The sequence below is a fragment of the Raphanus sativus genome, chromosome 6, assembly GCF_000801105.2.
Source record: "Raphanus sativus cultivar WK10039 chromosome 6, ASM80110v3, whole genome shotgun sequence".
NCBI lineage: Eukaryota > Viridiplantae > Streptophyta > Magnoliopsida > Brassicales > Brassicaceae > Raphanus > Raphanus sativus.
In genome coordinates, this window is record NC_079516.1 from 25,076,671 (window position 1) to 25,148,759 (window position 72,089).

Consider the following 72,089-nt stretch of genomic DNA (forward strand, 5'->3'; position numbering starts at 1 on the left):
CAAGTGTCCCATAAAAAAAAATCAGACTTTGTTGAATACACCTAAATGTTAGTTATTTTCTTTTAGCAAATAACATTTTTAGTTACATTTTTAAAATTTATATGGGATTGACCCCACCAAATTATAATCCTACATTTGCCACTGTTGGTGATGGGTATCAGAGGTGTAAAACCAAAAATCTTTGATTAGGCTATTGAACAGTTGTGAACATTTAAAAAAAAAAACAAACTAGAGTGCTAAAAGTTGTCAGAATTTGTCATTATTCTTGTTTTAACAACTTTTGATATTGTAGTTAGTATCTACTAGTCACTCTTAGGGCTTGATCCGTAACTCTAGAGTAAACTAGAGTAAAAGAAAAGCTGGAAATAATTTTTTGATGAAAAACAAAAAATAACATAAATATTTTTACTCTAGCAAAATGTAGAGCAAACATGAGTCTGTGTTTTTCTCCATTCAAAAAGATATTTCATTGATGATAAACTTTTAGTGAAATTTGGAGTAAATTTATTTTTAGAGTAAAAAATCATTCTAAAAGTACAACCCAAACCCATTCTTGATATCAATAAGAGATGAAGAAAAAAAATTGTTCAAAAAAATTAACAAGAAAAAAATGTTCTACTTTAAAGTTTGAAATCAAAGATTGAATAACATAAGATTTGATCCACCAAAAAGAAAAAACAAAACTTAAGTTCACCCTCTAGAATGAACCTTTAAATTCACAATATTTCTTACCACCAATCAAATAAAAGTGTCACCTAGATAATTAATAAAAATATTAAATTTTATTTAAAAAAATCTAAAATAATTTAAAAAAATAATATCAATTTTAGTGACGTTGGCGCCATTAACAAAACCCTAAATCTTAAATTCTAAAACCTTAAATCCTAAATACTAAAACCTAATTCTAAATATAAATCCTAAACCCTAGGGTATAGGGTTTGGGTTTAGGATTTAGGGTCTAGGATTTGGGTTTAGAATACATGGTTTAAGGTTTACGATTTGGGTTTAGGGTTTATGATTTAGAGTATAGGATTTGAATTTAAAGTTTAGATTCAGAATTTAGGATAATGTTTGTTAATGGCGTCAACGTCACTAAAATTGATATCATTTTTTAATTATTTTAGATTTTTTAAATAAAATTTAATATTTTTATTAATTATCTAGGTGATATTTTGATTGGTGGTAAGAGGTGTGATGAATTTAAAGATGAACCTAAATTTTGTTCAGCAAAAAAAGATAGAATGACATAAGTTTGCATTTGAACTTTCCAATGAACTAAAATAAAATATAAACTTAAACAAACCGCTTTGTATTCAAAATCTAACTTCTAATAAATTCAATTTGAGATAGCCAAATATATTTATAAAAGTTCGATCTTCTTTGAGCAACATAACAGAATCAGTTTCGTCTGCCAACGTAACGATTAACGAAATCATTTAATGATAACCATGTGAGATTTTTTTCTACTTTTAAAGAGGCAGAGAATGAAACTACTTTTAACATAAGCACATGACATGCAACCCTTTACAAGATCTTCCCGAACAGAAGTTAAGATAAAGCTATTTTTCCCTCTTTGAAAGAGGCTTTGCTTAGTGGTGAAGTAGTTAGTAGTCAATAATAGCTCATTCTTACACCCAAAAAAAAGAGCTCATTCTTTGTTTTTGTGGTGTTGTCTCGTATCTTAGTAAAGTTAAAAACCGGACGTCGCTAGTAACAACCAGAACCGTCTAACAGCACGTGCAAGTGGAGCGATCGAACAGAGTCCGAACTGAAAAATTTAAAAAAATATTAAGAACTTTTTAGATAAATATATAAGTGATGATAAACAACTTTAAACTTTTAGATATAGTACTAAATTTAGAGCTGATAGTTTCAAAAAAATATGTCAAATATATATAAATAAAGCTGTAAATTTTTAAAATTATTCTATTACATCGTTAAATATACCATTAATATTTTTTGATCAGGGTCCATAGATAATTTGAGACCGCCCTTGTAACAACTAACAAGTAAACAAACCAATTACGCTTCATTTCAGACAACTTGGGTAGTCTTCTGAATGTTATATCAAAAGTATTATTTTAGATACGCAACTTGGTATTACTTTAAGAGTTTACCTTAGGTATAAAGATTAGCTGCATTTCTCTCTAAAGATCTTTTTTTTATTCAAACTGATTTCATTAGAAAACTAGATAGAGTTTAGGGCCCATAGGGTCTGTTTAGCAATTGAGTCCGCTAAGACATTTGCAGCTCTTGGAATAAAAATAAAAGTGATAGACTTAAACAGCGAAGCAAAGAGATAGATGTCTTGAAGGATGTCGAAGATCTCCAAATTCATGTCCCGTCGGTTGATCGTATTGATCAGGGTCTGAGAGTCTGAATGGAGTTGAATGGAGTCGATCCCTCGAGAGTGAGCAAAGGTTATGGCCGCCAGTACAGCCAATGATTCTGCCAAAAGGGGGACGATACAAAGGTAGAGGTCACATAGGTGTTGAGATGGAGAGGCCAGCTCATCAAGAACCCAACCAAGCCTTGCATGTCCCGTCACAGGGTTCCACGCTGCATCGGTGTAGATTGAGCACAATCCGGCATGGTTAGGGTTTGGTTCCGATCTGATCGGAGGCTTCGGGTGGGAGGAGATGGTGGTTGTTGGGCCAGTTTCCATTCACGAGCGTCAGAGAGGGCTTTCGCGATCGTCTCCTCCGGTGTGAAGTTTCGATTTTGTAAGACCCATTTATTTCGAGATATCCAGAGGCACCATACGATCCAGGAGGCTAGTGATCCCGCTTCAAGTCCTGTCGAGGGTAAGGAATGGATCTGTCTTGCTCTTTCCCAAGCTGATTGACAAGTTGTGAAGGCCTGCGGATTGAAGGGAGATGATAGTCGAGCCAGTTCCCACACTTTTTGCGCATAAGGGAATTGGAAGAGCAGATGGAGGATTGATTCTTCTGTGTTGCAGCGCTTACAAAGAGGGGAGATCGGAATGTTTCGGATGGCAAACTGTTCTCCTACAGGTAAAGAACCATGTAGTTACCCCATTGGGGGTAAGGAATGGATCTTCTCGGCTGTTTTAACATTCTCGGCTGTTTTAACATTCCAGCTTTATCTCTCTGAAGATCTTCTAAATGAATTTTAAGAACTGTTTCTCAACCCTCTATCGCTTTTTGGCATAGCTGACAATAACATATGTAACTACTAGATCAGGAAATTGGGATACTTGTTCTTGTTCAATTTTTTTTAAATTTTTGGTAAGGGTTTATTTGTGAAATAACCAAAAAGAGAAATTAGTTTTGTAGACAAAAATAGAAGAGACAAGAGGAGAAAGGGTATAATTTTGGTTTGTTAGTGAATTATGAATTTTTGTTTGGTTAATGAATGCAATTTCAGTTTAAATAATTCAGATATACAGTAAAAACTCTATAAATTAATAAAATGTCATAGTCATAACATTAATAATTCAGATATTTAAAAATTATATCTGAACCAACATTTAAATTCTATGAAACATATTTTGTATATACCGTTTAATATAATAAAAACTGTATGAATGTCACATTTAAAAACTTTAATTACAGTATATACAAAAAAATCAAATATTTTTCTTATTTAAAAATATATAAATATTTAAAATACAATAATCTAAAAAGGAAAATTTTCTTGTAAATTAATAACTCTATAAATTAATAAAATGTCATACTCATAACATTATTAATTTATAGAGTTATTAATTTACAAGAAAATTTTCCTTTTTAGATTTTTGTATTTTAAATATATATATTTTTAAATAAGAAAAATATTTGATTTTTTTGTATATACTGTAATTAAAGTTTTTAAATGTGACATTCATACAGTTTTTATTATATTAAACGGTATATACAAAATATGTTTCATAGAATTTAAATGTTGGTTCAGATATAATTTTTAAATATCATTAAAATATAAGTGTTAATAAAATATAAAATAATTATATTGTGAATATAAACCAAACAATTAATGTTTTGTTTGTACACATATAAAATGTATGTATATATAAATTCTTAATTTATAATTTTAGTTGGACCATATATTTACATAAAATTTCTAAAAAATTATTATCTAATTATCTTTCGATTTCTGTCAAATTTTGAATCGGTCTAACTTAGGATCAGAAATTTTATTAATTTATGATGTTTATTAATTTATTAAATATTAATTGATAGAGTTTTTACTGTAATTTTTTTCTCAAGATCCATTTGATATAGCGATAATTGCTTTTGCTCAGTTTCAGTTTGAGTATCCTTTCGTTGGTTTGACATAGGTATTAGTTTTGAAAACCTAATGTTATCCCAGAAAAATCATATCTATTTCGGTTTAGTTATTTTTAGAAATGAAATGAAAAAATATTGATTATACTCAAAATAGTATTTCTTTTGACACTGGATTTTTTTCTGGATAGTAATTTTACCTGTAAATTTTTTTTAAAAATGAAAATAAGACAATGATAAACATATTGACAATTTTCTCACATATCCTATTCTAGGTTGCTATATTTTTATCCACACTAGCGGGTTGAGATGAGCTCAGCTTGATCATGAAGAAAACTTGTCGCCAAAAACATGTCATGATCTGGCATGTTTTATTTCTTTTGGCTCGTGTGTAGTGATTTCTAATTTTTCACTATGGATAAATTAAAAATTCTGAAAAATTAGAAATTCTCTCAAAAATGAAAAAATAAAATTTTAATTTTAAACTTAAAAAATGAAATACAACCTTACTAATTATACAATTAGGTTGATCTGATATTTACCGACTACAAAAGGATTTCGAGAGTAAATTAATAATTTGTAGGAAATGCTGACTTATAAGTCACTTATAATTTTATCAAATTCTATAATAATAACATAAGTGACCCAATGATACGTCCATTACATGTTTAAACTTCTATAAGGAGGTTTCAATGAATATAAAACAATCCTTGTTTGGAAAATTGTCATCAGTTACATCATTGAGATATTTATATATTAATACCTCGAATTATAATAACCCTAAATTCTATATGACATCACTTTCTTACCAATTTTTAACTAACTGATAAAAAAACTTGGTAAATGATTATTCGCTTAACTGATAAAAAAGGAATGGTCTAATATATGGTATTTGGCAAAATATCCGTAAATTTTGATTCAAACTGAAAAATTCAGATATTCATTACTCTACAAAGTAAAACAAATAATAATATACAATATCCGTAAAACGAATAAAATCACAAATACTAATATTTTAGAAACATATATCCATTTTGATCCGCTATATGCATATATTTACATATATTTAAAGAATTATATATATAACTATTATATTTTATATCAATTTACAGTATTTTTATTTACTATATTTATTAAATTATTTATTTGAAACTTTTAAAAGTAAATAAAATTTTACTTTTGTAATAAAATATTACTTCCTCTGTTTCTTTTTGTATGCCGTTTAAAAAGATATTTTTGTTTCAATTTGTATGATGTTTTGAAACTTTATATGTAAAACTATTAAAATAATTGATTAAAATATTAAAATTTATGTGTAGTTTATATTTTATTTTTTCACAATAGAAATGATTAATTATTTTTGGTTATTTTTGTTATAATTTAATGCTTTTTATAAAGGTAATTTTTTAATTTGTTTGTTTATACGAAACATCATACAAAAAACAGGGGGAATATTATTTTTATATTTTTTACTTTATTTTTAGTTTACGATTACAGATAAAATCGGATATCTAGTTAAAAATAAAAATGGATATTTGGGATATTGGCTACAGTTCGAATCGGATCGAATAGTTAATTATTCGGATGAAACAAATTAAATCACAAATATTTCCTAAAACCTTGATATTCGATTCATGCACACCCTAATCCGACCATGGGCTATGGACCACAGCCTGTGGTTGCATGCAGTGTTTTTTTTTTTCCTAATTTATAAAGAGTTACTTTTCTTCTCATCTTTCCACTATTCTATTTCTTTCTCAAAGTTGGAGCCTTTTTTTAGCCTTGGAGGCAACCTTTTTGTTTTTGTGACTCATTTAGCTGCCTATTTTTTGTAATTTTCAATATAGAACATATATTGGAATAGTTTTGTGTTAATGTGTCTCCAGGTAATTTGGTATGCACAATCTACGTATTCATGGTAATTATATATTAATAACTTGATAGTGCGTCCGTATAGGTTTTACACTTGTATATGTTGGTTGTACACTTTTACCTATACCAATAATAATAAAAACCGGAGCTTCTAGCTTAATTGGTAAAGAGTTCACAGCTGTGAGTTCCGCCACCTGGGCTCGAATCCCGGTCACTGGAGAATTAACATTTCGACATCGTCAGGGACAGAGGACCGACATGTGGCAACACGTGACTAGTCTGGACCACTTCGGTAGGGTCAGGATACCTCTGTATAATTCAAAAAAAAAATATAATAAAAACCATTCAGAAGAAGAAAAAAAAACAATTAAGAGTACGTCATGCCTTGATGGGCCCTTCCGACCTAACTTTGTAATTTGATTTGTCAGTATTTTTAGATATACATAACATATTTTCATAGTTTATTACGCAAATATGTACGTCATTCGTGAAAAGCAACACACATAGACTTAGAATGTTAACAGTGGAATAAGCGGAAAAACGGAGTAGATACAGTATGTTTAACTGCAGTTTAAATAATAGAAACGCATATTACAGAATAGTTATGGTTTGTTTAAAATAAGCAGTTTAAAACAAAATGTGAATGAAAACATGCATAATGAACAGTGTAACTGCGAAATATATATAATATATATATTTTACAAACTAAAAAACAGTTATACTAATATAATTTTAGAATATATATATATTATGAATTATATATCTGAAATATGAAATTTAATATGTTATTAGTAATATTTTTAACCAAAATATTTTTATTGAAATAATAATTATTAAGCTAGTTGTCGTTAAAAATTAATTTAAGTTTGTGATTTCAAAACAAAATGTAAAAATAAATGCCAAAATTTTACAATTGAATCTTTATTATGCAGCTTTTATAAATAATTTAATAATTTAATATTTTTATTGAAATACCAATACAAATAATTATTTTTGGGTATTTTTTAAAGATCCATGTTGATTATTTATTTGTGTTGATTGTTTTTTTATAGATCTTTGTTGAATATTATCATTGTTTTGTAAATCTTACCATTTATACGAATATCAGATCTGTTAAAATATTTATTTATTTTTTAAAATAATCTTCAAATCATCAGCAAATGCAATTATTTTTAGAAAGTAGTATTGATGAAATTGAGTGAACATATTTATATTCATATATATAAAGTAAAACTAACTAAAATATTTAAACATAATATAAAAGTTTAATAAATAAATGTATACAAAGCAATTTATTAAATAATTAAAAGTTAACTAAAATCCATATTCACTTGTAACAGATTTTATTGAACATACATATGTTGTAAATATGATGTGAAACTTAATATACTATTATTGAGTATATAACCAATATTCAATATTTTTTCAAGAATTGAAAAAGGAGGAAAACAATTTAAAAGAGAATTTTACCTTGGATAGTAAATCAAAACACACTTTGTTACTTCTTTTCACCGTAGATGCGTTTTTGACACAAAAACAGTATATACTAGTACTGCTGTACTGCTCTTTATTATTTTATATTTATATATTTTTAAAACCAAAATTTACACACCAAAAAGTAAAGTGAATGGTGACGAAAATATCGTCCCTCATAGTGGAACTTCTATACCGACATAAACATTCATTGCCGTAATTTTATAAGAAACACTAGATCATGACCCGCTCGACCGAGAGGGAGTCATTTTTTTTTATCTTTGTTTTTACTAAATGTTATACATGATCGCCAATGTGTATTAATATAAGTTTTGATAAATAACAATGTGTACTAATGTGTTTAAATAAGTAATGTGTTTAATTACTAAATTTAATTTTTAAATTTTAAGATAACATGAAGTAGATTTTTTCTGTATTATTTAAAATATATAGTGTTATATATTTTGTATTTTCAATATTTATCATACAAAACTTACATTGGGGTATTATTTATATGAAAATATGTGTAACATAATATATTTATATATTATATAAACATATGCACACCCACACGGGTTTTATTTTTTAAATGTATTCTATATTGTTTAGTTTTATGTAGTATCGAGTTTGTATAATTCAATTTTATGTTTAAAGAACAATATCAAAACTGTCTTTCGTATGTAAAATAACATTTTGCAAGTGCGAGTTGTGTCTTTTTATTGTAACACAAAATTTTATATAAAACTTATGTTTTTAGTACATTACGGAATTTAATTTTTTTAAATAATTATTATGTAATTTCAAAGTGAATTTTATCTCTGAGGTCCACTATATTTTGTGTGTAATGGTTCAAAGCATTTTCGATATATATTTATATTTCAGTTTGGTTTGTTTTTAGTATTATTGTATAAGTATAATACTATACAATATTACTATATTCTATACAATATATGAAGCTATGTGTTATTTGTTTTAGAAAGTAGATTAGACCCAACGTAGTTATAAGAATAGTCATATCTTTATGTATGTGTCTATGACTTATCTACCTAATGTTATTCGTACTAATAAAATTAATATGGCCAATAAAGTATACTGATCAATTTAAAATGAATTGTATAGGGTAATTATAGAACGATTAATATTTTTAGTATTCTTAGTATATATCTTATTTAAATCGACATGTAATAAATGTAAAAATCATATATGTTATATGGACAAAAAGAAGAACTGTATTTAAGGAAATACATCAATGCAAAGTTAGACTATGGTACATATTATATATAAAGATTGAGACATTTAATTTAAATATATGAGGTCCATCTTTAAAAATCCACCTAGAAAAAGTTGTAATGTTCCTGTTTTAATAAGATAGATTTATAACTAATAAACTGTGTTTGGCAAAGAAAGATCCTCAATACATGGTGGAGAATGAAAACGAATGACGTTCTAAAAATACAGTTTTCTTAATTTTTCTCCCAAAAGATACCACAAAATATTTCTAAATAATTTCTAAAATTTTAGTTAGTCTACCTTAATGGAGTATTTTAAGAATATTTTTGAAGATGTGAATTTTAAAAATAAAAATTTGGTGGCATTTGGAATATTCCTATTGATATAATTATAATATCTTTGTAAATGAACTTATTAAATAAATACTATTAATCTTTGACAAAAAATACTATTAATCTATCTTATTAAAACAGAAACATTATGTTGGACCTAACATTTATTTTGTAAGTTTTTAAATTAAATACACCTTTATACTTTATACTTAAATCTACATTAAATCACTAATGTTCCTTTCTTTATACTACTATCTATTTTTCCAAACAATATACTTTATTCTTTATACTACTATCAATGTTTCCAAACAATATATTTTATATACTACTATCAATGTTTCCAAACAATACAATAATTAATCTTAGTTATTTTATATCCATCATTTTCTCTTTAAAATTTTGTAGAAACGTCATAATTTCATAAATTGCAAAATAATGAACTTTAAATTTGGATTATAAGATTACAAATTATGAAACTATTATAATTTTAAATCAAATTAGATTACATATCGGTCATCCATCAGTCCAATCAATTAGTCTCGGGTTTTAGTGATTTTTTAATATGAAAATTTTAAAAACCTAAATTGAATTGTTAGATCTCCGGATTAACCGGTATAATCACAATCGGGTTGAATTAAAAACACTGATTTAAATACAAAAATATTTTAAATACACTCTTTAAAAGTTACCAAAATATTTATTGAGTTATTAGTGAAATTTTTCTCGTAAAATATTCCGCGCTTTCAAAGCGTGGATCAAGATCTAGTCTGGATTACAACTAACTTAATGCACCAAATAGTCGTCATTTGATCTTTACTTAAAGATTGGTTTTAGAAGAAAATATTGAAGAATATTTTTTTATCTCTGTAGTTAGAAGTGAAAATAGTATCTCTATAAATAGAACTGTATTATAGAGATATACATTATAACAAATCTACTTCTATAATAGAGATTTTTATTTAAGAGGAAAATATAAAGATGAAAATAGAGATGAATTAGAGATAGTCTTAGTTTATACCAAAAAAAAATATGAACCCGGAAAACATAGGCTAGTGTGGACCCATGTAATAATTGTCCTCTGCCTCCGCCTAGATATTTAACTAATTTACAATGTTTTAAAACCTTACCACAAATATTGAACGAGGCAACTTATCGGGTCATCGGATTATTAGGTCGGCTACGAACGAACCACTGGTAAATATATTAACTAATTTATTATATATAATATATATTGATATTAAAAATATAATACATATTTTACGTCTTAAAATATTTAGAAAACACCTAACTTGAGTTTCTTTATTTTTATTTTTGTTTAACATACAAAATATCAAAAATAATTCAAATTATTTAACATTTTTGAAATAATCTATCTTATTAAAACAGAAACATTCTGTTGGACCTAACATTTATTTTGTAAGTTTTTAAATTAAATACACTTTATACTTTATAGTTAAATCTACATTAAATCACTAATGTTCTTTTCTTTATACTACTATCTATTTTTCCAAACAATATACTTTATTCTTTATACTACTATCAATGTTTCCAAACAATATATTTTATATACTGCTATCAATGTTTCCAAACAATACAATAATTAATCTTAGTTATTTTATATACATCATTTCTCTTTAAAATTTTGTAGAAATGTCATAATTTCATAAATTGCAAAATAATGAAATTTAAAATTTGGATTATAAGATTAAAAATTATGAAACTATTACAATTTAAATCAAATTAGATTACATATCGGTCATTCATCAGTTCAATCAATTAGTCTCGGGTTTTAGTGATTTTTTAATATGAATATTTTAAAAACCCAAATTGAATTGTTAGATCTCCGGATTAACCGGTATAATCACAATCGGGTTGAATTAAAAACACTGATTTAAATACAAAAATATTTTAAATACACTCTTTAAAAGTTACCAAAATATTTGTTGAGTTATTAGTGAAATTTTTCATAGTAAAATATTCCGCGCTTCCAAAGCGCGGATCAAGATCTAGTCTGGATTACAACTAACTTAATGCACCAAATAGTCGTCATTTGATCTTTACTTAAAGATTGGTTTTAGAAGAAAATATTGAAGAATATTTTTTTATCTCTGTATTTAGAAGTGAAAATAGTATCTCTATATTTTCTTCTATAAATAGAACTGTATTATAGAGGTATACATTATAACAAATCTACTTCTATAATAGAGATTTTTATTTAAGAGGAAAATATAAAGATGAAAATAGAGATGAATTAGAGATAGTCTTAGTTTTTTTTTTGTCACTGAATTATATTATTAGCCTTCAAGGCAAAAAGTTCTAAACAATGAGAACCAGCAAAACAACATAGAAAAGGGATGCACCAGTAGGGATCCAAAATAAACTAACACATCTATTTTGCGTATGGATGACTAAATATTTTTCATATAAAAGCTTTTTTATATTTGCTTCTGGAATAGATGAACCTCAAAAGAGATAACCTTCATATTAGTCCAAAAGCACCACGCTTCAGAGTGAGTTGAAAACGATTGTCATTCTCTTTTTATTACTCCAGTAGGAGCCACCGAGATAAGACAACTCTCTATTTTGCTCTATTATCAGAGTCAAAGAGATTACCGTTCCATAACTTCATGCTGTCTTTCGAAGTAACCATAGTTTGCAGCAAGAACTCCATCACCATCGAATGAAGAACCATCAACGATTGAAGCCGGTAAGACCCGTCGCCACCATCCGCAGTAGATCTGTCAATTAACTTTTCTAAGCAGTTCAACTGAACCGAAAGTTTTGTCTTTCCAAACCAATTGGAAGAAACATACAAAAGAACATTAAAAAACCTTGCCATATTCAAAATAAATTGGCAATAAAACAGCAACTGGAAACAAAACAGATGCAAGAAAGAGATGTAAAACGAATTAAACAAGCCGATGTCGGAGCTTAAGAGATAGTCTTAGTTTATACAAAAAAAAAATATGAACCCGGAAAACATAGGCTAGTGTGGACCCATGTAATAATTGTCCTCTGCCTCTGCCTAGATGTTTAACTAATTTACTGTTATGAATATTGTGTGATGCCTATTATGGAATGTTCTAGATTTACTTGTTCCCTACTCCAAGTTACTTGTTCCATACTTCAAGTTATTAGACTTTGTCTCCAAGTTATGTAATTCTATATAAGGAACTCATTACTCATGGAATAATAACAATTCATTCATCTCTAAGCCATACGGCTCTCTCTCTCTCTCTCTCTCTCTCTCTCTCTCTCTCTCTCTCTCTCTCTCTCTCTCTCTCTCTCTCTCTCTCTCTCTCTCTCTCTCTCTCTCTCTCTAGTTCGATCTGTTCTAAGACAAGAACACTAGGATTAGAACACGTTATCAGCACGATCCAGCTCCAAGATCAACCATCAATAGTTTCTAAGAAAGGAACCAAAGAAAAGATCGGCAAAGTTAAAGGTAAGATCTCAAGAACCCTAATCTTTACTTGTGGTTCAAGCAATTCAGATTTCAAACTTCTCTTCATCTTAAATCCGATTTAAAAGGTTTTGCGATTTGATTTGGTTGATTTTAGTTCTTGTTTTATTTTAAAATCAAAACCCTAAACCTTTAATAGTTTTACATGACTTTAGTTTTGTATGGACAACAAGTGATACCCCTTTAAGGATGACACGCTATATGTCCAAACAAAATTTAAGGTCAATGTTTAACCTAATCCTAAAATCAGATTTGAATTTTAAACCCTAATCCTTAAAGTTTAAGTCCGATTTTAAGAAACCCTAAACCCTAAAATATAAAGCATGTGATTACATGACTTTCGTTTTGTATGGACAACAAGTGATACCCCTTTAAGGATGACACGCTATATGTCCAAACAAAACATAAGGTTAATGTTTTCCACATCTTTTGGTCGATGATGCACACCATAGTGTAGCTAGACCATGATTTTTCTTTTAGGTCAATGATGCATACCAATAGGTATGACTAGACCATATGAAGTAAAGGTCGATGATACGTACTCTTAAGTACAATTAGACCATAAAACAAAATCAATGGTCGATGATGTTCACCCTCAGGTGCAACTAGATTTTTCACCCGTGATTCACGGTGATCATCCACGATGATCCGCGATGATCTATGATCCATGATGATCCTCAATGATCCGCGATGATCTATGATGATCAGTGATCCAAGGTGATCCACGATGATTCTCGATGATCCACGGTGATCCACAATCACTGGTGATGGATGATGCGCACCACAGTGCAGCTAAATCATGATCCATTTTATTTGGTCGAGGAAGTGTACTGAATGGTACTACTAGACCATTAAACCGCATGGGTCGATGTAGCATACCATATGGTATGGCTAGACCATGCACTCGTCCATCCCACTATTTTCAAGGGATTTATAAATCAAACAAGTTGATTAAGAGATGGATGAGTTACGAGAAAGTAAATTTCTAATGAGAATGCAAACTGGCCGTGTGGCCCTCTTATTTGTTTGCTGGCCGTGTGATCTTAATTGTGTAATAGCCGAATGGCATTGGTCACACAAGCCATATGACTTTATTGTTTACATACTGGCCGAGTGCCTTTTATTTCTTGTATAGCCGAATGGCATCAGAAATTGTATCTACTAACACTTAAATCATTTTGATATGATTTCAGATGTTGAGATTCCAACCCATGGACTATGATACCCTAGATATCTCTGGAGAGAACTATCTAAGATGGGCAATAAATATCTCGGTTATACTAACGATAGAAGGTCTTAGTGAATGTATCATCAAGGATGATCATGGAACCGAGAATGAGAAATATAAGGCATTAACAGTAATGCGCCATCATCTCAATGTGGAACTGAGAAATCAGTACCAAGGTATACAAAGTTCTCGATGCCTTTGGACAGAGTTAAAGTCCAAATACACTAAGGTGATATTACCAAAGGCAAGGCATGAGTGGATGAGCCTCAGTTTCCGGGACTTTGGGTCCGTGGAAAAATACAATTATGCTCTATCCAAAGTAGCTCATACACTGATGTTTTGTGGTGAAAAGTTGACAGAGGAGGAATTACTTGAAAAAGTTTTCTCCACAGCAGATCCAAAAGATCTATTCCTACAACTAACCTATCGAGATAAAGGTTTCACCACATACAACGATCTGTTCTTATACTTATCTCAAAATGAACAGATGAATCAGATGAAAGATGATATGAGCGGCTATGAGGCAGATAGTGATGATGAATAATCCATGGGAGCCACGTCCAAAGTGACAGATGGAGTGGCTGGCTAGACCATTGTCTAAAACCTTTAAACATTTTCATACTTATGATTTGGTGTTTTGTCATTCAAAATTTTATAGCATTAATAAAAGTTTTTATTTTATCTTCATTGATTGATTTGCTTGAAAAATATTTTTGATTGACATATGAGAATGAAAACTCGAGAAGAGTATGTCTAGACCACTGCGCCTAAGGCACGGCCTTAAGAGGCACGAAATTATCACCTAAGACCCATTGAGAGAGACCCAAAATCTCCACTGGCCGTGGACAAGGATACCATAATAACCGTGGTTGTAGATCCAATCATGGTCGAAGAGGGAGTAAAGGTCGAAATGGCATTACAAGCCACATCAAAATGGTTTCAATAATAAACCAATGGGCAAAGTAAAGAAAAAGGAAATGTTCCTTTAGCTAATGAAAATCGCCAAAGGCATACATATAAAAGAGGTCGAGACTACATTCTCCCTACTGATCTAATACTATGCTAAGGATCAGTGTGATAAGGCATAAAAGCCTAGGTAACCAGTAAGGTTCACCAACGAATTTATACACTTTATGGCTTGACCGGATTAGCCATCCTGGTCCGAACTTGATGCAAAGTTTAAAATTACTAAGGCACAAAGAGTTATCCCATAAGATCTCACGTTGTGAAACATGTACACAAGGGAAACTCAGTAGGCTTCATTGTTCCAAGCAACACGAAAGTACAATCTGATCATAAGGGTAGTGAGGACAAAACCCGTGATCATGACCAGACAACAAATTCGTGTAACATGGTCTAAAACCATGCTGGCCGTCCAAGCATTACGTTTAAGTGAGGACAAACAAATGTATTTTATAGCATGTTCATGAGGGGGAGAATAAACACTCCGTATGGTCCATGACCATACTATAAAACCCGAACATGATAAGCCTGGCCAAAGGCCATAAGACATTATAGCTTGGCCGTATAAGGCATAACCTATAAGGTTGAGACTTCAAGAGTCTATAAGCTTGGGTACACCACAAGAATACATGTATGAAAGATAAGATACATCAGGCCATATAAAGTGAGCATAGATATTCCCGTCTAAAGATGATAAAGGATCATAATCCAGATATAGACCATCCTAAGACTTTATGGATAAACCACCACATACCTATGTGCCATCTAGGATGGAATACCTCATCTAAGGATGAGATGAAAATCGGAAATATATGTTGGATAAGAGAACATGATCTTTCTCCCATGAATTCAATGAGACCATGAGCCAAACAAAGGTGATCATATTGTGGCCAAGGTACACAGATTACATACAAGATGAATCCGACTATCCAACATCATGGAGAAAGCTATAAGCTGGTAAATAGAAAGTGAAAGTGGAATGGTTTTAACCATCCAAGTCTTGGCAAAGATCCTCGGACCAGATATATATGTACTGGACGTCCATAAACAAAGAAAGAATGATAGCCAGACATACCCGAAAGAATGACTAAGTCATACCAGCTTAGCACCACTATATAAATGTCCTAGTAGAGACATAATCAAGTTGCTGTAGAAGTCTATACAAGATAGACCAGTATGTTCCATATACAAGGAACCTCGGATAGAAAGAGATAAGGTGCTCATAATGATAGATCCGGGTTCATGAAAGAGAAACCATACTAGACAATGAGATAAGACCGGCCGGTCCTAAGGTACAGGTATCATACAGTGTAGCCTTGCAAACTACAAAGTATTCAATGATCCTGATAAGAATAAAATCTCAATCGATTGTATCATGTCTAGAACGCGATAGAACGCGATGGAACATTATATAAGGTGTCGACACATACACACACTCATAAGTGATAAAGAGAAAGCACTTGAGCATAAGAGATATGCGAGGATCACTAACCCACGTAAGAGTACTCATAGAGAATAAAATGGGACGTGGAGTTAAACCCAAAGAATGTATGAGATGGGCGTATTGGCCAAAAACATAAGATAGACGCCATCTAACCAGTGAACAGATGAGTCTTGTGAGGAAAAGAAAATCGTGAGCTGTAGAACATGAAAGTACAGACAAGTGGTCGTACATGTTGCTACATAAAGCATTCAAAAGGAATGGCTTGATCACACAAGGATACTCACAGGGACTAAGGAACAAGGAAATAAATTCCTAGGTGGTGAATGCTACTACCCAATATCGAAATTAATAAAGATTTGGACATCTAAGGAAGATGTAGTAGACATTGGATATATCACTGGATATAAAGGTAACATAAGATACCTTGAGAAATAAGAAAGAAGTTCTCTTAGAACAACATAGTTCCTGCGTTGTTCATGGACTGAAATGCAGCTGCATGCGTGTATGTACACACGATATGATAAGACTAAGTGATGCTTAGTAGAAAGTTCTATAAGAACGTTTCTGATCAGTCCATATAGTAGTCAATATATTCCTTGTGTTTATACTTAAAGAAAGGATGATTAAGATGATTGATTCTTGGAAAGGCTATGAAGAGACTACGATGATCTATAGTAGAGATCATTAGCCGTATATGAATATTGGGATCTATGATCCAACGTACCAAGAATAGATTGATCAAATGGTCTGAGAATCCATCAGATTCACGACCAAAGGGAACCATACCGACTAGGATCATGTCCGACCTAGTTCGACCTTAATCACCATTGGTCCCGACCAATCCATCCCGTCCAGCTTGTTCCGACCAGTTCCTCTAGGTCTTAAATCCGACCTAAACCATCCAAGTGAGAGGAACGTCCTATTGACCAAAAAGTGGTTTAGTTTTGATTAAGCTTCAAACTATAACACAATAGCCACTTCATGAACAGACCATGGACATATACTAAAAGTTCATAAAGAGTTTTGGTCAAAGGATATGAATAAGATATATAATGGACAAGAACATAATCCGGATGGATTATGGATGATGTCATGATCCGGACAGATCATGGACATACAAAGACATTCATGGTCGAACTTATCTAAGAGAGATAAACCATATGATCCGAATGGACCATGAATATCATGAAAGCATTTTGCTGATGCAGGTTACCAGTCCGATCCACACAGTGCTAAGTCTCAAACCGGTTATGTTTTCACATATGGAGGCACGACCATTTCATGGAGATCAGTCAAGCAGACTATATCAGCCACATCATCCAATCACTCGGAGATATTGGCGATCCATGAAGCAAGCAGAGAGTGTGTGTCTGGTTGAGACTCATGACACACCATATTCGGACATCATGTGGGATCACGGATGGTAAAGACGAGCCGACCGTTCTTTACGAAGACAATGCGGCCTGCATTGCTCAGCTCAAAGATGGTTACATCAAGGGTGACAAGACTAAGCATGTTCTCCCCAAGTTCTTCTTCACCCACGATCTTCAGAAAGAAGGAGAGGTCAAGGTCCTCTAAGTCAGATCCAGCGAGAACTCAGCCGACCTCTTCACTTAGGCATTACCAACATGCACGTTCAGGAAGCTTATGCAGCAGATTGGTATGCGATCGCTGAGAAGCCTTCAGTGATGTTCACTTCAGAGGAAGTAATGCGGCTGTACTCTTTTTCCTATCCATGGCTTCCCGTTTTTACCACATTGGGTTTTTGGGTTTACCATGGAAAGGTTTTAACGAGGCAGTATTCCAAACGCATTACAAACTCTAAACGGTTATGGCATTACAATCTCGGTTTTTAACGAGATAGCATCTTACACGCATAATGGACATCAAGGAGAAGTGTTATGAATATTGTGTGATGTCTATTATGGAATGTTCTAGATTTACTTGTTCCCTACTCCAAGTTACTTGTTCCCTACTCCAAGTTATTAGACTTTGTCTCCAAGTTATGTAATCCTATATAAGGAACTCATTACTCATGGAATAATAACAATTCATTCACTCTAAGCCATACGGCTCTCTCTCTCTCTCTCTCTCTCTCTCTCTCTCTCTCTCTCTTCTCTCTCTCTCTTCTCTCTCTCTCTCTCTCTCTCTCTCTCTCTCTCTCTCTCTCTCTCTCTCTCTCTCTCTTTTTAGTTTGATCTGTTCTAAGACAAGAACACTAGGATTAGAACATTTACAATGTTTTAAAACCTTACACAAATATTGAACCAGGCAACTTATCGGGTCATCGGATTATTAGGTCGGCTACGAACGAACCACTGGTAAATATATTAACTAATAATTATATAATAATATATATTGATATTAAAAATATAATACATATTTTACGTCTTAAAAATATTTAGAAAACACCTAACTTGAGTTTCTTTATTTTATTTTCGTTTAACATACAAAATATCAAAAATAATTCAAATTATTTAACATTTTTGAAATAATTTAAGAGTTATAACATCTAATAAAAATATCAAGACTTGAAATCCATAATCATTTAAATGTGATATATGAATAGTAAAATTAAACTTTAAATCAAAAAAACAAAAGTTAAATATTAAACTGTAATAATAGATTGTCGATAACAAAAATAAATTAATACCGACCAGGTTACATCAACTAATGTTGGTTTTCTTTATCATCGTTCACTTCATTTTTCAGATGACACAAATCTTCTTCAAAATCTTAAAAAATCACAAATGACATTCGATAGTAGAAAAATATATTAGTAAAATCAGTTGACAAAAAAAGATATTAGTAAACTCTGAAAACCTAATATTTTCAATTTGAATAAAAACATATTTAAATAAAATAATTAAAAATCAAAAAATAAGTAAAAGACTTTTTTTTAATTAGTGGTTCAACCGATTGTTGAATTATAGATTTTCGTGGGTTTTGCGAATTTTAATGTAATTTTAAATAATGAATTTTTCATTAAATCTAAAATGGATTATATTTGGATCACCGATTTTATATGTACCACCACAGATCCGGATCAAATTTCAAAATTCTGCTGATTTACCTTTACATTGTCTCAGTTTTTTTTCTCTGCAAGATAATTTATTTGAATTTATTAAATTTGAACTTTGATGTATATTAAGAGCCGTTCATTGAGAACATGGATTACTCATTGCACGTGGTTTCGTACAGTGCAGATCTACAAAAGAGATTCTATCAAACGTGCAGTGTGGTGCAATTAGGTGACGTGAATTGCCTAGGCCTGGATATTTTAATCTGATTAGAAGATCTAGATTAGAACCGATCTGAAAATATTTGGATAGGCCCTACCTCATATCTGAAGTCCAAATGAGTTTAGTCCGAAAAACTCATTTTTGGGTTTATAAAACAAAATCCAAAACCGATAATTTTTAAAGTTGGACGGGTTCGGAGTTTTCGGTCCTAATTAGTAAATACTATCATTTTTAGTATTTATGCTTTTTCGTGTTTTATAAATATGTAATTCTTTATTTGTTTTATTCCAGAAAAATATGAATATCTAAAAATATATGAATATTTATAGATATATATATGAATAACTACGCATATCTAACAAAAAATCTCATTATCTTTATTTAAAGGAAATAATTTATAAAAAAAATCAATGCAAATTTTTTCTTACAAATATTTTATGTAATATATAAAAAAAAAGCAGTGATAGCATATGTTCATTAAATTTTAAATAGAAAAACTAAAAAGACAAAACTTAAGAGAAAGTAATAATTATTATAAATAATTTTTTTTCTTGAATTAATATTTTTATATGTAATAATGTGAATATAATTTATTACAGCATATGTTAAATAATAATTATATTAATTCATACACTTAAAATTCTATGTTTAAGTTAGATATATATTCAAAGAGGAGCGGATAGTACCTCTTAAATATTTATAATTCTTGTGGTTTTTTTCATTTTTAACGAATATTAATTTTAGTATTTGTATTGCTCCAAAAATGTGTAAATGTCTAATCTTTTTCGATATAATCGAAACCAATAACCAATCAAATCAAATCTAGTGGATAAAAAATTAAAATGCTCAGTCCTAAAGTGGAAAGTCCCAATTTCCAGACCACTGAACAATTCTTCAACCTGCTCATCCAATTTTTTTAGATTTATATATTTATATGATCTGTAAAAACAGGCAAATCAGATCCGGTTACAAATCCACTTTGAACAAATATCTAAATTCAAACTATTACAACTTAGTTTCGCTCGTCCACTAAACCTGACACGTTCTGCTAGCTCATTTTTCGAAATCCTTTGGAAACCGGTTGATGTTCTCACCTTTAACGATGAATCACGGGACAGTGAGGTTCTCCTTATTGCCTTCTGTGTTGTCTCTAGAGTAGTTAGCTCTCGGTGAACTCCACGAAACTTACCAAAGACTTACCAAAGACGAGTAATAGAAGAGAGATCCAAATACTTACCAAAGACGGGTTTGTAGACAACGCCACATAGCGCTCGAAACGCCACTTTAAACAAGCAAGCACTCGCTACTGCTGCCACTGAACCACTAATCCAAAACAATGGGCTGATAAGGAAGCAATACTAAACTGTAATCTTCATGACCTGCAAAGAAGAAAAGACCCGTCTGCGAGGAGTCCTAGCAACCTCGAACAACCAGCACTGGGATGACGGAGACTTAAGACGGGCCCCCAACACGTTCAAGACCCAACTGATCCAACCAAAATCTAGCCGGCGAAGCCAATATCTGGTATAGAGAACATGTACCGGTCTTCTCTGCGCTTCAAGAAACATGTGATGGGGATGTAGGAATACCATAAGTAGGCCTGAAACAAGCTTTAACCGCAAGGTCAAAACACCTGATGATCGATGAATGGGGACAGTTGAGCAAGGGAAGAGCATATACAAGAGTGAGGGGAGCACAGCCATATATGACAGTCCCCTGACTACAAACTGCAGCTATATGCGCCAAACCACAGATGGGAAGCCACTACACTTAACTAAGTTCACTCGCATAACCACTTATGTCGAAAAGATATTTGTAAGCCGCAACTCATGTAGCTAAAGACAAGAAAAGATACGAAAAGGGTTTTATTGATTTCAGACTGAAATGTTATGGAAGGGTGCCTACGTACCCCTTTCGAGGATCAAGCCGAACTTAGTTCAATCAAAAGAGTGGAACAAGATATTGAACTGCATGTACGAATTCACCTAGTATGAGTGCAAGTAATAGAAACAGACATGTCGAAAATAATGCCTAAAGTTTTCAAGTGCAGAGAGTTCTAAGAGTCTAAAAATCGTCTCTTGGCGCTCCTCGTCTTGGTTCCTCTTATATATGCCTCGAAGGTCATCTTCGAGTTTATCTCTTTGCGGAAATCTTTCTTATCCTTTCGATCTTCATGATTATCCTAAAAACTTGACACTTATCTTCTTATCAACAAAACCATCATTGTAATTTGGGCTTATTTTCGTCTAAATCGTAATTGGGCTTTGACCGCGTTTTAGACATTCTCAGACAATTTTTTGACTTAAGCGTTTTTTTACGATTTCTTTTGGAAAAAACCCTTTCGGTACGATGTTGGTTCTGTAGGGTGATGAAAACCAATCCTATGATCGAGATAACAACATTGTTAAGCTAACTGTTATCATTTCATATGATTGATTCGAGATTTTACGAGAAAACAAATCTTTGCTATTTTGTCGTAAAATTTTAATGGTAACTCTAACCGAGACGAAGAAAGAAGCAGTTTGATCAAGTTCGAAGGAGAGAGCTATGAGGGGTGAGACAAGCGGAGGCCGTGCTGCCGCGCTAGCCTGATGGAAAGGAGGAGAGGGCGAGGTGGAGCTGGCATGGTGGCGAGGAAGAGAGGGCGAGGTGGAGCTCACCTGCTGGCGAGGAGGAGAGGGCGAGGTAGAGCTCGCCTACTGGCCAGGAGGAGATGGCGAGGTGGAGCTCGCCAGTAGGAGAGGGAGTGGTCGAGCTCGCCTGCTGGCGAGTAGGAGAGTCGTGGTCGATCTCGCCTGCTGGCGAGTAGGAGATGGTGAGGTCCAGCTCGCCTGCTGACGACTAAGAGATGGAGAGGTCGAACCCGCCTGCTGGCGAGTAGGAGAGTCATGGTTGAGCTCGCCTGCTGGCGAGTAGGAGAGTTGTGGTCGCCCGCTGGCGACCTGGGAGCGTTTTGGTCGCCCGCTGGTGACACGGGAGCTCGTGGTTGCCCGCTGGCGATCTGGGAGCTTTGTGGTTATGACCTGGGAGCTTCGTAGTCGTGACCTGCAAGCTTCATGGTTGCCTGCTGGCGACATGGGAGATTTGTGGTCGCATGCTGGTGACCTGAGAGCTTTCTGGTCGCCTGCTTGCGACTTGGGAGCTTCGTGTTCGTCTGCTGGCGACGTGGGAGCTTCTTTGTCGCATGCTGGTGACATAGGAGTTTTTGTGGTTTTTTTTACGAAAGTTTTTTCTTACACATTTTCTGAAAGTTGATTTACATAAGATTATCTCATAGATTATGCTAAAAAAAATTCAGCCAAAACTTTCCGGATTTTTTTGACGAAAGATTGTTTCATAAAACTCATTTAGCGCAAAAAAAATTCGTAAGGACATTTTTCCGATCTTTCGTGTTTGGGTAGAAATTCTTCTACTCTTTGTCTAGGGTGAAATATACGAATTTTGTTCTTGCATATTTATGCAAACTAGTTTGGCTTATGCCCTATAGTTATTTGACATTTCTATTTCATATTTACTTAAGGCACAATTTCTCAGAAGATTTTAGGCGTTGATTTTACCATCAACGATTTTAATTTCAACACCTATAATTATAGAAGAAATGATAAATCAGCAAAATCATTTCTCAAATAATAATATAAATGATAAAGACCAACCCAAATATAATTCCAGAAATTGATATAACAAAACTATCATCTCAATGAAAAACTATTTATGGAAAATATATTATCTCTCTTATTTAAACAAATCAACTCCATCACCTAGCTTTTTTTCTGATAAGTTTTTAAATTAAATACATTCTTCTACTGTATAGTTAAACATATCCAAATTATTAATAATTCTTCTCTTATATTACTACTAAACTAGGATAAGATCTGCGCCTTGCGCGGGATGAAGTTATTATTTTATTATATTTTAAAAAATGAAACAATAGTTCGGTTTTATTTGGATTAGGGGTGTTCAATCCGGATATCGGGTTTCGGTTCGGTTCGGTTTTGTCGGTATTTCGGTTATTAAAATATAACTACTATTCTAAATCCATATTTATTTCGGTTCGATTTGGTTTATATACCGTCGGTTTTTAGTTTATTCAGTTTTATACCAAAAAACATAATTATTTAGTTTGAGATCATATTAAATATTATACAAATTTTTGAGTCATGTTGTCAAAATATTATTTATTATAAAATATTATATATTTAAATAAAAGAATAAAAAACAAAAAGGCTTATATCATCTAATAAAATAATCAAATCTAGAATTAATATCAAAACTCTAAATTTTGAAGAAAAAAAACAAAACAGAAGCATGAAAGAAATTTTTTTATATTTTTCCATATTTGGTGTTCATCAAATTAATATGTCTTCTATTGAACACAACTCTTTTTGTTTAAAGATAAAAAAAAAATTGTTGAGAATTTCAACTAATTGTTGTCCACAAAATTTATAATCTTAACTTCAATTTAGTTACTGTTAAAATAAGCAAAAAAAAATCAGAAAAAGACTAAGAAAATAAGAAATCTCAATTGCACTAAATTGTTATTTAATTATAAGAACTTCAAGTGATTTACAAATTATAATTATAGTTCAACTCATGTAACAAATACGAATTTCATGAGTCGTTATAAATATACATATATTTACATGTTTCAGTTTAATCGGTTATAAATCAAACCATATTCAAATCATACGGTTTTATAAAATCACATACATTCGGTTTGTATGGTATATACCAAATTAAAACCATATTATATTGTTTAATATCTTTTAATAATATAAAATTCTTTTAAAAAAGAACTAAGATACAAAAATTCTTATCAAATATTTATTATTCATAATAATTAATAATATATATATATGTTAATCATATTAGGTAATTTCGTAGTTTTATTTAAGGAAAGTGCGAGATTGTTTTTTGTACATTATTTATCAATTTGATAGTTAGTTTAATAAAAAGTGTAATATAAGTTAAGATGGACTAACCTACTTTATAAGAATAGTATATTTTATAAATAGTATATTTCATATGGTTATTTATTAAATGATATTTCATAATCATACGGTTCTATGATCATTCATATCGTTTTGTAACAAATTATTTAAATCATTGATAAAAAAAATTTCAATGTGAAAAATTTAATAAGTTTATAATTTATAAATGTTCTTGAAAATTCATTAAATTTTTTGAAATTAATATATTTATGTAATCTTATATGGTATATAGTTTTATATATATATATATTTGTTTTATTATTAAATGATACTTTTACTCATATGGTTTTAAAATCATGTGTATCTTTTTATAATAAAAATGTTAAACCATTGTTCATTAACTTTAACATAATGATTTTAACAGTTTTAGTAATTTATTGTCGTTTTTAAAAATTCAAAATATAACATATATGAAAAAATCTAAATTTTAATTTTATAGCTAATTTATTGTTTAATTTATTTTAATAATATAAAATTAAACAAAAAATTATGGAGGAGATTTAGATTGTTATCAAATCTTTATTATTAGAATCATTAATTGTCATATATATATTACTCATATTTGGAAATTCCGTAACTTTTATTTAAGGAAAGAAAATAAAATATTAATTGTACACTTTAATTAATTTTATAATTAGTTTAATAAAAACTATAATATATAAAAGATATATCATATATTTGGTATTAAATGTTCCTAGTGAGATATAAAAATCGAATTGGACCAACATGTTTTTCAATTTCATTGTAAGACTGACACATATGACTAATTAACTATCTAATTGATTGCCACGTAGGAAAATGTTATTTTCAATTAATACAAACTTAAGGTTACGACTTTTTAAATGTTTCTCTTTTAATATATAGGGGATGTGTTTCCAAAAACCTAATAAATGTGTTTCTAAACAACACAATATTCAATGTTCAAGCCAAACAATATAAAATATTAGGTCTTACATTTTAATAACTTTTATATTTATCTAATTTTCAATGATTTAACTAAAACATTTAATTCATTTCTGAAAAAAATTCAGAAAATAAATATAAAGATTTTCGCCGGTTCAGATACTACTGCAAAATAATTTTATTTATTATAAATCAATTAGTTAATGGATTATTTTATTTGTATTTCATAAATAAAAATTACATTCATGTAAACTTAATAAAGCTTTCTTATTAAATCTTTTTCTTAAATTGTCTTTATTCTTAAATGCATATAGTTATTAATGTGAGATTAGGCTTGGTTTAAGTTGACATCGATAAAGTCTTATACAAAAAATGTTTGATTCAATAAATTGACATAAAATAAGTTTTATAATTTAAAATTTTATCACGCAGTTAATCAATACAATTACATAGATTTTATTAAATATTAATAACAAACAATTTAAAATAATTTAAAAGAAAATAAAGTAATATATAATTTTCATACTTAATAGAAATACAAATAATATAATTATATAGTTTTAAATACACTAAAATTAAAATGTTTAAACTTTACTTATCAAATGAATGTTAAAAGTTATTAATTTTGTAAATTAGATTTTGTTAAAAAAGTATTTGTGTGTTTTTAAGTGTGGATCATATTATAGTTTATTTCACCAAATCTTTCTCCAACGTTAATATTTACGAAATATTTTAAAATATATTATTTCTTAAAATTGGGAGTCATAGTTTTATTTCCTTGTAAATATATATATTAGCACTCTGATTTAATACAATAATAACTTATGGTAACAAATATACTATTCAAGATGTAATTTCAAGAAATTGACTGTTTTCCTGATGATATCTGGTCAAATTTTAACCACTTATTTCTCTACTATATAGCATTAACCACACCGTTAATACACCACACAAAAATCCACACTTACCATTTATATTTCTTTGAAAATACAGTCTTTAAAACAAAAGGAAAGTACACCCACCCACAGATTTGCTTTTAAAATGATTCAACAAATCTCCACCATCCATTATTTGCTTTAAAAATAAAATTTAAATTTAAAAATTAAAAATCAAGTGGATGCTTGAGATTTGGTTTCTATATAATCCATAACAAATCCTTCATCAAAAACCTCTTTCCCCTTCACACATATTTTCTTCCTTATCTCCAAAATCTTATTATTTTGTTATCTGTTTGCTCTATATATTTAGAGATCTCCTCTGTTTCTTTTCGATAACATATTCAAAAATAGTACTATTCCTCCTCTGTTTCTCTGTTATATCATTAAAAACTGAGAATTTGATGATCGGAAACTGATGACTCCCGTTCTCTGCGAAATCTTGCTCTCGGGGCTCACGGTTAAATCTGCTCTCTGCCGTAGAACCCATCTCGTTCAATCTTTCTCCGTCGTCTTCCTTTACTGGTTTTACAACGTTTCATGAATTGCTGAAAACTCCCCAAAATAATCTTTAAATTAATTATTACATCATATATTCACTATTTTCAGACAAATCTAAAACCAACCAAACAAAAAAAATCTGTCCCTTTTTCTTGTTCTTTGTAATTTTATTGTAATAAAATGGCGTCATCAAGCAGCACATACCGGAGCTCGAGCTCTTCCGACGGCGGGAATCCCTCTGACTCCGCCGTCACCGTCGACGAGCGGAAACGTAAGCGAATGTTATCGAACCGAGAATCTGCTCGTAGATCAAGGATGCGCAAACAGAAACACGTCGACGATTTAACGGCTCAGATCAATCAGCTTTCAAGCGACAACCGTCAGATCTTGACGAGCCTCACCGCCACCTCTGAGCTCTACATGAAGATCCAAGCCGAGAACTCCGTCTTGACCGCTCAGATGGCGGAGCTAAGCACCAGACTCGAGTCGTTGAACGAGATCGTCGATCTCGTCACCACGACCAACGGTGGTGTCGATCAGATCGACGGCTGTGGGTTCGATGATCGAACGGCTGGGATTAATTGCGACGGATATTACGATGATATGATGATGAGTGGCGTTAATCATTGGGGTGGTTCGGTTTACTCTAACCAACCAATCATGGCTAATGATATCAATATGTTTTGAATTAAAATTAATTATAAAAACTAGTATTATTGCCCCTTTTTATTTTAATTTAGCTTTTTTGTGATTTTGGGTTGGTGTGGAGATGTAACTAAAGTACATGCATCTTTGATTGTTTGGAAGGATAAATAAACTTATATATGTTGGGGGCATATATATAGGCTGTCCTTTTGTAATGTATTGGTGTGTGCTTTTGGTTTATTTTATAAATTATGAATTTGAATGTTATTATTGATATGATTTTAGTTATCAATTATCATCATTTTGTCTTTTCCTCTGGTCGTACTATACTTATTCTGTTTTTTTTTCTTTGTAACTGGATAGTTATTCTGTTTGACTTAAACTATTGTCAAAATCTACATACCAATAGGAGCTTTCTTCTTATAAAAGAACTTATAATGTGATATTTTTGCAACTAATTGGCTACATAACTAATTTCTGAATAATCCCAAATTCACATTTTGCAGAGTTTTTATTTGATTATTTAGATTAACTTGAACCCTTTTTTCAACCAGATTTTTTTTTGTCTCCAACTATTACAAACTCATATACACTCTGTAAACTAGGTTGGTGGCTCTTCATCCATGTGCACAACAAAAAACGATTGAGTCCTAGTCCTTCGTGCTAGTCCTAGTCCTTCGTGCTAGTCCATCGACTTTCCAATTTTGTGTGCGTGGTACATAAATGATCTCTAGGCTGTGAAAGTATTACCTTTTTTCAACCAGATTAATTTGACTCTAACTTAAGTATTACTAGATTTTTATAATGTTTTTGTTTAAAAGTTTTTATTTAATCAAATAAGAATTGCATTTATAGTTTTTGTATTTCAAGATTATATAATTATATTTAAATTTTTGTACATTATTTATTTTTGTTAATATTTTAAAGTTTAGTTTTGATTTTTCCAAAAAATAATCATTAATTTATATATATTTTCTCATTTAAATATTTAAAATTATAATTTATAATAAATGTTATTCCTACATGTGCATAAGTTTAGATTTCAATTAAAAATTTTGAACAAAGTGAAAACGTTAATTTAAGATATTAATATAATTTTCTTTTAGATCAGTGAAGAGTAATTTTTAATACAAATCTTATAAGTATTTATAATTATTCTGTTAACTAATATGTAGTATAACGCAATATTAAAATTTTAAAATAATATTTTATTTTGTAAAGTGATCTTTAATATGCATTGTGTTGATTTGTAGTATTCTGTTTATCGAATAACATATGTTCATGTAAATATTTATTCGTATTTTTAATATATGCAGTAAAACATTGTATAATATAAATATATGACTATATAATAATTAAGCTTCTAAATAAAATAATTCATTGGTTTAGCGTATCTAATATTTTTTTATTTTTTTTAAATTAAAATTAAAACTGAATAATACATCTTTTAACATGTATCAGACTAGTTAATATTTTATACTAACTGTCTATATAAATGAATTAATGTGTTTGTTAAAATATCTCGTATCTTATTAGTAATAGGGGAAATTTTAATCTACCATAAATTTGATATCACTTTTAATACCTTAATTTGTGATGAAAAAGCTAAACTAATCGTGTTAACTCATTTATAAATATTAATAATCATTTAAATTGTAAAAAATAATCACTAAATTGTAAACTCAAATATTATAGTATTTTGATTAAAAGTTTTTTTACAAAAGATGTAGCTAATTTATAGCATTTCAAGCAATTTCTCTTAATATTAATTTTATCGTTCTTAATAACATATTGTATGATTAAATAAATAACACCCAAAATATAATCGTAAAAATGCGACTATAGTCCGTCCACTATCCTAAATAATATACTCCCTCTATTTTTATTTGTAAGTAGTTTTAGTTAAAAGTGTAAATATTAAGAAAACTTTTATTTTTGAAAAAATAGCATTTAATACATAAATTCAACCAATAGTAAATATGTATGAATTATTTGATTGGTCACACAACATGTAATAAATGTAAAAGGTGCTTTGGATTATGTAAACATCTTAAACAAATATTTTTTTGCTAAAACTACTTACATAACAAAACAGAGGGAGTAAATATTATTTAATTTTAAATATTTTATATCAATTAAGTATGTTTTATCTAATTTTAGTATCTATTTACTGTAGTTAATTATCCTTGATTTAATTTATTCTTTATAAATGAAAGTATATTGTAAAATTTAAGAAGTTTTGTATTTTGTGTCTATAGATACCTTAATTTACTTTTATAATTTACGTATTAATTAATAGATTAAGTCATTTAGTTCTATTTATTATTGATTTAATATTTATAAATTTATAAAATTTTATATATAATATTAAAATTTTTTATTTTATTATAATTTAGAATTAAGTTAATATTTATGTATTTTAATTATCTATAATAATAAAAAATATTTAACCATTTATTTTATAAATTTTCGATATTATTAAAAACTATATATTTATATTTAAAAAATATATAGTAAAATTTTAGTCATTTTATCATAAAAATATTTAAAAAGTTAGTTGAATTAATTGATTTATTAATTAAGCAATTGGATGATATATTTTCTCAAAAAATAATTAGATGATATATTATGATGCATAGTTAATATAAGAGTCAAAATTTAGTAATATCACATAGTAGACCAAAATATGTCTAGGGTGTGCTTCTGTTTTAGTAGTGTTGTTGTACCAGCATTGATCATTTTGAAATCAATAAAATCCTTTTTCTTTCGACTTAGAATTCAAGAAAATCTTCCTTTTTTTTATAACTGAAATCAATAAAATCTTCTTTGGTCAAGTTTATATTTTTGCTGAAATTGTGAAGTGTACACAAAAGGACAGAAACTCAATAAGTTCAATTATTAATTTTGGAAAGGCAATGCCAATATTATTTATTGTACCAACGCATAACATTTATAAAACATGGTATCTTGAAGATATATATTCAGTACATGATATGTGGTCTGGAAAATACTTAACGTCAATTTCTTGTTATTGCTTTTCTAATTTTTTTTTCTAATTTTTTTTTTCTAAATTCTTGTTGAACTTATTTGTATACTTCATACTTGCACTGTTGTGAATTAATAAAGCACTAGGTGGTGACCTGCGCTATGCGCATAATGAGATAATTTTAAAAAATGTTTATTTTATCTAATTGTAAATATGTAAAATTATAATTTGGTTTTACATATATATTTGAAAAGAAGAAAATGCATATGTATTTGGGCTGTGAATTTTAAATTAATGGATATTTTATATAGTGAATAAATGAATACATAAATTATTTATGAGAAATATATTCAGATATAAATTAGATTTTCTTAATAGTAATTAATTCTTAATTTAACATAAATTTTGTGACTAAAATAGGAAAAAGTCATTGAATGTTTGTATAAAAAAATTCCATTTAATCACTTACAAACAAAATTTCCATTTAAGATATCAAATCAATTTACACTTATTATTTTCATTTAAGATATCGAAAAATCAGAAAAACAATACAACTAATATCTATTCCATTAATTTTCCGAATCTTAAATATCGTTAATTGCCATCAATTCGGTCATTAATTCAGATGAACAATACAAAAGTCGAGAACATTTTTTTTGTTCTTGAACAAATTAGTAAGGTTGAAATATATCAATGGCATAATATGTAATAATTCTAGTAAGCTAAGGGTTATTTTAAAATAAGTGTGAGAGTGTTTGTGAGACTGCCACGTAGGAAATTACACTCATGTAAATCATACATTAAGTGAAGGTTATTTATCTTGAGTGCTCTTAGAATAATATATAGGGGATACGTTTAAGTTTTATCTTTTTTTTTGCTTTCTAATTCTATTTATAAATATGAAAAGCTGTTTTTGTGTCTTTACCATTTGAGTCTTAACTTTATCTTGGCGACAAAAGAAAAAAAAACTTTATGTCATTATGACAAAACTCGCAAACACCGCCTATATATAATATGAAAACGAAATTAAAATTATCCCACTATCGGCTGTCTTCTTCTACTCGTATATGTGAACCTACACACTTGTTCAAAATCATTGGCTGTTTCTTCCGATTTGTTTACTTAGAAACAAATAGAATAGAAAAAATGATCTCATGATTCTCATCACTAAGGATAGGCTATTATTTATTGTACATGACATGAGACAATTATTAGGTCTGACTATTATAAATATGTATGTGTGTGAGATTTTTTTTTCTTTCTAAGAAACTATAAATGTGTGGATGACAAAGAAGAAGAAATAAAAGAAACTACGAATGTGTATTGGCGTGTACATGTGAATGCATGTGTACAGTGGTAGATCCAGAACAAAAATTTACCCGGGGTCATATTAGATTTTTTAAAATTCTAAAATCATTTTTAACAATTTTTAAAATGTATATTATATATATATATATATATATATATAATATTTTACTACTAATTTAAAATATAATTTAATTTTTATGTATTATTAAATTTATAAATATAATATTTTAAAATAATCATGTAAAATTGATTTTTATTTAATATAATTTTTCTTTATTATCTTGTTATTCAGAATATGGAATTATCATATTCTAATTAACACTTTTAAAAGAACAAAATAAAAGATATTTTTATTGTAAATTCCTCAATTAAACTTGATTTAGTAGGGGTCACTCATGATGTTGGGTTGGGATCAATATAAAATATTTGATAATAACTAGACTAATTTCCAAATTTTATGGGGTCACCTGACCCCTTCTAACACCCTGCCTCCGCCCCTGCATGTGTATAGGCATTTCATATTTTTCGTCCTAATTAATAATTTTTGTAAAACACTATTATTCTGATTTTTAACCACTTTGAAATATATAGTTCAAACAAGGATAGCCCACACTGTTCTGAGCCTAATTTGCTTTTTATTTAAAATGTGTGGCCCATTTAGTTATTGGCATGACTCTTAATATAATATCGGTCCAATGTAATATAATGGTGTTATCAATGTGTTATAAACGAATCCATCATTTTTTTTTCGCTAAACTGTAAATATCATTAAAAAGGAGAGTTTGCAAAAGCAAAAACAAAGAGTTTGAAACATCTTGGCAAAAAAAAGAAGGAAAAAACAAGATGAATCATGGACATTCTAAAGAGAGGATAACTTTAGCACCTATTGGAACCAGAGAACCATAAGTGATTTGAATAGCTTGTTAGACCTCCGAGCAGAGATTATGTTGCGAACCTCCCTGTCAAGGGCCTTAAAAACATGAGCTGGCGGCAGAGGAATCCCGTTGTGAAGAAGATTATTTCTCTGTTTCCAGACATGGAAAACAACTGCTTGAGAGACGAGCTTCCGTAGCAGAAGGTTCCGCGGAGATTGAGTAGCTTGGATCCAAGATAGTAACTCCGCCCAGTCAGTGATTCTCTGCTGTGGATGACTACATCGACGGAAGACTTGGGACCAGACGTCATTAGCATAGTGACAAGCAACCGGTACCGCAAGACCCCATGACGCCATTCTCGCTCGTGTCGGTAGTCTGTCGTAGTTTGTCACCCACATCGTGAAGGCATGCTTCGGTAATGCGCCTTTGAACCATACGATGTCATGCCAAGTTTGAATCGGTTGTCTAGGATGCAAGACCTCCCAAGTAGCCTGCGAATTAAACACATTCAAAGGCAAATCAGCAGCCTTCCATTCAAAAGTGTCAACAACATCAATTGGTAGTGGAAGTGTTAGAGTAGTTAAGTAAGAGTGCAGCTCCACTTCCATCGTTTTCAAAAAAAAGAAAAAGAAAAAACGAATCCATCCTAATCAATTTCTAGGTTTGGAATTGATCGATAATTGTGATCTTTTTTGTTTTTTTAGTCATGTTTCTCTTCGGTTATGCAAACTTTTCATTGTTATATATATACACTATTCTCTACCATTCTCTTTGAGATAATGCTTATCAATCATCAATTAGAGGAACTAGATTATGACATGCTCTTAAAAGGACAAGTATATTTTTTTCAGAAATTTAATTTTTGTATTTGTGTCTTTTAATTATATTTATGTTTTTTTCTGTGTATATCAATAGAACATGATGTTTTAATAGAATAGATAGATACACGAAAAAAAATCATTTCATTTTCTGTTAAACTGTAAATATCATATTAATAATTTTAATATGGAAAGAAATTACAGAACTAAGACTTCAATTTGCACCACCCCAACAAAAAGTAAAATAAAAACAAGGGAAAAACAGCCTAAAAATCAACACGAATGAATTACTAAACAACCTGAGAGGAATACATGCGCAAGTCACTCGCCACTTTATTCGGAAATAGAGGTCTTTATTTGGGCAATGGAATGCATGAGGAATTTACGGTAGTTTTCGGTACGTTTGCAACAGATTGTTTTCAGTTGGTGAAGATGGCTTCGAAACCAAAAGAATGGCCAGCAGTTGCAAATTATTTGGAAGACATTAATTTCGTGAAGAGAAATTTCAATAGTTCAGAGCTCACTCATATTCCAAAGAAGAAAAACAAGAGGGCAGATAGTCTAGCACGTAGTGCAAGAAACCAATCATCCTTTGTCGTCCACATGGATTTAGAGCTACCGATTTGGTTTATAAAATCTACATGAGTCTATTGTTGTTGCTGACAAAAAAAACAACCTGAGAGAAATCTTTTTAAGGTTGTATCACTTCTCTCTCTCTCTCTCTCTCTCTCCTCTCTCTCTCTCTCTCTCTCTCTCTCTCTCTCTCTCCTCTCTCTCTCTCTCTCTCTCTCTCTCATCTCTCTCTCTCTCTCTCTCTCTCTCTCTCCTCTCTCTCTAAAGCACAAAACTCTCCTTTCTTGTCACTCTCCTACAATAGCTTCACTCTCTCCCAAACCCAATTCCAAATCATGTAAGTTTCATTTTAAATGATTTATTAGATTAAGAATATTGTAGGCGGTTGGTTTTAGTAATTTGGAAATTAGTTTTAATGATTTGTAGGTAGATTTAGGACTGAATATAGTTTAAGTATTTTGTTGTTTGTGTTAGGTTTTGCTAGTTTAGGAATAATATTTTGTGTTTACCAAAAAAATTAAAAATATTTTAATGAAAATATGATTTTAAATTTTAAATTAATTAATTTTAATTAAATATATATTGTTCAAATATTTTGCCACAGGAAATACATTTCTACAAATTTTTTAATATATAAAAGCGGTTTTCATTTTTTATAGAAACACTTTTTATAAAAACTTGTAACCGGTGTTTTTATTAATGTTTTACAAATTTTCAAAAAAATAGATTCACTCTCCTACAATAGCTTCACTCTCTCCCAAACCATTCCAAATCATGTAAGTTTTCATTTTAAATGATTTATTAGATTAAGAATATTGTAGGCGGTTGGTTTTAGTAATTTGGAAATTAGTTTTAATGATTTGTAGGTAGATTTAGGACTGAATATAGTTTAAGTATTTTGTTGTTTGTGTTAGGTTTGCTAGTTTTAGGAATAATATTTGTGTTTACCAAAAAAAATTAAAAATATTTTAATGAAAATATGATTTAAATTTTAAATTAATTAATTTTAATTAAATATATATATGTTTCAAATATTTTGCCACAGGAAATAACATTTCTACAAATTTTTAATATATAAAAGCGGTTTTCATTTTTTATAGAAACACTTTTTATAAAAACTTGTAACGGTGTTTTTATTAATGTTTTACAAATTTTCAAAAAAAGTCTCACGTTTTAAAATTATATATAAAATTTATAGAGTGATTTGGGTGAAAATCCTACAAGAAGTAACAAATTAAAGAAAATACCTATGACATAAAAATTGTGGGGATTAAAAATAAGAATATTTGCACTCCTTACACACCAAACCTTACATATTTGCACTCCATACACTAAACCCCCACAATTTTCTTCCCTCATCACTACCATTCTCCCCCCTCCACCCCCCCCCCCTCTATGGTATCAGCATTGTTTTAGGGTATTCAGCCAATTCACTCTAAAAACAATCCAGTATAGTCGGAAAGACAAAATTGCCGGTAATAAGAAAGTGATTTTCACTATGACCGGTAATAATACGTTTGTTTTATGTGCAACTGGTAATAATAGGTTAGAAGCAAAAGAAATATAAATGTAATTGAGGAAATATGACAGGTTCAAAAACACAAGATCAAATCGGACGATTACGTGCCGGCGAGATGTTTTTTTTTTGAACAACCGTGCCGGCGAGATGCTTAGCAGTGGTGTGTCGTGGCTATTCACCATAATCGATAACAAAATCAGAGCCATCAATTTGTTTTTTTTCTACGTTTTGAATGATCAAAATCGTGTGTTTAGTGATAGATTTATGTAATTGAAACATAAATAATCCGAAATCGCATAAAAATTTGATGATATAGGAGAAAATTGAAGCCGGCGGCCATGAAAAACAGCTTGAGCTGTCGAAAACCCTAAAACAATTGGGGGAAGAAGATGAGTTATTTACAATTATGCCACTCATTAAAGAAAAAAAATAAAATCAGTCTTACGCGGTACTCGAACCTGGGAAACGAGGAAACTAGTTTGAGAGTACTAACTTAAACCACTAGACAACTGTAACTTATTCAAATATAGCTTGCAAACTTTATAATATAACCCTTTATATCCGAAAATAGTATTAAGGAAGTATAGCAACATGTTAGATTGACTTTAGAAATAGTTTGGTGGTTTGTATTTAGCCAGGCAACAGAAACACAGGTTAGGTTAAAATAAAATATATGTTGCTCAAGATAGTTGTGGAAATTGATTTAAGATTTTAGCATGTTTTATGATGTAAATATATGCTAAACAAATTATTTACCGGGTAACTCTTTGTGTGTGTAGGGTTAACAGCAGCTGTTAATGGTGTGCATGGGCATATTAGACAAGAGGAAGCCCAAACATGTTATTAACCGGATAATTCTTTTTTATGTCACATTTATGCTAGAAATGTGAACGGCTAAGACATTATTTTTATTAACCAAAGAATGTTTATAACGCTAAATCAGTTATTTAAAGACTCTTATGGCGAAAGTTTTATATATATTTATGTTAGCATATTAACTAATTAAAAAAAGCTAAATATTCTAGTGACCGTTTAACACTTTTACTGTGCAGGTTTATGTTGCTAAAGATAGTTGTGGAAATTGATTTAGGATTTTAGCATGTTTTATGATGTAAATATACGCTAAACAGATAACTACCCGAGTAATATTTTGTGTGTGTAAGGTTAAAAGCAGCTGCTAACGGTGTGCATTGGCATATCACACAAGAGGAAGTCCAAAACAGGTTATTAACCGGATAACTCTTTTGTTGTGTCACATTTATGATAGAAATGTGAACTATTAAAACATTTTCTGTAACCAAATAATGTTTATAACGGTAAATCAGTTATTTAAAAGCCAAAAATATATTTGCGCTAATCCAAAATATATGTGTGTTAAACAGTAAATGGGGTAGCAGAAAATGGCGATTTTTTTTAATATATATTTATGTTAGCATGTTAACTAATTCAATAAAAAACTAAACATTCTAGTGACTGTTTAACACTTTCATTGAGCAGGTTTCTATTCTTAGTTTAAGAATCAAGGTCGCCGGCTAAAACATTTTATACAACGATACACGCAAAAACTTGTAGTTAAAAAGGTTTTTGCCCTTTGATAAATAGACGCTAAACATATTAGTAACATATTATTAACAGGGAAACAAAAGATTTCAAGAATGCAGGGACTAGTGCTACAAATTTGTAACTTTTGTCTGGGCTAAATTGTCACAATCAGAAATTAAAGGGTTGAATTGAGGACGTGTCTACATTTACAAAGTCGTGGGCCAATATGAAAATACCAGAAGCCCAGGGACCTGTTTTGCAATAATCTGTGAAATCACCATTGGAAGAGATCCGAGCTTGGCTTCAACGCGAACAACGTCGAGTCCGTTACAGTGCGCCAGCAATTGGAGCTCGGAACTGGTCTTGCCATAACTGATTCGCGAAGGAGGATAGCTCGAGAATTGGAGATGGCTTCGACGGTGAAGAGGGCCAGTCGCGGCGGAGGACGTTGTAGTGTCACGGAGGAGACGAGAACCCTGCGGTTGGCTTGGAGCGAAATCGCATTAAATGAAGGTCCTAGCGATCCACGGCGGCATAGGTGAGGGGTTTTGTTGGATTCCTCATAAAAAATTAGTAAATCTGTTACAAATACTATATTCAAATGCATGTGAACCAAACTTCGAAAACAAAGACTGGATCAGTAAAGTAATGAACTTTTATTAATGGATCAGGAATTTAAATATATAGTTTCAAACACTGAGAAGCAAACAAACCGTCAAAGAAATTTAAACAAAAAAGAGATTGAGACTTCACGAACTTTTGACCAAAAAAAAAGAAGACTTCACAAACTCTTGTGGATGGAGGGAGAGTTCAGCAGGAGAGCTTTGTTTCCTCGAGAAAAAATCGTCAAGAGAAAATCCAAAGCTTCATTTCATTTCTTTTGTGACAGAGGAGAGAGAAAGGAAAACATCAATTAGTTTACTTGTAACAGTTTGAAACAGGTAAACGGGTTGCTCAGTTTCAAAAAAGAACGAGGGTAAGAGAGTAATTGAATTGGCCGACACATTTCTTGAAACGTAAAATAGTAGAGCTGGGTTCGCGGGTCGACGGCCGCCCGCCCGCCCCCGCCAACCTGCGGATCGACTAGTTTTTTCTAACTCAAAATTTTACCCGCATGAACCGCAAAAAAGGATTCAAAAAACCCGCACCTGCCCCCGCCCAGTTTTGCGGATAACCCGCGGGTATAATAAATTTTAATAAAATAATAAATTTAATTATATTTAATTATAATTAATTATTTTGTTAATAAAATAATCAAATTGTATATTTTATAATTAAAATTATATATTTATAATTAAAATTTTATAATTTTATAATATTTTTATATTTTTTAAGAAAATAACTTTTTATTTTTAAAAAAAAATATCTTTTTTGAATTTTTTTTTTTTGAATTTTTTTTTGCGGGTAAGTGGGTACCCGCAATTCAAATTCAACCGACCACATCCGCCCCGCTTAAAATTGATTCAACCCGCACCCGCACCCGCATGTTAAATTTTTCTAATTGGCCGACCCGCACCCACCCCGCAACGGGTCAAACGGGGCGGGACCTACGGGTAAATACTCAAATTTCCAGCTCTAGTAAATAGTGTATATGCCTAATTATTCAATAATCCTTGTGTGTAGAGTGCAATTTCTCAAATTTATATTCAAAAACAATTTTTAGGTCCGGAAATGCAGCACAGCGATGCCGTTCCATTCCACACAGGTGGCAGTAGTGCATTTCGTCACCCAGGTGGTAGTAGTACTCCTTCAAGCTCTAGTATTCTGGTTTTTTTTTCACCGGCCAACCTTCTCAAGATACAGTAGGTCGGGAATTTTTGGTTACCATGACCGTGGAAAAGATGGTTCAACAACTTGGCTGAGAACTTCTGACACGTCTTCATCCTCATCAGTCATCACCTCTCCGACACTACTTGGTTAGCTTTCATTTTCAAAGTATTATTTTATATATATTCAATGTCTACTATCAGTTGTGTTATATTTTTTTATATTTGATATGTCAAACAACGACATCAGCGAAAGCATTCTGAAGATAGATTATGTGATGCTGAGACATGGTTATCCGACCTATTCAAATATGCCTGAAGAAGAGCAGATGTAGTTTTGTCAGTTTGCGGTTTCAATTTACAGTTTCTTATTTTTAACTGTATAGTTGTTACCGAATTTATTTATTTATTTTCTTGATTTATCAAAAGTTCACTTGGAAATTGGGATTGACAAAAAAGTGGATGCCAGTTTACACCATTACATGAGAGATCACTATAGTGGTCAACTCAATGATGTAAGTTCGAGATACAACGAGAACAGAAGGCACAAAGTAATTCCAAGAACAATATTTCTTTTATTAGAAATCCTTTCCACAATCTCTTACAGATTTGTTTGATCCGAATTACACGACTCGACACGGATCGATTTCTAACACCTAACTTGCTTGATTCAACCCCTGTTGATCAAGTCTATCAATTCACTCAGCTCTGAAACCCCAAAACCCTTTTGTGTTTCTCTCTGAGAATTACAATGTCAAAATCTCTAACCCTAAAACTAGGTTAAAACCACAATATATATTAAATAACATTTTCCTATTATCTAATATAATATTTCCTATATTTTACCATCACCAAATCTTCCAATTTGTGATCTAATAATATTATTTTAATGCTTATTTCGTCAGCCAAGCATATGGAAATATTCCATATCATCACATCTTGATGTTTCCTTTTTGTTCTTCGAATCGTGTGTCACTCCCCCTACTTGAGTAAAAAACTCTTTGAAAAAACTTCATGATACTTGTGGGACCATCAAAACTCTCAGTACCTTCTAAGCCATCGAACTAGTTCTTCAAACTCAGTATATTGATCATCCATTCTATCGTATGACACACTAGTATGCTCGTGTGACACACCTTTCGTAAACTTAGGATACAAATCTTTCTTAGCTATCCAAACATGTCCATATCTTCTAGGTTCCACATAACAAGAGTTCATGCATCTTCCAAGCTCGCTCAGTCTGGTTTCTCCTAGAATAACAGAAAGCAACAGTAAGTCCGGTCTTACCACAAAAGAGACACCCATCCATTCGCGTAGCAACAATTTTTCTGTCTTGTATCTTTGGAACCACAGTCTTTGCTTGAGTTTCATCTTTTCGTTCAGCTGAAACAACTGGGATTGAGGGTTTTACAAACTTGATTCCTTCATTCTTGTCAACCTCTTGTGAAGTCGCCCCTTGATAACCCAAACCCCAATTGATGTTTGGAGACTGCCCAACTGAAAAGATATGATCCAGACTTGCTGATCCAGTATTCAACATTCTCACTTTCTTGTAGTTCTCAGCAAGTTGTCTTTCCAGAAGCTGACTCTTCTCAAGTTCTTGATTCAATAGTTGTTTCATCTGATGAAACTTTATTTCAGACTCTTGTTGAACTCGATTCTGCTCTGCAATAACTCTCTTAAGAGACTGAAGCTTGTCTTCATTATCATCTTCTCTCACCCTACACTTTGATTCACCCTTCGTATCAGTCCGTTCCATCTCTAGGGTGTTGACTTGATCTTTTAAAACAGCTTTATCCTTGATGAGCTGTAGGTTTTCGTGACTGAGTTCTGCAAATTTACCAAAGAGAACCTTATACTCGGCTAGAAGATCTGCATCTATATCACTTTCTGTATCACTGTGTGACGCATCTGAATTGGTGTGTGACACACATGACGCACGAAATTCACCTTCAGTAATGTTTTTTTTCCAGATCCTATAACTCCTTGAAGAGACACGAAATTGAGAGCATCATCTTTTCTTTCTGGCAATTTATCACTGCAACTTCTCTTCATCTTCATCTTCTTGGTGTTCACACAATCTGATTTTATGTGCCCATAACCATTACATCCATTACACTTGATTTCTTTTCTCTTGAATGATGGACACTCTGTTTTGACATGCCCAATACCATGATAATTAAAACACACAACTGCCTTCCATTTATGTTTTTCTTCTTCTCTAGGCAGTCTGTCGCTGGACATCTTATTCAAAAGATTCATGGTTTCTTCAAGTTTCTGAATCACCAAGTGAATAGATTCTTCAAGCTTCTTAGCTCTATGGATGTCTTCACCAACTGTAATTCGAGAGTCTTGAGCAGGCTTTGAACACTTAGATTCCAATTCCATCTTCTCAGCCTTTAATATCCCAACTACCTCAGCGAACTTCAGTTTATCAGTGTTCATCGTCAATGTTATGGCTGTTTTATGTGCTGCAAACTTAGTAGGCAAACATCGCAAAAAATTCTTCACCAATTTTGCATCTTCATATTTTTTACCTAAGACTTGTGCTTCATTGGCTATGGAGTTAAGCTTTGCACTGAAGTCTCCTATCTTCTCTTCATCAGTCATCCTTATGTCTACAAACTGTGATGCAAGCAAGTCCAATCTTATCCTCCTAACATTCGCAGTAGCCTCGAAAGCATTTTGTAGTATATCCCAAGCCTCCTTAGCTGATTCACATCCCTGAATAAGCTCAAATTGCTTTGCATCTACAGAACTGAAGATTGTATCTAGTGCTCTCGCATTGAATTTTGAAAGCTTTTTCTCTGTTGCAGTCCACTTTGTCTTCGGTTTAGGTGTCTTCAAATAATTTTCTTGCATCACAAACGGTTCTTCCCATCCAGTTTGAACAACTATCCAGATATCTTCATCAGCCCCACGTAAGTTTGCTCTCATTCTCACTTTCCAATATCCATAATTCACATCATTCAGCTGCAACATGTTTTGTGCCAAAATCGTCATATTCTCTTCTCAGGATCTCACCTTAGTTCGAAGAACTCTCCTTCGTTTAGGTGTCCTACTCTGATACCAATTGTAAGTTCGAGATACAGCGAGAACAGAAGACACAAAGTAATTCCAAGAACAATATCTCTTTTATTAGAAATCGTTTACACAATCTCTTACAGACTTGTTTGATCCGAATTACACGACTCGACACAGATCGATTTCTAACACCTAACTTGCTTGATTCAACCCCTGTTGATCAAGTCTATCAATTCACTCAGCTCTGAAACCCCAAAACCCTTTTGTGCTTCTCTCTGAGAATTATAATGTCAATATCTCTAACCCTAAAACTAGGTTAAAACAACAATATATATTAAATAACATTTTCCTATTATCTAATATAATATTTCCTATATTTTACCATCACCAAATCTTTCAATTTGTGATCTAATAATATTATTTTAATGCTTATTTCGTCAGTCAAGCATATGGAAATATTTCATATCATCACATCTTGATGTTTTCTTTTTATTCTTCGAATCGTGTGTCACACACCATCCTCCGTATTTAACACAAGTACACGAACCAAAATTCCACCACTGCAACAGCTTCTCAAGCTCCAAGTTCTTGAACTTACAAATGAGTAGATGCAAAAATGGGTTCAGCCGTTCAGGGAAAGGTACCGAAGACGATGAATCTGACTGTCTGGGAGGAGTTGAAGGTGCATTCGGTGAAACTGAAAAAAAAAAACCAATAGCAAACCAACTCCTCTACCCGTTATAGCTACCATGGCAGGAGAATGATTTATGTCCACAACAACGGTTTTTTTGTTACTTCTAGTTAAGATTACAGAAAACGACGGTAATTCATTGACAATTTGGTATTGTTGATGTCGGCGAGCCCAAATTCAGGATCCAATTTCAGTGAAGTCATCCAGCTGGTTCAATCCCAAGTAGACGACATCATTTTGTCCCAAGTATCGATATCTGAAGATGGATCATCTGTTTCCAGCACCTTGATTCATGAACATATGAAAAACCTTTTTTTTTTATGTGCATCTTCCAATATTTCATTTACTTATATTTTTTATATGATTATAATTATAATTTTTTATTGGGGAAATTTCATAACTACACTTTGTGTAGTACCACAATTCAACAATACCACCAATAAAGGGACATTTTTACAAATACACTTTTCATTAATGTGAAAAAGACTAAATTAACCTTAACTCATCTTCAACCTAATGTCTCCGTTGAGCTTTCGCCGTCGAGATTTCATAGTTTCATCGTCGTTTTCATCTAGACCAGTGATCTTCACATCCTCCTCGACTTTTTCACTCCCTCTTATAATTTCAAAAGCGAACGGATCTTCACATCTCTCATCTTGAAATAACGCCGGTGTTCCTGTATCACGTGATGAGAGATCTGACGGTGGGGAAGCCAGAGATGGTCGAGTTCTACGGGATGGGGACAGAGACGGTGGAATCCGCGATTCACGCTATCGAAGAGTCGACGGAGTGCGGAATCCCGGTTTGGAGGAAGAGATCATCGATTCCTCCTCATGTGGTGGAGAGCAGCGAGATGAGGCAGCAGAGGTCCGTGGGGATATTGAGTTCGCTTGATATTAGGCAGCAGAGGCTCGTGTCTCAAATTACCAACCTTGGTTAGCAAAATGAAGTATAGAATGTTTTCTTGTGCTCTGTGTTTTTAATAACGATGTATCATAGAGAGCATGGATTGTATAAGCCTAAACGAGAGTTTCAAGTGTTTTTCTAAAAAAAAATTAAGTGTATGTAGGGAGCAGGAAATGTAAAACCTGGAAGATGCATATTAATTATTTCAGACGCTGTAGAAAGTCATCCTCATTTGCATTTCAGATTTTGTGTCTATGGAGTTGACTGCAGTTTAGTTTGTTAAACATCTCACTTTTTCCACTTGAAAGGGTCACAAAGTTGTTATGACTTGCGCATGTTACATCTATCTACTACCCATTTGTTTGATCTTCTATAAGTAGACAACAGTGAATAGTTCTTTAAGCCTATCCAAGATAGAGTTTTCCTGTATATTTTCATCCTTGTTCTTCCTTTCTTGTGTGTATTGACCAGGTGGATCTGCCATGTTTACTTGAGCGTGCAAAAGCTTTTGAGTTGTCTCATATTTGACCTCTTGTGTTAGACTTCAAAATCACATACATCCGATTATATAGAATATATACTTCCTCTTTGCAGTCTAAGAATTTATAAATCATTTATAAGGTTTAGAAAAGAATTAATAAGACTTTATAAGAGTTTATAAAATAAATGTATAAGGCTTTCTAAATATATTATTAAAGTATAGTTCATTTATAAGAGTTTATAAAATCAGCCTATAAGGCTTTATAAGGATTATAAATAATTTATAAATGGTTATAAACCATTTATGAAGATTTAGAATCATTTATAAACCTTTATCCATAGTTTATATATATATATATATATATAATATTTATATAACTTTTTGTAAAGGCTTATAAAACCATTTATAAATTTTATAAGGGTATGTAAAATTTCTGAAGCGGTGGAACCTTGCTTGCTATCCACATGTGCCTCAAAATCTGCCACGTATCATATCTCTTTACAAAAACTTATAAAGATTTGTAAAATTATTTGTAAAAGTATATAAATCATTAATAAAGGCATATAAAACAAGTTATAAAATCCATAAACCATTTATAAATGTTTATAAAAAAGTTATGAAAGTTTATAACTAATTTATAAGGGGTATGAATACTATTAATAAGGGTTTATAAGGAGTATTTTAATTTATGAAAGCTTAAATTCAATTTATAAGGAATATTTTAAGATTTGTATAGGTTTTTAAATCAACTAAAAAGTCTATAACCATTTAGAAAGTGTTATAAAACAATTTATAATGGTTTGTATAATAATTTATAAGGGTTTTTAAGGTATGTAAATAATTTATAAGGTTTTATAAAAAAAAATTATAAAGTTTATACATAACTATAAAGGATTATAAAATAATTTAAAAGGGTATATAAAATTTCTGAAGCGGTGGAGCTTTGCTTGCTGTTTGCATGTGCTTCAGAATCTGCCACGTATCATCATCTCTTTACAAAGCCTGTACGTGTTCTTTAGTTTTATGATTTCAATATTGTGTATCAAAATGTTGGTGTTTATGAATATATAGAAACTTTTTATAATGGTCTATAAATCATTTATAAGAATATATGGTGTTTCTTTGTCACCACCAGAAACACAATGTATGAGCTCTCTTCGATATTCAATCCATTCCTCACTGCTTAGTCAGAAACTCTTAGACCCTCTTTGAACATTCCAATAAGACCAAAAGAACCACACATGTTGGGTAAACAAATATTAAAACGTCAAGCATAAACACAACATTCTTCATGGATAAATATTTATAAGATCTTATAAATTTGAGAATGCAAAATTTCATCAAAAAACTTCATCTCTCTTTCCAGAATCAAATTGATTATGAAAAATCAAGTTAAAATTAAAGACTTCTCGATCCATTCACCTCGACGTCATAGCCTTCTGTTCTAGACTGAACTGAGCAAAGTGACCACTTGGAGAATCCAGACTGCTCGATCCGTTTCCCATGACACCGGCCCTCCAGTTCACGACACGACGAGCTCAGATCGATCGAGAAAAAAGCCTGAGCCTCTCAATCTGATGCTCTCGGCCACCAATCATCAACCTTTCAACCCGAGCCTTCTGAACCGTTCACTTGACGAATCTGTACTGCTCGATGATCTCTCGGAACGACGACGCGGCTTGGACTGAGGAGATGGCGCGGTGGTTACGGCGGATGAATAGAGGACACGACCCAAGCTCAGATATGTATAACGGCCATGGTCGCAGATGAAGCTCGGTGATTGCATCAATGGAGGAGTTTGCAAGGAAGAAGATGAAGTCTTAGTCTTCGTCAACTTTTGTTAGATTTAATTATTTAAGGGTATAATGGTATTTTGATCATTAAAAATCTGGTGGTATAGTTGGTTAGTGTATAATTGAAAAGTGGTATCATGAAAGTGGTATTTTTGACAATTTCTCTTTTTTATTTTTTCTCGTAGACCATTTTAGAAAAAAAAGACAGTTACGTCGGGTTAAGTTGTCCAACCCATGCGTCTTCTTCTTCATTAGTTCAATGTCCGTCCATACACCGTTGATCCTGACTTTGTGGAACAGCTCAAGAACAATGATGAACGGTTTGAGACGTTGGTGACTCAAAATGCAACCATCATGAACCAAAACAAAACGATCATAGCTCAGTATTTGCAAAAACAGAGGACATCAACCCAAAAGATGTCGGAGAATATGATAGAAGTTCAGCGACAATTTCTAGATCTTTATTTTTATTAAAAAGGTTCTTTTATGATATAGTTTTTCTTTTATAAATGTTTTATGTATTAACATTTTATTTAATTTTAGTTATGATTTTCAATTATAAAATTTAATTAATTTCAATATTATTTAACAAAAAAATTAAAATTAAATATTTTGAAAAATTTCGACGAATTTCTCACGGATTTTCAACGAAATAGTCTCTAGAAAAAAGTTCGCCAGAAATTCTTTGGGAAATTTCCCGACCATCTTAAGTCCATATGGAATTTTTCAATGCTCTTACGTCCGTCAAAAATTATACTAGTGGCTAATTTGTCTTGAAAAAATTTCGACAATTTTTTTTCTACATAAGATTAACCGACGAAATGAGTTCGTCATAGATTCATCGAAAATACTTGTTCTGATGGATTCCCAACAAATTTGATCCATCCAAAATTGTCTATTTTCGGTAGCATCCACTGCCGTAGAATCACAGCTGTTGACAGAACCAATCCAGACATCCACGTATAGGTTTTATTTCCTAGATAACTTGTACAAGGCTTGCTTTTGAGAAGTAGAAGGATGACCCATAAAAAAAGGATGACCCCAGCAATGACCGACTTCCTGACATAACCTGAGACAAGACGTGAGACACATGGCCTGAGCAGAAGTAGATACATGGGTCAGACATCATATTCTGTTTTTTTGGGTCTGGATTTGCTCCAACTATCAACTCATATGTTGGTTTAAAGATATCAGGATCAGATCCCTGATACTAAATGGTCAAAGTACAACATAGAACTAATAGTCCACGAGTGACACCAATCCCTTGCACATTTCAAGGCATTTTGTTTCTTATTGAAAAGATCAAAAGAGGTGTATTGGGATTATTTGATTAAAAAGTATTGGGATATCGATCTAATACAAAGATAAGGCTGATAAGTTCGGATATGTACATTAAGTTGATTTTGCCCAAAAAGGTACATTAGGTTGATTTACTAATATAACTCACAGCCCGAAAAAGACGACCAATATAGAGAGATAAAAAACCTCCTCCTTCTCTCTAGTTTAAACAGATAACGTTTGCGTTTCCGGCCGGCGGAGTGGCTCCTCTAGCCACCGCCGGTCCGGCCTTGTTTGTTTTTCTTTCTTTTATTCTGTCTTGCATGTCGGCTTGGGAGGAAGAGGACTTTACGCTTCCTTTCCGTTTTAGAAGTGAAGTGTTTTGACTCCAGGACGGCGGGATTCCATTAATCCGTCGCCGCTGGCTTTTGACTCCGGGGAGCAGAGGATCGTTATACCTCGCACCGCCGGCTTCGTTTTAGAGTTACCTGTGTTTGAATCCGTGAGACGGGTGGATGCTTTTCCTCTCCTTAGGGCTTGGTTCGGTCGTGTGGAGGCGATCTTGTAAAGATGAAGTTCTCCGATGATCGTTGTGAGTTTTTTTAAGGCGGAAAAGGTTTGAATCGGAAAGTTGATAGGCGCGTCTGAATGGTCGGGATTAGGGCTGGGCAAAAAATCCGAACCCGAAAAACCGAACCAAACCCGATCCAAAAAAGTAGCATCGAAACCGAACCGAAATTGATTAAATATCCGAACGGGTTCAAAATTTCGGTATTTAAAGAACCGAAACCGAACCCGATCCGAACCGAAATATTTTGGGTACCCGAATGTATCCGAAATAAATTTATATACTTAAATATATACATTATTTTTATATATAATGTATATTAAAAAATTTTAAAATATATAAGATACCTTTAAGTTTTCCAGAATACTCGCAAATAGTCAAAAGTAAATGTTTAAAATAGCTAAAGTATACTGAAAACACCAAAATAGTTAAATATCTATTGATTCTTTATCCAAATATTCAAAAAAAAAACCAATTTATATGTTAAATTAAGGTATTTTGACATATATGTTATGAAAATTTATATGTAATATATTATATTTCTTATAGATTTTGAAATTTAAAGTTTATAATGAATTTTGAAAATTTGAAAATATTTTAAATGGGTTATCCGAACCCGTAAAGATCCGAACCGAACCCGAACTGAAATTTAGAAATATCCGAATGGGGCTGAAATCTTTGACCCCGAAAACCCGAAACCCGAATGGACTGAACCGAAACCCGAATGGGTACCCGAACGCCCAGCCCTAGTCGGGATGAGATCTCGAATTGGATCCGATGAAGCTCTTCTTTCATCGAGACCAGACGCAGAAGATGGGTGGAGTAGGCTCCGGTAGGCTCCGGCGAATCGTGTCTGTCGGTTTGCGGCTGCCGGGCGGTGAAACGGAGCAGCGACGGTCGGACGGTGTACTTGCGATGCGTGTCTCCTTCATTGGTGAGGTTCGGACACGTGTTCGTGTCGGTCTTGACACGTGCGTTGCTTTTCTCTCGTGGGCTTCGATAGTTTGTTTAAGGCCTAGTTTGTGGCTTTAGTTTGTCCAAGTAGATTTGGGACTTATGTATTGTTGTTGTAATACGGGCTTCGGTTTGGCTGTAATGGGTTTGGGCCTTTTTTAATAAAAATATAGATGGCAAAAAAAAAAAAGGTTGATTTACTAATACGAAGTTGTAAGTATCTTTATGGTTGATTTCATTGTAAGGTTTTATTCACAAACGATATCCCTTTTGGGAAGTGAAATAAAATGATATCTCCAGTAAAAAAAATTGTTGATAGAATTACCACTTCAGTTGCAACCAAACTTACTTCGAGAACTAGTTTTGTCAAACACTTTTTTTTTAACGCTGATTTATTATTATGATATTACAATTATTAGGAACATTACATAGACGATTCGACAACCGACAATACTACATGTCTTATGAAGATCTACGCCTAACTGCATCATCTGAGCCGTCCTATGAAGATCCACGTCTGACCAGATTTACTTGCACCATGTTGAAGATCTCTTGTAATCCTTCAGATCTCTTGTAATCCTTCATTCCATAATCGCATAATTGCCTGTAATCCTTCCTTCCATAATCTGGCATAGTTGCCTAATAAATCGCGCTCTCTCCGGAATTTGAAACATGGATTTGAGGAAATCTGCAATAAATTGCATAGTCTGGGAGTCGAACCCCAAACCTGGGTGTAGAAGCCTTTAGACCTTAACCATTAGGCTAAGGTGCTTCCACTGTCAAACACTCTTTTAAGGCTTAAATAGTTAACTAGATTTTTTTTTTTTTTAGTTAACTAGATTTTAACCTGCACGTCTGTGCAAATTTTTTTTCATTTTATAATATATTTGATATTATTACAAATGTTTAAATATATAATTTTATTTTAGTATTATATATTGTGTAATTCTATAATATTATTATTTATATTTCTTATTCGGAGTTATTAATATATAGTGATTTGTTTAATACATTTTACTTTGTTATTAATTTTTATTACTTACTAATATATTTTCAAGTAAGGTACAATAAATTAACAATATGAAATAATCAAATAGATAATCTCCTTCAAAATATGTTTTTTCTTTAATTTATACATTTTGTTATAATAAATTTTTAAGATTTATTTATTTATATTATAGAAAATAAATATGGTTAAGATAACTTATATTTACATTTTGTGTGTTAAAAAATATACTTTAACATATATAATTTTAGTTTTACGAGATTTATAAGTAAAAAATTTCTTTGTTTAAATAATATAGTCATATTGTTTTACATAGTAGTAACAGTCATATTATTTTAGAAATATTGTTGATATAGGATAATTTTTGGATGTTATGGTATCAAGTTTCTTTTTATTTTTAATTAAGATTTCGATTTATTTATATTCTTTATCTTTTACAAATTATATAGCTTGTTTTTTTGTGGTCATTTCAAAAAAATATTCTTTATTATCTATGAGATTTGAAATTTTATATTTTGTCATGAAAAAATTGAAAAATTATATTACTATTTTTGAGTTTGGAAGATTAAATGAATTTTGATTTTTTTTTGTTACTACATTAATACATTATTTCATAAAATATTTGAATTTTTGGTAATATTTTTAAATTTTCCTCAATATATGTTTTTAATAATTAAAATAAAAAATAAATTTATAATTAAAATTGGATTTTTAATTAATATTTTAAATGAATTACTAAATTTCATAGTTTTCTAATAACATATTTTAAAATATTATGCAAACTAAAGTTTATTACATACTATTATATTTTTATATAAACATTTAAACAATATACTGTTGAGAGTTTCAAAATAAATAAAATAATATATGGTTGTAGGTATAAAAGTTTAACCTATGTTAATAGATTTATTTTGTATAAAAATATTATATAATTATAATTTATGAATTTTAACCCATTTTAATAATGAGTGGTAATTTATTTAAATGAAAAAATTCAAAAATATTTTTTTTTGTTAATTTACCTATTTAATATATTTTTCATATTTAATTCATATAGCACTTCTATTTTCATATAATACAGAATATATTATAGAATTTATACAAAAATAGCATAATTTTTATAATAAAATTTTAGTTAACATTGATTTATAAAAATATTATATAACTAATTAAGAAATTAATTAATATGTTCTTTTATAAAAAATATTTAAAATTTTAAGTAATATTTGTTAAATTCTTTCTCAACAGATTTTATTATAATTAAAAAATTCAAATTTATAGTTTGTTTATGTAATTTAAATAATCAAATAAGTCATATTAACTAATTCTTTAAGTGGTCCTACTATGAATTGTTAATGGTAGATAAAAATAGGAGTCTAAATTAATAGATTAGATGTATCAATATTTTCCATCAAATTTGTATTATTTCGAAATAGTTATACAATTATCATATTTTCATATATAAAAGGTCCGTTTTTAAATCTCGTTCGATTTATTTCTGTCTCTAGACACGTTCTTTATAGAAATACTAGGAGTTACCCCGTCTTATGGACGGGTGATCAAATATGAAAATAAAATATAAGAAATTAAATTAATTTTATTTTAAAATTAATATATATTAATTTTAACTATATTTTATTAATAATTTTCATTATTAGCTTTATTTTATTTTTTAAAGCATATACTTGAAAATGCATTTGTTTTGTTGCTCAAGTATTTTCCTAATTTGAACACAATAATAAGTATAATGAAGTTTATAAATTTTACATAAATTATTTCTCTTTTGTTATTTGTGTTTCTTTAATTCAATAGATTTTTTCTTTTTTATATTTGTAGGAATATATAAATTTAGAAAAAACAAAAATAAAATAGCTAAATCACGATAACAGAGAAAATATTTTTAGTTAGGTACCCATCATAAGAATCTAATATATTAACAAACTCTTTTGGTAAATCATGTATTAAGTAATAGCTATTTTGTCTTTCTAAGAAAAAAAAAGTAATAGCTATTTGTACCATCAAAACTCACTGGAATCTTGACATTGCAACAAATGGCTACTGTTGTTATTGGAGCTCGACTGGCTTGAAACCCAGCAAGTGGCGAACAACAATTTGATGGATATGCAGTTCCAAATGTAAATATTCCTCCAAAACAACGCATGCATTATAACTCGAAATGCATTTTGAGATGCTGAAGTTCTTGATATCGGCACTGTACCATATTGGTACCATATGTACCAATCGCTTGTTACATTTTGAATTCATGAGTACCACTTAGGAAATATCTTTCGGGTCATTTAGGTTGTCTGTTCCTTTTCTGACTCTGAGTGAGAGTCACATCATTTTTTCTTTCATTTTCACATGGAACCTGTGAAATATCAGCTTTTATTCCATCACCAGCCATACAGGTTCGATTTATGGTCTGCTCTACATATTTACATCATGGGATTAAAACTTACCTAACATTCTTTTCATGTTTTACAGTAATTCACCATGAAAGAATATATGAAATTTATGTTTTGGTCAATATTGCAAACTCTGCAATAGTTCCAAGGTTTATGAATACGGCTTCAAACTCCCCATAGAGATCTCAAAAATATTCATGCACTCAGGAGACTAAGAGAATATTCAGAATACTTTACCTAGTTCCTGCAACTCCGCAACCAACACATTTACCAGTCAACTTCAATGAAGGCATCATAAAAGTGATTAAAAATAGTGAGGGAAGATGCATAATAGAGAGAGGGAGAGAAACAGATGAAACCTGATTGATTAGGGGCTGCTAATCGAATGTTCGGTATGAGAGGTAGGCCTTTTTGTCAAGCAACTGCATCTTAGAGAAGTAATCTATACTAATAAAAAGATGTTTCCCTCGATGTTGTAGTCTTTTTGGCGTCTTGTCTTCAGCTGTTTCCGGGCATAGATGAGCCTGCAAAAAAAAAAGTTCTAAGAATCAGTGTTATAAGTAACTGCTTAGATTATAAGCTTCCAAACAGTGTATAATCAACTAACGGCCAGAACATAGAAAATACATTAGAAAGGAGATGCAATTTTCTCTGTCATTAAGACATGAAAAATTGTTTTGTACATTTTGGTTTGACTAAACCGGAAACAACTCCAACGACCTGAGACAAGAAGAACATAATAGCTACAAAAAAGTTCAATAGACTTCCCTAGCAGTTACTCTGCTTTGCCGCTTTAGGCTCTGTTTTAATGAAGTTTATGTTGTTCAAAAAAAAAAAGACTTCCCTAGCAGTTCAATTTTTTTTAAAGTAAAGAAGTAATTTGTTACCTTTTTGAACATAATGGATGCCTTATTTCTCCTCAACACGTTCCTTGATGCGATCAATAGTGTCGGATTTATGCTGGTGGCCACCATAATTTTTGGCTCAGACCTGTAGCTTTTGTATTTGTTATGGCATGAAAGAGCTAAATCGTCAAACATGCTAACACACACGCTTACATCCCTAGACGAGTTGTGAATTTGACAAGGCATACATCTGTTTTGGTCTTACGCGTCGAGTAGAGAGTCTCCGCATAGTGTAGTAGCATGTATTGTAGTATCATGTTTCCGCCTTGCATAATGTTGTTGCATGCTTGATTATTGTGTGTTACTTGATATGTGGTTGCTTGCTTGTTGGGGTTATGGGGTTTGATTGGTGAATTTGTTGTTGTAGTGGGCCGGTTCCCACTGAATGACATTAGGTTGCTCATTTCCCATTGTTGTATCTTTTTGCAGGTAACCATAGAGGGTTTGGGCGTTAGCGGGGTGTTGAGGACGTGATCTGTGTAGATTTTCGGTGCTGTTTGCAAGGAATAAGAAGACCGGAGTTTTCAGTTGTTTTATAGTTGGTGTTTTATGGGTACCCTTTTGATTTCGAACTTTGTTTTATGTTTGCGGACATCGTCGAGTTTCCGACACGTGTAAAATAAATAAAATGTATGTTTAATATTAAAACTCCCGTCTAGCGCTGATAAATTAAGTCTTGTCCGGACTTAACACAACTCTCGACCAAGGAACGGGTTGGTAAGCCTTAGGCCGAGATCGAGAGGGACGATATTGGTCGGACTGGCTGAGTTTCAGTTGGATCGGCTGTAGTGTCGTCAAATTGTGACGCTTCCGGATCGGTTCTGGGTTTGTCCGGCCTAGGACTGTTCGGGGGGGTGTTACAAATGGTGGTATCAGAACATGGTTGTAAAGCCATGCTTTCGTTTGCGGGTTTTTCAAAATGTTTTATCGAGTCAAAATGAGTCGCAAAGAGCATCATTAGGGAACTGGCACGTCCTCTACTTAGGCATAGGTATGATATGTTATTTTGGGAATTTAGGACCTTATCCTTTTTCATGTGTTGCAGCGGACAGTGTTGGTGCTCGACAGGGGAGGAGAGGATTCAGTATGAGGGGTGTGGTTCGGAGACTTAGAGTTGGGATGACATCGGGAGCAACTGGTTATGATGGATCGATCGAGTCGAGCTCATCAAGCGATTCGAGATCTGATTCTGACTTTGAGAACGAGAATGTGGTTGAGAGCAGCGAGAGTTCACATGAGACTGGTCATCTGAGTTTGAAGAAGCTGAAGTACTTGAGGAGATAGAAGAGGAATCTGATCATTTTGAAAGCATGAACCTATTCCCGGATATGGAGGCAATTCCACAAGTCGTTTCTCCTACATACAGCTATATGTTTGGGAATGACAGTGAAGTGGAAGACATGCTCATCAGTTCATCAGATGTGGAGATCATTGAGCCACCTCCGCCAGAAATCATTGAAATATCACCGGACAGTATAGTGGTGGTGAACATTGTTGACATCAGCTCAAGTGAAGGAAGCCCTTGGATACCAATGCTAGCATGGAGTCCAGCGTATACTTTGACACCTGAGTTTGGGAGTTCCAGCATTAGTGGAGACAGTGTGAGGAGTCAAATGTCAAACCTGTACTATGAGTACCACTACAGACCAATGCCAACAGAGAGTGAGCTGCATCAGGATAACTCATCAAACGAAGAAGCAATTAATGAAGTGGGAATGAAAGTTAATCAAGAGGGTGGAACCATGGGAATGACTATGAGGGAAAGTACAAGTGGAGAACCATCTCAGAATGTTGCGCAAACTCATGTCTTGAGCGACGTCCCAGCAACTGAAGATTGTATTATGTGTGGATTTAATGACCATCCTCCTCGAGCGTATACAAGAGTCAGAAGTCAGCCGGAATTGGGCCGCTTTGCGTTTTGCACTATGTGTAGAAGAAATGGACACTTTGCTGAAGCATGTTCTAACTCTAATGTCGTCCGGCCAGCATCTACCTCAGATTTTCCTCCAGCTGACTCTGATCGATCAGCCCCAACTGCAATGAGAGGAACTAACCGTAGAACCCGTGCTAGCTAGTATTAAATGTGGTAGTTTTCCTCGTCGTTGAGCTTATGTGAAGCTAAGGTAAGTGGGTGTTGAACCTCCTCATTGTGTGTTTATGAGTTGAGTGCATGTTGTGTGATGTTTTGCATTGTTAGTGATTGTTTAATTGCTTATTATTTTGTTTCTGGTGCAACTGTGTGATTGCTATAGTGATATCATTGTGGTTAGAATTGTGGAATCCTAGTAGCGATGGTCGAAGCAGAGTATTGATAGCGGTCGAAGGACGAAGGAGACCTAAGTGATTCTAGGAGTTTGGATATCAACCTAGGAATATTTCCTAAGGTATTTGGAGGCATTATATGGAGTTTGATTGAGGCAAAGCAAAGATGGTTCGGAGGAACGCTATTTTGATCGGTATGGTCAAAAACGGCTAATCGGGTGAAACGAAAGCCAAATGAAGATGTGCAAGCATGGGATTTAGAGTCAATGGAGTATCTCAGACATATTTTAGAGTGCTTCTGAAGGTCAACTCATATGGAGGAAAAGTCAAGAAAAGTCAACGGTCCAAGATTGTGCCACATGGCACTTCCAGATAGGTTGGTTGAGGTCTAGTCACATGGAGGACTCAAATTCTTTCAACTCAGGGCAAGATGTGAAATAAATCAAGAGATTTTATGGTGAATAAATTAAGTGCAAAAGATGCAAGGAGTGGTTAGAGACATCAAGATTCTTTTTGTCCGAAAAATGAGAACCTTTCATCATAGGAGTAAAAGGAGTGAAGATGGCTCTCCAGGAAGTGAATCACGACATATAAAGTTTCTTTGGGACACATTGGAAGTGTGTGATCAGTCTGGAGTGACAGGAGACAAAAGTAAATGGCTAGAGTTGTTCATTCACCAATATGGGTGAAAAACACCTTTGGAAGCAAGTGTGGAATGGTGAAGGGAACAAGTCAGGCACAGTATTGGGACTACATGGGTGCATTCAAGAGGTGTTTTAGTCTGCATTAAGTAAGGAAAGAAGCCCAGGTCATAGCTTAAGCCCATGGAGTGTTTTGAAGTGGTTTTTGGGCTTAAACATGGGTCTGAAGGAAGTATGGGCTATACAAAGAATTGGAAGCTGAAATTTCGTACACTGAACCTGTATGAGATATGGTCATTACTTCCAGAATATCAGAAGAAAGTGGAATGTGAGTCATCAAAAACATCCAATACATGAAAAGAGAGCTTTTGTGGTGACACATGGGTGATGACTTGTCAAGATGGTATCATGCAAAGGCTGAATATTAATAGGACCCTTAGGTTGTCAGTTTATCAGTTTAGAAACCCATAGATTTCTCTCTTGAGACTTTCTTGTTGTTTGCTTTTGAGAGAGAAATTGCCAAAAAACCGATAAATTTTCTAAGTGTGTGAGAAAAGTGTTAGGAGGCTGAGTAATGGCTGATCCTTAGACTAGGATCCGTGGAGATGGATTAGGAAGGGTGGTAAGATTTTTATTTTGTATTTAAAAACGTTTTATACCCTTGAGCCTTTAGCCTCCCTAAAACTGGTTTTTGGTAAAAATTAGATGCATCCATGTAGGAGAGTGTTCTGACCTTGAGCGTGGCTTGTCTCCTCTGTATGAAGACCTAGGTGGGTTCCGGAAGTATTTTTTGTGTGCGCTAACCGTTTGTGGTTGCAGGGAAGAGCTTAGATCAAACCGATCTTTAAGCTAAACCGAGGAGCGGTTGTGTGTGAATTGCATGGGAGTGTGGTAGACTCCATGCGTGTGCTTAATGGTGTTAAATGAAGTATTTTGATTATGTACATATGTGTTTAAGTTGATATAATGCTTGTGTGTTGATTGAGTTGCATGCTTGTTTAGTTGTACTGAATCGCATGCTTGTTGTAGAAATGTGTAGCATGTGTATCTAGACTTGAATTGTGTAGCATGCATGTCTAGATATTGTAATTGTGTAGCATGCATTGTGTTGTTGAGTTTTGGCATGCTTATCTAGACATTGTGGTAGAACGCATGTTCATTTGAGTGTTATTCTCACATGGCAGTTAGGGTGTTAGTCTTGCATTGTGGTTGCATTAGCACTGTTGAGTTGTTAGTAATGCATATGAGGTTGCATTAGTTGTTGTAGCATGTGTTGCTAGGATTGTGTGGAGGTTGCATGTCGAGTCTAGCGGATCTGGGTAGGTGAGCTATGACTAGTGTTGTGTAGCCTATTCGCGGAGAATAGTGCTTGTGTTGAGTTGTTTATTCTGAGTGAGTATGACATGCAATCTCAGTGACTGTGATAGTCTAGCGGAATCGGGTAGGTGAGCTATGACTTGAGTTAATGTGTAATCGCTGACCTGCGGGGCGCGATGTGAGACGGATTGACCTCGCTCATCTGCTTGTCAATGCTAAGTGGGTAGCGCCCATGGACAAACGCTACATGACGATGTAGCCCGGACTCGGAGTATGGCCGTTTGCCGGAACTGAATGCTTTCATCTATAGGACTCGGTGTTTATATTACGGTCTGACTGGCTGAGTTTCAGTTGGATCGGCTGTGGTGTCGTCAAATTGTGGCGCTTCCGGATCGGTTCTGGGTTTGTCCGGCCCAGGACGGTTCGAGGGTGTTACAAGTATGGGAGCCGAGGTTAGCCTTCTTTTAATGTCGGCAAACACGTTATCTGCTTCTGACGTCCAAGTAAAAGAAACCCCTTTCATACAATATGTGATTGGAGCCATAACAGAACTGAAATTAGGCACAAAGCCTATCGAATGAAGCCAAGCCATGAAAGCTTCTTATATGAAAACTTGTCTTAGGCGTGGGCCAAGAAGCCACAGCTTCGATCTTCTATGGATCCACTCGTAACCCAGCAGCCGAAACCACATAGCCGAGGAACAGGACCTGGGATACCCCAAATTCACACTTCTGTTTGGCGATGAATAGCTTTTCGGTGCGGAGTGCCAGTAAGACTTCACGAAGATGGACTAAATGCTCCTCCATTGTTGAGCTAAAGACGAGAATATCCTCAAAATATACCACCACAAAACTTCCAATAAATGGTCGGAGAACCTGATTCGTGACTCTCATAAACGTGCTGGGAGCATTGGAGAGACCAAACGGCATAACCAACCATTCAAATAATCCTTCCCGAGTTTTAAAAACCGTCTTCCATTCATCTCCTAATCGAATTCGATTCTGATGGTAGCCATTTTTAAAATCCAATTTAGTGAACAGAGAAGCTTTTCCAATTTGATCAAGGAGATCATCAAGTCTCGGAATTGGGAACCTATACCAAGTTGTGATCTTGTTGATAGCTCGACTAAATAAGATCATTGTGCCTAAAAGTAATCTTCAACTAGAATCGTAATTGAACTGGCTCTAGTACCAACAAATGGAGTGGAAGTAACCAAAAGTAACCGATAATGCAAAGGTAACGTTGAATTCTGTGAATGCCCGTTAACTTGCCTTCTTAAGATCTTGAATTCTCAAAGAATGCCCAGAAAATAAGGATTCAAGAGTTGTTTAACACAAAACTCTAAATTTATAAATCAATAATCAAAGTTGTGACTCTTACAAATCAAGAGATCACCTTATATAGGTATAAAAGTCTTAAAGCCAATACTATAAAGGAAATCTAAACACACTTAGAAAAGGAAAACAAACACAATTAAGAAAAGGAAATAAGAAAGCCAAAACACATTAGGATATGGATGTATGCTACATCATCATCTTTATTTGCTGGTGAACCAAACCCAAGATCCATTGAATCATCACCTGTCATTGACTTAAAGTTTCACGTATCCTTTTCCATGTCTTTCTCTGCAGGTAACCCATGGAATTTTACATATTGTTAAACAATCATCCTTTTTAACAATGGGAACAACATCTCAAGACTTCAGCCTGTAAAAAAATCCACAGCTGGTCAAAAAATTAAGGAATAGAACAATGTGGACAATTATGAAGACTCGAAGATAGCAAGCATAATAATTATAAAAAAATATTGGAGTCAGTAACCAACTCTCAGACATTTTGACCTTACCGAGCATTAGATCTTTTTTTCCTTTCTTATGTAGAACTTTTTTTACCAGGTAGAGACATTATATTCCAGTATTACTCTTGAAAATTTACTTTAAAAAAATTAGACCAAGAAAATGATAACTGTCTCCTATTAGGCTAATCTCTTTTTTGTACCATTTTTTCATGTAATACCATTTAGTATTTTCTAAAAATCAAATTAAATAGTTTTACAAGCAAACAAAAATTTAAAATAATAAATACTGATGAAATACATATATCTACATATTGATATTTTTTCAGTTCTGAAAATGTTTAAATCATAATTTCATATTTTGTTCTAAAAAAGTAGAATTGACATTTTACATAATATAAAACGTAATCCACTTTTTTCATTGAATCAACTATGTTTAGAATACATGATTTATGTAAATAATAGTAATTTAAAAATATTTGGAAAACATATTTCGCGTTTAACCTATCATTCTAAAATCTGTAGAAATCGGAATCTACACATTACAATAAGGATAATCAGCTCCAAAAATATGGGAAGTGAATATTTGGAAATATTCAGTTTCCTTAAATTTATTAATTAAATTAATTTAAAAAAATTAAAAACTAGTTTTAATAGAAAATCAATTTATAAAAAATATTGAAATCGATTTTTAAAAAAAAAATAGAAAATCTTTTTTTTTTATAAATAAAAGTTGATTTTTGAAAAAATAGAAAAATAGATTTATAGAAAAATAGAAAATCGATTTTATTTAAAAAAAATAGAAAATCATAATTTATCAAATCAAATTTTAAATTAAAAAAATATAGAATCAATTTTTAAATTAAAAATAAAAATAAAAAATCGAAAATTTGGATTTTTTTGGGATTTTTAATATTTTTAATTATTTTAGTTAAAATTATATTTTAATATTTAACAATATTTTTTAATAGTAATTTCGAATTTTTAATTGAAATTAGGGGCACCATTTTAGAGAAAATAGCCTAATAGGAAGAGATTTATGGATTAGGACATATTTATCATTTTTTGGCCTAAAAAGCAATTTTCCCAAAAAAAAGTTACCATCATAATCATTCTATCACTTATTAACCAAAATACTTAACTCTAAAAAAATACTTACCTCTCATGTTATGATCAATAACACACATGCCACCATCTCAATCATCTTTATCTACTACTTCATCGCTGCAAATCTGCAACCTAGCTTCATCACAATTACTACTCCCTCTGGCTTACTCTCTACCCAATTTCCTTCCATCTTTTGGGTTAGTCGCCATAGTTAAAAATCCCTTCAGTTTATTCGGGATCTCAAAAAGTGAATCTCGCACTCACTCATATAGCTTTTCTAAATACAATTTTATGTCTCAATCAATTTATACTATTAAAAGAGAATTAGTCTTGAAAAATCTAGTTATACAAGGTTATTGCACCATTTCATTTAATTAACAACTAGATTCTAATCCGCGCTTTTATGCACGGGATTATTATTTTTGTTTATACAAAATTTATTTAATGAAAGTTATACTTTTATACATGCCTCATATTATTAAGTTTTGTGCATAAATTATGTCTAAATTTGAGTATATAATTTACTTTAAATGTTTTCTTAGATGAATTACACTTTTGACTTTGAAGAAATTTTGATGTATTAAACATGGATTATCTAGTAAAAATTATCATTTTCCAATTTATTATCTTGTAAAAATTATCATTTTGGGTAATTCGGTTTATAAATAATATTTTAAGATGTTTGGTTGTTAAAAATTAAATATAGTTAATATTTGTAGCTTTTTAATTTTTATTTTTAAAATTTGGGTCCCATTCAGTTTTTTTTTTGGTTTGAATCCCGTTTGGTTTTCTTATTCCAAAGATATTTGATCTGTACGGTTATTTATGAAATTTGTTTCAATTTTTAGTTTGGTATTTCGATTCGGCACGATTCAGTTCTTTGGCTCCGGATATATATGTTATACACTATCTTATATATAAATTCATATAGAAATATTTATTTAATTTTGAAAATAAATTCGCGTTTTTGAAGTGCGGATCAAAATCTAGTTACAAACTTAAAAGAAGAGAGTAAATGATTAATTAATGGAAGAAGTCGGTGATGCTTTTGATCTGTAACCGACGTTGATAAAGTTTCGCAGTAAATGAGAAAAATCAAAACGAATGGGTAGGATTCTCAGAAATTGATAACAAAGAGTTATGTTATTTTTAAGGAGGACAGATGGTTTTTTTCCTCTACAGTGAAAAATACCAAATTTATTGTATACTAAGGTTTGGCCCGTCCTACGGACGGGTTAGTAGTTGAAAGAATTACATAAATATATCATCAATTTTAGTAAATATTTCAAAATGTTTAGCCTATTATAATTTTAAATTGATCTTATCTTTCACTATGTATATTTTGTTATTTTATTGATAGATTATGTTTATCTTAATATTAAAACAAATTAAGTACAATTTAGTTTATTTGTTTTTTTAATTCAATGAAATTATTTTCTAATAAACAAATAGTATATATACAACTATTTTGGTTCAACTATATGTTGCTAAATAATTGCATTATCATAGATTCATATCTGCATTATAGTATCTAATAATGAAACAGAAAAACCTAGAATGTGAGAGTAACTAAAATTGTAGGGAAAAAATAGCACGTGCATGTGCACAGCTGTAACCACTCTTCCTTTCACCATTTTTATAGAAGACCCATATTTGGATTGTACCTATGGATTGACGTTTCAAGTTTACTTAACACAATCCTTGTCTTTGTTGACCGAAATGCCCTCCTCCTCTCTCTTATTCCCATGCGATTTTTTTCCTTTTTTCTGACACTCTATGCAGTCTTGTTCCCTCTCGTATATTCTATTGATTTCTATTTTACTTTTTTATTATTATTATTTTTTCTATGGATTTGACACTTTATTTTTGTCATTTTCTTTATTCACACTCTCTTTCTTCAAATCTCATGTTTTTCTTCTCAGGTTCTTTTATTTTATTTTTTCATTCTTTCCATTTACGATATTAATCCATAAATAAACGGAAAAATTGCTCACTAGACATGTTACAAAATATATTAGAGAGTTAGCAAATTTTGTAACAAGGTACAAAATTTGTTAACAAGTTACAAAATAGGTTAACGAGTTAACAAATATTGTAACATGATACAAAATTTGTTAATTGTTAAATAACATCAACTATAGTCTCGTTAACATGGTACACAATCTGTTAGCGTTAAAAAAAAATCAACTTTTACTAAGTTTATGATAAAACTACATTATAACTCATCAATAATTTGACCGCCGACATTTTACAAAATATGTTAGCGAGTTAACAAAAATTGTAACAAGATATAAAATTTGTTAACATGTTAAAACATTTGTTAACATGTTACAAAATTTGTTAGTGTGTTAACAAAATTTGTAACATGATACAAGATGTGTTAACATTAAAATAACATTAACTATAAAATGCATAAACTTATTTCAAATTTAAACAATCATAGTGAAAATTTTACATCACTTACCAATTTAATAACATGATACAAGAATTTTCTATTTACCAGTAATATGAGTATAATTATGAGCTTGAAATTCATATGTTTTGTTTTTGATATTAAACTACAATCACCGAACATTTGTAACAAGATACAAAATATATTAGCGAGTTAACAAAATTTGTAACAAGATACAAAATTTGTTAACATGTTAGAAAGTATGTTGGTGAGTTAACAAAATTGGTAACATGATACAAAATTTGTTAACATTAAAATATCATCAACTATAAACTGCAAAAACGTATTTCATTTAGACAATCAAAGTGAAAATTTTACCAGCCGTACAAGCATAGTCGTGAGTTTGTGTGATTTATACATTCAATTCCTAATTTTTACACACGAATTTAAAAGATCAAATCGAAGAAAATAAAAGAATAAAATTTAAATGAGAGTAATAATAATAGACATAAAGAAGAAAGCTGAAGAACAAAAAAAATGAAAGGAGAACTGATCCAGAAAAACAAAATGATCAGAAGAGAGGAGACCAAGAAAACGTAAAAGTAATATTAAAAAAAGAGAAGAGAATGTGAGCCGACTGACACAAACGCAGAGCTATAACCTAGGTTGGACAGGCTGCAATAGGGTTAAAACTGGAATCAAAATGTGGTCAATCAAATCATGGGTAATCCTCTAATAACGATAGCGCGTGGGTGCATATGAGCCAATTTTCCCTTAATAAAATATATATTTCTATCTTCTTGGATCTGTCTTGAAATTCATCATCTCGTTTTTCTTGCTCTTCTACATAAGGTTTTTTTTTTGTCTGAACTGATTTTTTTTGAAAAATATTATAAATAGCTAAAAGTTATATATATTGATGCATGTAATATTTATCGCACCAATCATTGAACTAAAATTTTCCTAAATATGTTTACATCTTTTCATGTTAAAATTTTTACTTTCTTTAATGTTCAAAAGAAATTTTTTTCTTTAATGTTCAAAAAAGTTTACTTTCTTTAATGTTAAAAAAAAACTTTTATTACATTCGTGATATCCGTGTCTGATTCATGATGGAAAGATCGTGAAATAAGTACATAGCTAGAGTTTTGATCCGCACGTTCGTGCGGATATTTTTCATTTTATAAATATATAACTTTGAAGTTTAAATTTACATTTAGTGTTATATATTGTATAACTCTATAATCTTATTGTTTAAGTTTTTTTGTTCATGATTATTGATAAATATTGATTTGTTTTTTTTTGGTCATATGGTGATTTTTTATACATTTCATATTCTTATTATTTTTCATTACTTAAATATATATTTTTGAGTTTGATACATAAATTATAATCTGAAATAAGCAAATATATAATCTCCTTTCATATACATTTTCAATTTTTACAGTTTCATACAATATACTTGTTAAAAAATAGTTATACAGTAGATAAAAATGTTTATGAAAAAAAACCTTGTTTATGATATGTATTTCCATTTTGTGTTTAAAAATAATACTTTAGCATCTATCAATTTAGTATTTTGAGAGATTTTATAAGTAAATATATTGTTATGTTTATATAATAAAGCTCTATGATTTTAGTAAACTGTATTCATTATAGTATCTATCCTCTTATTTTAGAAAATTTTATCAATATATAATATTTTTGAATGTTATGATTTTAAGTTTTTTATTTTTATTATTAAGTTAAGATTTTTACAATATAAATTGTTTTCGTTTTACATTTCAAAAAGGGCAATTCTCCTAAATATACTCCTTATATGTTTTTGTCACAAAAATAGCACACAATGAAAAAATGACCAAAATGTTTCATTTAAGAGGTCAAAAGACTTTTATACCTTAGATGAATACAAAAATAAAAAATTAAATAAAAAAATGAAAAAGTAACAATTTTTTATAGTTTCAGATTTTATGTTTTCAGATTAGAATTTTTTATAATCTTTTATTTTTGGAAGTTATTTTATCGAAATGTTTTTATTTTCTTTTTATAATTAGAAAATAATTTTTGAAACTATTTTTCATATTTTTATTTTTTAAATTTTTGGTACTTATGTTTATTTTATAAAATTTTAAACGTAAATCCCAAAACCCTCCCTTAATAATCTGAACATAATAAATTTTATCTATCATATATATGTAAATAGACAATATACGAATTAATTTGAATTTGCTATTTTTTTTGAAACCCTTGAATTTGCTATGTTGCAGTTAATAATCTGAACATAATAAATTTATCTATGATATATATGTAAATATATCTATCTATACTATTATTTAGGAAGTAAATTTTTGCAACGGAGCTTCCACGTTAAAGTTAGAGCGGTTAATATTGATATTACCCTTAATGAATAGTTAAAATTAAAAAATAGTAAATCAATTTTTTAAAAAGAACTAATGAATTATCCTAACCAATTAAAAAAAAAAGAAAAACGTGACTGTATTAGTAATTTATATTTTCTCGTGTTTGAAAATTATATGGTATACAATCATATATTATATTATTATTAATAATCTAACACCATAGATTAGGTTACATATGTTATAATCGTATAGTATGTATTTATCCTTTAAACTAATATTTGTTATTAATTTGCGAAGCGGTTAAAATCAATGGTACTCTTAATAAATATTTAGATATAATCTTTTTATCATTAAAAACGAATTTGTATAATTATATTAGATTTATATTTTATATTAGATAATTGATCAATTATATTTTAGAAAAACATTTCTTAGATATATTGTGTTGTTATCTTGAAATAATATTTTTATTATAAAAGTTAGAAGTTAAAATGTTTACAATTTATAAAAACTAATACCTAAGTGTACATAGAGGAAACAAAACTACACGTGATTGTCTTCTTTAACATTGGGGATAACAGGATAATTATGTTTATCTATATTTTATATAATCGATCATAAATTAATTATAATAAAAATTTGTCAAAAGAAAGAAAAAAACGTTTAAAGGTTAGTTGGCTAAACCCTAAACATAATCAATCATAAATCTATAAATCCTTAATAATAACAAATTAAATTACTTATTTTTCATAAAAACTACAAATTATGAAATTAGAAGATAAGTTTATGTATTTGAGTAAACCACAAAAAATTATCATTATTTTAAGAGTGTTCACTTTTAAAAAAAATTATATATTAATCATAATTTTTTAACACTAAAAGATTATATTCATGTTAAACTAAGATCCACAACATACATTAAGATCGAATACAAGATTAAACACAAATCAAATCCAAAGTCGACGAGTTATAACAAATCCCGGATTCCAAAACCAGCGGATGAATAGACAATCTCTGAAAATAAGACATGCCAAATTTGAAACTAAAATTATAAGAAAAGAAAAGCAAGTAGAAGACGAAGACAAGGATGAAAGTTTTTAAGTAGCATGAATCATAGACTCTAAGGATCAAAATAGTGAGAAACCAAGAACCAGCAGTGAAGAAACGGAACACGCAGACTTAGAAAAGCAAACACCACACCGTTAAGTTGGAAAATCCAAGTCTTTGCCTCTCTAAAAGTTAAAATTCGATCGATCTGAACATGAACAGACCACGATCTACGGTTTCCAACTGCAAAAACGACATGCAACAACTTCTATTAAGACATAGATACACAATCAAAACAAAACCCGGCTCTGATTGATCGGAAGAAATGATTGAAAGTTTTGTGTTGAAAGGAAGATGGAGAATTTCAGGTAGAGAAAAAAGACTACCTCTTAATTAAAAAATATTTGTTTTGTAATTATTTTGTTCTTATTTTGGTTTTGTATTTTGGAAGCTTATCTAAAGTTTTATGCATATTGCTGTTTTAAAAGATAAAAAAGTTACATTTTTATTTTATTTCAATAAGTAATAAAAAACATTACGCCTGCATATGCGGGCAAAACACCTAGTTAGTTTGTAGTAACGAAAAATAATGACGATGCACTATAATGAAATATTGAAGCTTAATAAAATAGGTCCAGTGTTATATATAACGTATGATGACGTGCTTTATAATCACGTGATTGAAATGAGATAATCTAAAGTCTACAGATATTTAATTAATATTAATTGTGTATAGATAGGTTAATTATTTGTAGGACAAAAATAGCTAAATAAGTTCAACAACTATCTATAGTAATCTTATTGTATCATATAAGAAGTAGCGTTTAATAAATTATTGTACAAATAGTCCAAAATTTATGTAGTTTAGTAACAAATTTGAAAGGGTCCAAAACTTAAATGATAACTTTTAATAGTAGATAAAAATTGTGACTCTGTTTTAATAGATTAGACTAGATCTTGACCTGTCCAACCGGGCGGGTATTTATTTTATGTTTTTAGTTTTTTATTTATAAATGATATATTTTTAATATTTAAACATAAATTTAGATTGAAAATTTACATTTGTAGTTATAATAAAAATTAAAAGTTTAAAAAATATTTTGATATAAATTTTAAATTCCTAATTAAAATAATATAGAGATGGGTCATAATTTTTTCCAATTCCAAAATCTTAGCATTATTAATAAAAATAAAATAATTTATAAATAAATAAAATATATAAACATATTTGAAATTAAAATAAATTTGTAAAAAAAATCTTACGCCATTGTTGTTTATTTCTATAGTTTGACCCGTGGCCGTATAAATATTTGCTTTCACTTCAATTTTTTTTCTTTGTTCTAATGATAATATCTATATATATATGTGTAAATTAATATGTATTATATAATTGTTAGTATAACATTTTAAAAACAAAAATTATATCACAGTGTATCATATAAAAATCTAATATTTATAACTAATTGGACTTATATTATAAAAGTTTTATACTAACAACTTATAAATAAAATATTTTATATTTTATTTATATGATATATAAATTGATTTTGATGTGTGATTTTTATTTTATTATTTTATTAATAAATATTGAAAAATATTTAATGTTAACAAAAATCTATAAGAAAATTTATTTTGGTTAAGATTCATTCTATTAAAGAAATCTATTATTTAAATTAGAAAAAGACATTAAATACTTAAATCTATTATTTAAATAAGGAAAAGACAAAATTCTCTACTATCTTTGTTACCAAACAAAATTTTTTTTCAAAGACTTCTATCCCTATTACCAAACAAAAGCTTAAAGTACTTCTACTTTAATAAGATAGATATATACAATATTTCTTAAACCAAAATACATTATTAAATAATATATCTATAATATTTATAGACTAAAAATTACTGATTTTATTAACAGGTAGATAGGATTGTAAAATCATTTAAACGAAAGCCACCAGAGCATTGGGATGTGTTGCAACGATGTTTCATATTATATGACGTCCAATCACAATTTCAATATTCTTTGCACGATTTTGTTGAAGAAGTGAGACATACAAATATGAACAACGAAGATTGTGAAAGTGATATAAGGCCATCTCCAACCACTACACTATTTTAGTGTTGAAACTACACTATTTTAGTGTAGTTTTAGCACCAAATTTCTTTTCATCTCCAACCACAACACCAAATATCACACTAAAAAGAATATTTTCTATTATTATATTATTAAAAAAAAATCTTTTAACTATTTAGTATTTTAATACACATTATTCTTATAACATATACAAGTAACTATTTTAATAAAAACAAGATTAACGAATTTAAAACAATAATTATACTAACTGAATAATACTTTAGAAATACATATGAAATTAAAATAACAAAAACATACAAACGAAATTAAAATAACTAAAAACATACAAATGAAAATACTTATGAAATTAAAACAAATAAAAACATATAAACGAAAATACATTGCATAAAAAATAAGTTACATCTTACTAATTATTAGAATTACCATATTCACCCTACAAATTTTAGATTAGTTGCATTTGGTTGGTGTTTATTTGGTAATTTTATGTATTTTAGATAAATTTTATGTATTTTAATCCTATTTTAAATGTTTTATTAATAAATAATTTATATTAACTAAAATTTAGAAATCACATTAATATTTATTAAAAATACATTTAATATCATAATTACATATCAGTGAATTTTATTTGCTATTTTATAAAAGTAAAATATAATGAATTATGTTATTTAAACAATAAAAGAAAATCAAAAAAAAAAATTATCCCGTCGCTACAGTACCACACTATATTTAGTGTGACACTGTATCAAAAATCACCAAAACACTATAATGGCGTTGCTTATACCGTCTCATTGGAGATGAAAAGTCAAAATTTGACACTATAATGTCGTTATGCAGTTCTCGTTGAAGTTGTCCTAAATGACATGGAGACAAAAAGTATGGCTGATGGAGATCATATAACAAACATTAAAGACAATATTGCGAATATGTTATGGGAAAATCATTAAGTTATTTTATATTTGTTTATGTATTTTTTCATTATGTGTTGATATTTTGATGTAGTTTTTATTCTTTAAATATATGATCTGTAGAAGCCGGAAAACTGAATCAAATAAACGATATAATAAAAGCGATATGTTAAGGAAAGAAACGATTGAATAGACGAAATGAAACCGAAACGGAAAATCTTTTCATAAACGTTCATGGAGTCGATATATGATATCTCTTTCCTTAACTCTTTATATTCGCTCCGTAGTGAGACGGGACTGTATGAATATAGAGTCCCAGGATAACCATGGCGACGATTCACGCTTCACTCGTGAACGCCCTATCGAACTATAAACTCTACAAAACACTCTCGAAACTAATGACTTACGCTAAGGGATTTTTTGCTGTGATATCGATGTGAAAGTAGTGAGTAATGAGAGAGGAGGAGGCGAGTACTTAAAGAAGAGAATGAGATTTGATTTTCGAAACTGTTGCACACGTTTAGCGAAAATCTCTCTGAAATATCGGGAGTGGAAAGTTGAGAAACTTACTCCACAATTTCTCTCTTCTATTGACTCATTCTAATCCATTTCGAATAAACAAACTTCGTGTCGTTTCTAGACGAACTACGAGTCGTTTATTCACCAACGTCATGCTGTTTTTTATGAAATGGAATGGCAAAACATTGAGCTTAACTTGGTCCAAAAAGAATCATATTGGGCCGGAGGCCCTCTACCAAGACCAAGACCAAGACCAAGACCAAGACCAAGCCCAAGCCCAAGCCCACGCCCACGCCGAGCCGGACGGTGGCGGCGGCGCGCGCGTGGGGAGTCCTCTCTACCACCGAGCTGTTTAACCCATGCTATCAAGCGACCATATATATATATATTGCTCACTTCCTCACCAGTTCCCCGATGTGGGATGTTTGATACTGTCACTTTGACGATTAAATGAATAAAACAGGCTTTGTTATTTAAACTGTCCATATCATTTCTTTTCACATATGATTAAAAGGCCTTGAGCCATTTACTTTGATCCAACAATCCCCACATGAATAGAAATGACTCTAAACATATGCAGAGTAGATGCAGACTCGATAGACTCTAAAACTTAAAACTTTACTGAATGGACTTAAACTAAAGACTAGACAGACTGACTTATCGAGAGTGTTTGCGAAAAAATCACTGTGTTTGAGTAGGTGGCATTTTTAAGCTTTGAACCACTCATAGTTAATATCTGTCGGGTTTACTTTACCAGAAGGTGAACATGATATCTTGAACCAACCGGTGTTTTATGTAGACCGAGACAACAGGCACAACGCAGCTTCATTTTCTCGTAGAACTTAGTTCTCTATTGTGTTCATTGTGGCCCTGAACTATTCCTGGTTTTCATGAGTGAACTTAGAGAATATAGCCTTGCATTCATTCTCCTAGAAACGGCCTCATTTCACACTCATTAGGTGATTGACCATGAAAAGTATTAAGTAATACTCCACTAAAGAAGCTATGGAATCATTAAAAGCTTATGCTTATCCTTTTCACATTCGTTAGCACTTGTATCATTTTAGGAGCTGGGATGAGACTACTTTGTCTCAAAGTGCTTTGGTTAGATTCTGTTTGATTTTGTTTTCCCTTTGAACCTACATCTTGGGATCTCCAGTCATGATAGGTAGAGTTGCAATCAAGCATCCTCATTCGTTATAGGCTTTAAACCCATTCCATTTGATAATCTAGCAACAACATCTCGTGATAAACCTTTAGTAAATGGATCAGCTAGGTTGTCGGCCGATTTGATGTAATCTAATTGTATTACACCATTTGAGATAAGTTGTCTAATGGTTTTATGTTGTCTTCTGATGTGATGAGACTTGCCATTGTAGAGATTATTCTGAGCCCGAGCTATAGCTGATTGACTATCGCAATGTATTCTTATAACTGGTACAGGTTTCTACCACATAGGAATATCTTCCAAAAAATGTCTAAGCCATTCAGCTTCTTCTGCTGCTTTGTCTAGGGCTATGAATTCAGATTCCATAGTGGATCTGGCTTGCACTGTTTGTTTGGTAGATTTCCATGATATTGCTGCTCCTGCTAGGGTAAAAACATATCCACTTGTGGACTTTGAGTTTTTAGAATCTGATATCCAGTTAGCGTCACTGTATCCTTCTAAAACTGCTGGTTCTTTACCATAGTGAAGTCCAAATCCTTTGGTGTAGCGCAAGTAATTGAGTACTCTTGTTATAGCTTTCCAGTGTGTATGACCTGGATTACTGGTATATCGACTAAGTACATTCACTGCATGCGCGATGTAAGACCCGAACCCGGCCGGCTAGGCCGCGGTCGATGCCTCACGTCGCTCGGTCCATACCCTGACCGAACCACTCAATTTTTCGTGCTTTATCTATACTTTCGCCTAAGGGCGAAGTCTATCTTAGACCTTAGCTTAAGACTACCTTAGTCATTCACTAGCTTAGATCCTTTCAACTTATGCACAGCGGAATATTAACTATCAACCATTGGTCTAAAACCAATCTAACCTTTGTCTAGTCGAATTACCTTAGCCTTGGTTAGTTTACTCAACTACCAATCAGCTTAAAGGTCAATCCTAAACCGAAACCAAGTCATACGATTTTGAGGTTCCATTCCCCTAAACCATTCTATCTAGATCTATGTAAACATAGCTAGATCATACCTTGGCCACATCTACGGAGCTGGTTAGCTCATCGGACCACCATTGACTTGAACTACACTTGCTTGTGTACTGGACCACGATCACTCAATGATCTTACTTAAGGTCCTTATAATGATTCCTGCATTAAACAGCTCCCCTAGGTACTTAGTCATTCAACCAACCATCCCCACAGACATAAGTAACCTTTGAGAAGTCTTCGAACGGTTAAGAGATATGCATCTGGCCCTTTTTGGCTCATGCACACTCCCTTGCCTTATAGACAATAGTACCAAGTCCTTCTTTTGGACTAACAAAGCCCATCATAATCCTAAGTCAATCAACCAACCATCCTCACATGACTTTGGATTCGATGAGTCTTCATCTGGCCTGACCGGCCTTGGGACTTAACCCAGACAAAGATATGACTTGTTCATACCAACCGATGTATTCGTTAATCAGGTTAGTTTCGACACCTGGTTCCATTATCTATGGTCAGGTCGTCCATACTTAACCATGATCAATCCTTACACGGCATTCCTTGAACAGTCACACTTAGGCTTAGTGTTAGCCAATCTCGAAGTTATCAACCCTGAGGTTGACATCTTGGATAATCACATCA

General features: G+C 31.4%; 4 protein-coding genes across 4 annotated transcripts; 2 read left to right on the forward strand and 2 right to left on the reverse strand.

Moving 5' to 3' along the window:
* Nucleotides 1-2,188: 2,188 nt before the first annotated feature.
* Nucleotides 2,189-2,665, reverse strand: LOC108808184 (uncharacterized). Its single transcript, XM_018580367.1, has one exon. It carries the CDS (start codon nt 2,663-2,665, stop codon nt 2,189-2,191), a length of 477 nt encoding a protein of 158 aa, XP_018435869.1.
* A 211-nt stretch (nt 2,666-2,876) lies between these two features.
* LOC130495670 (uncharacterized) lies at nt 2,877-14,386 on the forward strand. Its single transcript, XM_056987112.1, has 2 exons — nt 2,877-3,014; nt 13,808-14,386. Exons 1-2 carry the CDS (start codon nt 2,877-2,879, stop codon nt 14,384-14,386), a joined length of 717 nt encoding a protein of 238 aa, XP_056843092.1.
* A 12,153-nt stretch (nt 14,387-26,539) lies between these two features.
* On the forward strand, nt 26,540-27,730 carry LOC108805893 (bZIP transcription factor 2). Its single transcript, XM_018577880.2, has one exon. The coding sequence runs from the start codon at nt 26,999-27,001 to the stop codon at nt 27,503-27,505; it is 507 nt and encodes a 168-aa protein (XP_018433382.1). The 5' UTR covers nt 26,540-26,998; the 3' UTR covers nt 27,506-27,730.
* Nucleotides 27,731-32,640: 4,910 nt separating this feature from the next.
* Nucleotides 32,641-33,240, reverse strand: LOC108808185 (uncharacterized). Its single transcript, XM_018580368.1, has one exon. It carries the CDS (start codon nt 33,238-33,240, stop codon nt 32,641-32,643), a length of 600 nt encoding a protein of 199 aa, XP_018435870.1.
* Nucleotides 33,241-72,089: the final 38,849 nt, after the last annotated feature.

Bases quoted from the DNA above. Each gene is read 5' to 3' on its own strand.
- LOC108808184 (XM_018580367.1), bottom strand. From the start codon at position 2,665: ATGGAAACTGGCCCAACAACCACCATCTCCTCCCACCCGAAGCCTCCG.
- LOC130495670 (XM_056987112.1), top strand. From the start codon at position 2,877: ATGATAGTCGAGCCAGTTCCCACACTTTTTGCGCATAAGGGAATTGGA. The intron at 3,015-13,807 runs GTAAAGAACCAT...ATATGATTTCAG, and splicing joins GGCAAACTGTTCTCCTACAG to ATGTTGAGATTCCAACCCAT.
- LOC108805893 (XM_018577880.2), top strand. From the start codon at position 26,999: ATGGCGTCATCAAGCAGCACATACCGGAGCTCGAGCTCTTCCGACGGC.
- LOC108808185 (XM_018580368.1), bottom strand. From the start codon at position 33,240: ATGGAAGTGGAGCTGCACTCTTACTTAACTACTCTAACACTTCCACTA.